This window comes from Brachycentrus maculatus, unplaced genomic scaffold, assembly GCF_059751285.1.
Source record: "Brachycentrus maculatus isolate JH-2025_06_01 unplaced genomic scaffold, ASM5975128v1 h1tg000518l, whole genome shotgun sequence".
NCBI lineage: Eukaryota > Metazoa > Arthropoda > Insecta > Trichoptera > Brachycentridae > Brachycentrus > Brachycentrus maculatus.
The window spans coordinates 624,666-696,754 of record NW_028281264.1 but is presented as its reverse complement, the minus strand read 5'-3'; the positions used below and the strand labels follow the sequence as shown (position 1 = coordinate 696,754).

At 31.2% G+C, this 72,089-nt stretch overlaps 1 protein-coding gene across 2 annotated transcripts; it reads left to right on the top strand.

Annotated features, from left to right (window-relative positions):
* Positions 1 to 24,044: 24,044 nt before the first annotated feature.
* On the top strand, positions 24,045 to 71,581 carry ltl (leucine-rich repeat-containing larval translucida). Of its 2 annotated transcripts, XM_088272737.1 has the most exons (9): positions 24,045 to 24,673; positions 58,289 to 58,457; positions 59,588 to 59,794; positions 61,964 to 62,152; positions 62,514 to 62,744; positions 63,011 to 63,232; positions 64,666 to 64,864; positions 70,130 to 71,074; positions 71,446 to 71,581. In XM_088272737.1, exons 1-9 carry the CDS (start codon positions 24,354 to 24,356, stop codon positions 71,448 to 71,450), a joined length of 2,487 nt encoding a protein of 828 aa, XP_088128863.1. In that variant the 5' UTR covers positions 24,045 to 24,353; the 3' UTR covers positions 71,451 to 71,581. The 2 variants fall into 2 exon arrangements, with proteins under 2 accessions (XP_088128863.1, XP_088128862.1); XM_088272736.1 differs by lacking the exon at positions 71,446 to 71,581 and having other exon boundaries at positions 24,170 to 24,673; positions 70,130 to 71,222.
* Positions 71,582 to 72,089: the final 508 nt, after the last annotated feature.

Sequence of the window (72,089 nt, the reverse complement as noted above, 5' to 3'; positions counted from 1 at the left end):
TTAATAAAACGCTTCTTAACATCTCACCAATAGATGTCTCTTGTGAAGTTCTAGTGATTCAAGAACAAGGTTTCTAAATTGGTTCACTAAATATAGAACTTCTAAGAATTTGAGTAGTGTGGTTGTCAATAATGGGTAGAATTGGTGAATAAAGTGATCACTTAAACCAGCCTATGACGGTCGTCAGCCCCGTAAATGCCCAGACTTCCATATTCTTCTTTATATTTGGTGAGATGTCAAAAAATAATAAGTAAAACTTAATTTAAAAATAAGAGACATTAAACATAAATTCAATATTACAGTTTGTTTTATTCATTCAATTTTAATTCAATAAAAAAAAAACTAAGTAACCATAACGCCGCTCATCTGCAGTGGTAGGCAGAGAGAATAAAACGCCAACCAATCCGTCTTTTCACGCAATCTTTCCCTTTTTAAATTCATACATCTTCTATATATACACGCTGATTATTTCAACTCCTGACCCGACCACTTTCAAGTATTTGAAACACTTGATCATGCCAAGTTTTCCTCGATATTCCTCTGCCTCTACTAACAATTTCTATTCTCATTCGATTCAATTCAATAAAATAGTAAATTATAATAGTTTGATTGTATTCCTCCGTTAAATAAGTCTAGTTTATTAATGTTTTGTATGAAATTCGGTTTTTGTAGTATATTGATCATAATAGGTGTGTCAATTTTCTTTTTTTTTCATCTTTTCAAGATTACATGATAGTAAAGAGCTCTATTTGTAACTTAGGATGGTTTGACTCGACAGACTCTGAGAAATGAGGAAATGTCGTACGACCCATGGTCGTAACAGAGGAGGAGATTTAATTGGCTTGGCTATGTACAAGTACTACGCATGCTTCGAGCTTGCCTGTTTTGCCACTCATCGCATTCTTGCCAAAACTACTGCTGACAATTCGTCTGCAGTTCTCGTCTAAACTCAGACCTGACTTGGGGGGATACAAAGGAGCCGGCAGCTGATAGGACCAAAGAGCTTGGAGATGGCATATTGTAAATTGCGTCTTTAAAATGCGCCTTAAACACCTTGAAACATTTTTTTTTTAAATTTTTTTCTTGAAATGTAAATAATTAAAATGGGAACCTACTTCATTAAAAGGATTTCGGAATATTAAAATATGTACCTCCACATCCGATAATACCATCCAAGCACACTGATTATATTTTACTATTGGTAAAATATTTAAATGTCAAAAAAATGTGTTCAGTTAAAATGCTTGCATGAAAGACATACGAGTTTATTTTCTAACAACGCTCGGACTCAAACGAATACACATTTTGTCTATACATATATATTAATATAATTACAGTAAAACCTTGATACGACGAATTGATTGGGGGGAAGGGGTGTTTGTTAAAGCCTTAAGTCCGGTATATAAAATCACGTTTAAAATAAACAAAACATTTTTTTTTAAAATATGAACACTATATTTAGATACATGTATTGAACATTAGATTACATGTATTGAAAGCTTTCCCGCATTCTCAGATCTAATACAGAAGTATCTAGACTTTCTGACAGACCTTCTATTGTAAAGCATTTTTATATGAACTAAGTTACGAAATTTTTTGAAAATGTGAAACAAAATTAAAAGACGATTTTACTTTGAATTTACATTTATAAAAGCTTTCAATATCCCTGTCACTGCCAATCTGAATACATACAAGGTTGTAAAACCACCACCAAATTTTCTAAAAGTGCCCCGGTGTAGGCAGTGAAGGGGATTAGTAGTTAGTTATTTCAGTTAGTCAGCTAGATCCGATGCCGACCTGACGTTGGCCGGTACACCGACTAGCACAGCAAACAGACACGGAACAGTGCAAAGATTTTGCAGAAAATGGTCAGTCATCGCATTTCCCCCTCAACCATTATTCATCGACACTCTATGACGGATCCCTTTCACAAGTTATTATGATCTTTTCTGTTAAGGCCCAGCATTCGTTGAGTAGCAACTCAATTTCCTCTTTATTCAGGTAATATTTTAAATAGTTTTTTTCTTAAAACGCCTTTTTTTGCATTGAAAAAATAAGTTTTTCCTCGAAATAATTTTATAGTTTTTAAATGAAACGAGTTTTTGAAGGGTAATGGTAAGGAGTTAAAAAAAATTCTACATAAGTTTATTCTAAAAAACAAAAAAACGTCCAATATACATTCTTCAAAAAAAACGGGCGTGAGCAGACAAGTGACCTCTCCGGTGGTATCCAGTCAAATGAATGTGACTTAACGAATACTGGGCCTTAATGATGTTCTCTTCGTAATCTACATGATATTTGTATGAAATCACACAGAGGTTACAACAACAAAACTTGTATTTGCAGCAATTATGCGATTTAATTATGTATTATCAGTTTATTTACTATCAACTTTGACCATCAAACACATACGTAAAACTTCACTTCCAATTCAATTGATTATTTTGGTATTCGGTTGTAGATCGGGTGAATGAAGTGATTTCTTCTTGTAGATTGTGACTTGGTGAATGGACGAGATGACTAATCAACCACACTACTCAAATTCTTGGAAATTCTAAATATATATATATATATATATATATATATATATATATATATATATATATATATATATATATATATATATATATATATATATATATATATATATATATTTAGAATTTCCAAGAATTTGAGTAGTGTGGTTGATTAGTCATCTCGTCCATTCACCAAGTCACAATCTACAAGAAGAAATCACTTCATTCACCCGATCTACAACCGAATACCAAAATAATCAATTGAATTGGAAGTGAAGTTTTACGTATGTGTTTGATGGTCAAAGTTGATAGTAAATAAACTGATAATACATAATTAAATCGCATAATTGCTGCAAATACAAGTTTTGTTGTTGTAACCTCTGTGTGATTTCATACAAATATCATGTAGATTACGAAGAGAACATCATTAAGGCCCAGTATTCGTTAAGTCACATTCATTTGACTGGATACCACCGGAGAGGTCACTTGTCTGCTCACGCCCGTTTTTTTTGAAGAATGTATATTGGACGTTTTTTTGTTTTTTAGAATAAACTTATGTAGAATTTTTTTTAACTCCTTACCATTACCCTTCAAAAACTCGTTTCATTTAAAAACTATAAAATTATTTCGAGGAAAAACTTATTTTTTCAATGCAAAAAAAGGCGTTTTAAGAAAAAAACTATTTAAAATATTACCTGAATAAAGAGGAAATTGAGTTGCTACTCAACGAATGCTGGGCCTTAACAGAAAAGATCATAATAACTTGTGAAAGGGATCCGTCATAGAGTATATATATATATATATATATATATATATATATATAAATATATATATATATATATATATATATATATTTATATATATATATATATATATAAATATATATATATATATATATATATATATATATATATATATAAATATATATATATATATATATATATATATATATATATATATATATATATATATATATATATATATATATATATATATATATATATATATATATATATATGTATATGAAACAATTTCGAAACATTGTTCATGAATCACTAGAACTTTACTAGATACATCTATTGGTGAGATGAAAAGAAGCTTTTTATCAAAGAAGCTTTTTATTTTTATTTAATGCCCCGTTAATGGCACAAAAAAATAATATGAAAAATGACTCTAGATTATCTCCAATAGAGGTTAAAAATAACCTCTATTGGAGATAATCTAGATTTGTGATCAAGTATTTGGACACACTCAAATGGACAAATCAAACTCTTTATTGATTTGTCATTGAACATTTTTTAAAACTATATTCTTGTTTAATTCCTCTCCTTAAATATTTCTTGCTATTTTTTCACTATGATGATTTTAACATTTTATTAATTTATGACAATATCACCCAGGAACAGATCTTGGCTACATTTCAAACGATGACAGGTTTGACCATTCTTATTTACATTAATTGTTTTTAAAATACCTGCATCTGGACTTGTGCGGTCAAACAGATCTGCGATGTGAAGTGACGGGGCAATTATCAAGGCTGCAGTCAAAAATTGTACATGGACAAACCCTGACATGAAGATCGGCAGTAAAATTAAAATATATAAACCCAGCTTGCGACCCATCATGACATATCGCTCACTCCTTTCAAGAATGTCATAAATCAAAAATCGTCAATTTTCAGTTGTGCATGTTTTCCGAATGTCCAGAAAATGTACCATATCCCAGCAAAAGAGGCATATTTTTAACTTAATATTTACCCGCTACATGGTAGAAAGTGTTGTTATTGCATTTTGAAGAACAGGTATTGTTTAATTATTTTTTTAAATATATTAATTATTTTTCAAATGTAGAAAAAACCTTCAGGTTTTACCTAAAAAGATCTGTTACACAGTAAAAATTTCAATAAGTGGCTTCATATTTATTATTAATACATCCTATTATATTTTTAAACTTTAAAAACGTTCTCCTGAAAAATCAAGATTTTTTATTTATGACGTTCTTGAAAGGAGTGAGCGATATGGGATCGAACGCAGAGTGGATACTGCAGTAACAAAAAGCGCACTAAGAGTGTCAGAAATGAAGACTCTAAGGATCATATCTGGCAAGAGTCTAGATTTTAAATTATTGCAATTGTATTATTGTATTATGAAAAAAAAATTATATATATATATATATATATATATATATATATATATATATATATATATATATATATATAAATATATATATATATATATATATATATATAAATATATATATATATATATATAAATATATATATATATATATATATACATATATATATATATATATATATATATATATATATATATATATATATATATATATATATATATATATATATATATATATATATATATATATATATATATATATATATATATATATATATATATATATATATATATATATATATATATATATATATATATATATATATATATATATATATATATATATATATATATATATATATATATATATATATATATATATATATATATATATATAAATATATATATATATATATATATATATATATGTATATACATATATAACATTGAGACATTAAAATGCTAAAAAATACATTTAAAGAATTTTATATATGTTAAAATGTTGCTGAATGATAGATCAAAAAAGCGTGACATAACATGGCTGCGTTTTTACAGTAAAACATAAGATCAGCAACCAGTTCAAAAAATATATGTAAATTATTATATTTATAGAAAAAAATAACAATTATCAAATACTTTATATGAGCTTTGTACTGACATTTCTTGGTGAAACTGCATTTTATAGAATAAAATAACAACTATGTAATTTTTTCCATGTGAATTTATTTGACCAGTAACCGGGTTTCGTCGTAAAGGACATCATCAGAATGGTCTACATCATCAAACGATACCAGTTTGATGATGTCGGTTACGACGAAACCCGGTTGCTGGTCAAATAAATCCACGTGGAAAAAATTACATGGTGGTTATTTTATTCTATAAAATGCAGTTCCACCAAGAAATGTCAGTACAAAGCTTGTATATAATATTTGATAACCATCTACTACTCGCATGAGAGCTCGCACGGATATGTAAATACCCCGCACGTCTTCAAACTCGCACCTATGAACTTGACCTAAAGCGAGCCCTGTGTTTACAAATTTGTCTCGCGTCTCGTAACGTCGCTCATCTCATTTCGTCGCTCGTGTGCATGTGTAAATGCGCTGTTAGAAGAACACTTGAGGTGATCCCTATATACACCGATTTCAAATTGGCAAATACTGTAAGACATAGAATAATTTAGAACAGTTTTACTTTTATCAGTAAAGTATTGTTTGACTTACACCCTGAAAATGTATTGCTCTGAACCACACATTAGTGAACTAGCAACCCGTCGCAATTTAAAAACCCACAACGTTAATTACGCTCCAAATGATGATCTTATTGGCTGGCAGAAATATATTACTAAACCACCAACACTAAAATTAATATTTCGTAGTCATACAGGAGAAAGTGACTAAGTGTATTTTTTTACAAAAACGTGATTATTGACTATTTGATATCTTACTAGCTTAATATTGCCCTGAAAAAATCCCAAAGCGATTTTAAAGTTGGAAGTATTATATAACATATTGACTTTTTTAAAAATGACTAATTACATTGATGTTTATTATTTTGCCAAACAAAAGTGACTTGAATGCCCTCCTGAAAATTTTACGTTTTGTTAGTTGGTAACTTTCTCCTGTACGACTATGATTTGACAAAGATCAATTTGCCACACAAAAGGAGAAGGAAAACGGTCGTTTCTGCCCATTTCTAATCACACTCAAGCAGCAAGGGCAGTAAAGACTGTGAAGGAAGCTTCAGACGACACATTTTACAGAAAATCTTAAATAGTTCATAAAAACTCAGATAAAGTCTCGAAGGATTTTTGTCAGAAGGATAAAATATTATATCATGATACTTTACACAAATTATAAGAAAACACCTCCGAGTAAACGATATGCAAACCACGAATTAAACCTACATGCCATTCATCTCTACAAACATTCACAGAACCATAATATCAACAACGCAGAAATACACCCAGGCCACTGTCTGCATTATCTATTCAAAACATTACTTTTTTTAGTATCAATGCTTCATTATATGTATTTTTATCAATTATTTATTTTTAATAATATATTTAATAAAAGAATTTTTAATATTTTTTATTCCTCGTTGTATTTTATTATTTTGTAATACGTTAATTTGCTATGGATAATAAATATTTTTTTAATGAATTACTTGCAAACCCTCTTATTTCATTAAGCTTATTTGAAGTTAACCATTTTGAACATACAACATTTTGAGTGTTTCCAAATACTTGTTCACAAATCTGGATTGAGAAAATATGCACAAAAAACAGTAAAATACTCCTAATAGGAGATAATCCAGATTTAAATATTGTAAATAAATAAACTTGTCAAATTATAAGCTAAAATAAAATTCGAAATGAAAATGACATTTTCTAGTGTTTCTCATGTATGTGAATATAATCCAGGATTCGGACCTCACATACAAATTAAAGAGTTTCTGCTCAATAAAAAGCTTCTTTCATCCTACCGCAATATACTTTCTAAAAATAATCAAGTTTTGTTTGCACTTTTGAAATTCGCTGTTTTTTAATGATCAACAATCATCCTACCGCAATATGTTTCGAATTTGAACAATATATATACAACATTTTAAGTGTGTCCAAATACTTGTTCACAAAATCTGGATTATCTCCAATTACAGAATTTGAGTAGTGTGTTTGTCAATAATTGGTGAATGTTACACGTGTGTAAAGTGATCACTTAAACCAGCCTATGACGGTCGTCAGCCTCGTAAATGCCCAGACTTCTATATTCTTCTTCATCTTTGATGAGATGTTAAAAAATAATATGAATATATATACAAGTTCCAAGAATTTGAGGAGTGTGGTATGATCACTTAAACCAGCATATGACGGTCGTGAGTCCCGTACCAGACTTCCCTATTCTTCTTCATCTAGGTAGAGATGTTTAAAAAAATGTCATAAGGTAGACCGTTCCAGTAACAGTGGTTCTTTTCATATTTCATATGCTTACGATTTCATTACAGCGATCGATTTATTCGTAATGATACTCGCACCGTCTCCGCTGTGTCTGGGGATTAAGGACTGTCTGGGGATTTTGAAGGAATTAAGGCAACCAAGGAGAAGTTTGCACACAGAACAGATATACTCTATAAGAATATACTCTATACTTTTGGTTTGCCATATCGTTCACTCCTTTCAACAACGTCATATATCAAAAATCGTCAAATTTCAGGTGTGCATGTTTTCGGAATGCCCAGAAAATGTACTTTATCCCAGCAAAAGCGGCACATTTTTAACATAATATTTACCCGCTACAGGGCAGAAAGTGTTGTCCTTGCATTTTGAAGAAAAGGTATTGTTTACTTATTTTTTTAAATATAATAAATATTTTTCAAATGGAGAAAAAACATTCAGGTTTTACCGAAAAAGATCTGTTGCACAGTAAAAAGTTCAATAAGTGGCTTGTTATTTATTTTTAATACATTTTGTTGTATTTTTAAACTTAAAAAACGATCTCCTGAAAAATTAAGTTTTTTGATATATGACGTTGTTGAAAGGAGTGAGCGATATGATACTCGTGTGTAATATATAAATGCTCTAAATATAATAACAATATAATAACTATGTACTAAAATAACAACTGTGTAGTTTTCCACATTTATTTTATTTGACAAGTGACTATGTTTCGTCATTACCGACATCATCAGACTAGTGGGCGGCTAGACAAAAATATTATATACTCGCATAACACAGCAGCAGTTTATAATGATTTATACAATTTTAAACTATGATTTTATAAAATAAAATAAAAAAACTAACTAACTAACCATCACGCCGCTTCCCCGCAGGGGTAGGCTGAGAGAATAGAGCGCCACACCACTCTGTCCTTGCAAACATTCTTCACCTCTTCCAAGTTCATGCATCTCCTCATACATACCCGCCGATTGTTACGACTCCTAACCTGACCACTTTCAAGTATTTGGCATACCTGATCGTGCCATGTTTTTCTCGGTCTTCCTCTGCTTCTTTTCCCGCTAACATTCGCCTCATAAATTTGTTTTACCGTTCTTTCCTCACTCATTTGTTCTACATGTCCAAACCATCTCAACACACCTTTCTTAATTTTATCGATAATGCTTATCTCAGCTTTGCATTCCTTCCTTATTTCACTATTCGCACATCTATCATACATCGTTTTGTCGCACATTCTTCTGAGAGATGAGAAATAATATTATAAAAAAATATAAAATATTTTTGACAAAATCAATTTAAGTAGTGTATTATTATAATAATTACAAATAAATTATAATTACATTATTTTATGCAAATTTAAATTATATATGGGTAACAATAAATTAAATTTACATAGGAAAATTTATTTAATTACTAAAATTACATAAAATCATACTAAAAACTAAAAATCATACTAAAAACTTCTATGTAATTATTATTAAAATACACTGCTTAAATTCGTTCAATTTTAACTCGGTTTTGGCAAAAAATTATAAAAAATCATAGTGGTTGTGTATAGAACACTAATAAACCTAATCACTGGTCAAAAAAAGTGGATAAATTATATAATCCTTGTCATTTTGTTATATAAAATACAGTTGTACTATGAAATGTCGGTACAAATCTTCAATACAATACCTTTAAGTATATGTACTTACCAGATGCGATATCAGAAATATAAATGTCAATATAATATTGGATTCATTATTTATTGATTTATTTATTGAACGGCTGAAGCCTTTAAAGCAATACATATATACAGTATCTAATACAAAAATAAAAAATACACTAATGAATACACTAATAGAGAAACAAAAAGACTTGTTACAAATAGTCTTATAACATAAAATCATAATTTAAAAAATATAAAATAACAAGTAGTTAGCACTAGTAAATACACGTCTCCTTCAAACACTATCGGTGAGCAGTAAGAGAGAGTGAAACACAACGTTTAAATTTATCCATTATAACATGGAGAAGAAATGCTGAGAAAGTACAGATTTCAAGGAGGATAAGAATATATTAAATAAATCTATACTTTCAAAAGCATTGGCTAGCATGTGAAGCTGCGGAATCGGAGAGAACATGGCATAGTTTGCATTATGTGCAAATACTGGAATACAGATTTTTAAGCTTTATTTGATTTAGGAGATCAGGACTGTCCAAAAAATGGTAAATAATTTTATATAATAGAACCAGTTCAGTAATTTCCCTTGTATCACTTAGATTTATCAATTTAAGCCGCTTCATTATGCAATTATAATCTAACTCAACAATGGGTATATTTAGTTTAAAATTAATATTTATATCTAAGGAACTTGTGTTGCACTCTCTCTATGCTGTCAGCGTGTATAGCATAATGAGGAGACCAGACTGTGGAGCCGTATTCCAACTGACTTCTGATTAGGGCAACATACAGGGCAACATACATATATTATATAGTAACCTTAACCTAAAGATTTCCATACGTAAGCATAACACATAATCTCGTATATATAATGTAACGTCAGCCAAATTCGGAATGAATTATCTTGAGTTCATTGCTTACATACAGTTTACCATTTTGCCTTCCTATCACATATTGTCTGATAAATAATGCTCATTCAAATTAAACATTTTTTAAAGGAATATTTTAAGTAGATGTTATTCTGTATATTTTTGTTTTGTTTATCATAATGCATTTGCTTATTATTATGCATTATCTCTCATCATATCGTAGGTGTACTGGCAAAAGTCGTTTACTTAAAAATATGCAATTTTGACTTAATGATGTATGTATATTATAAAGTTTTCAACATTCTATAAACTGGAAAAATACACTAAATAGTTTGAAATGTTATATATATGTTGTTCAAAAAGTAAATTCAACTAAACGACTTTAGTTAAATAGCGGTATTTTATTCAGGCATATATCTTTAAATAACGGGGATTATTCAAATAGGAATTTGTGAGTTAACGTTTTTGCCAGTATAACTACTATATTTTGACCCTCTTTGTTTTTATTGCTGTTTTTTTTTTAATTGTAAAAACGTTTGGATGTATAAGTGATTTATTTGTTGATGTGTATGAATGTAAGATTTAGAAATACTCCAATAAACATGGGAAAGTAAAAATATATATGTATGTACTTCAAAAGGTTTCAGAAAAAAAGTTTTAAAAACGTTTGGATGTATAAGTGATTTATTTGTTGATGTGTATGAATGTAAGATTTAGAAATACTCCAATAAACATGGGAAAGTAAAAATATATATGTATGTACTTCAAAAGGTTTCAGAGACTTGTCTGCAGGTAAGAGAGTAAGGATAGGGAAATTGGTTATGAATGATACATCATAAATACCAGAATTATCTAAATAACAATTTTTAAAAATCATTTGGCACTTGTCAGGAAATGAACCCACGATGCCAGTCTCCTAATTTAGCGATTGTTACATAAAACCTTATCAAAAATTATTAATACGTACTGATTATCTCGTAATTTAGAAAATTTGCAGTCTAAATTATATGTTTTTTAGTTTTCAGTCTAAAGCTATCATAAAGCCATAATTTGTTTCTCAGAGTATGAAATAATTGAAATTGATGAATAAACGCAATGTTTCAGAGGGAAGAAATTATTTCGATGTAATTGCACATAATCATTTTCTATTCTTGAAATATTAAAACCTTCAACAAAAACAAAGGGATAAATAAATGTTAACAATCCACAAAGTCAACTGTTTCCATAAACCATAAAGTTTCAATTCTAACGCATATGAAGAGTATCTATATACGAGCATAATTTATTTGATATAAAACCGGTTTTGTAGTAATATTTTATGATGTATGTATGTATTTACAATTAAAAATTTATTGTACTCGTCTACTTACCATAATAAACGTGTCGCATCTAGAAAAAATAATCTCGGACCTCATTTATAAATTTTCACAATTTGTGTATCAACCACTTTAACAAGTTTTTTTGTGGTTGGCTTTTGGGATAAGTATATCATATGACCTAAGGAGTATCACCTCCAAAGATACCACCCTACGGGTGTCTAACCTTCATCCCCTACGAAATTATTACACTCTCCTTATTTTTGTTTGACAAAAATAAAGCTAAAAGTAATAGCAAAAATAAAGCGTAAAGCTTAAAGTAAATTGTCAAAGATGATTGATTACCATATTACCAAATTATCAAATTACCAAATTATTACCAAATTATCCATAAAATGACATGTACTAGTATTTCATTTTGATAAGACGTTTAGGTTTTGAGATATATATATATATATATATATATATATATATATATATATATATATATATATATATATATATATATATATGTATATATATATATATATATATATATATATATATATATATATATATATATATATATATATATATATATATATATATATATATATATATATATATATATATATATATATATATATATACTAATATTGCTTGAAAAAAATATCCTTGCACTCAATGTATAGGAAAACTATAGAACCTGTCACAACGTAAAATACATTTATTACTTTAAAGATATATACATATAAGTGATTTTTGCACTCCAATATTTATTTAAAGTTACCCTGGACTGGTGCCTGAAGCGGAGGGCTGATCACCTTTCCTTCGTGTGTTAACGATCAAGATAACACTGCGGTTATATGATGCAGTGTGTGTGTGTATGTATGCCGAGTAGTAAACTCTGGAGACTCCCTTTTTTTATATAAAAACGTTTATTGATTTATGGTATGGAACAAAAATAAAACACAACATTCGGAGTGCGTCCAAATACTTGTTCACAAATCTGGATTATCTCCAATTATTGGAGTTATTTATCATTATTGTTTTTTGGCATCTCAACATAGATGAAGAAGAATATGGAATAATCCATATTATAATCCAGGATTCGGACCTCACATACAAATATAAGAGATTCTGCTCAATAAAAAGCTTCTTTTCATCTCACTGCCTCTAGTGAAATTTCAGCCCCGTAAATGCCTAGACTTTCATATTCTTCTTCAACTATGTTGAGATGTCAAAAAATAAAATTAAAAAAAAAACGTTTGAAAAAGAGATGTTTTTGTATGTGAACGCTCTGACATTGTATTATTCATATGTCTGAAATGATAAACACAATACACGTTATTTCTTTTGTATTTTTTCGTTTCTCTATCCTTCAATAATATCCAATGATAATGAAAGCATCTTTTAAAAATCTTACATCCTGTACTGTCATTGTTAGTGGTATACAAGTTACTCGTTCTTAGGATTATCTGCAGGTTAGGTTAGGTTAGGTTAATACTTAATTTTGATGTGAATGAAACAATTTCAAAATATGACATTGGTTCCTCAAACGCTGCACGTGTGACCTTTTGATCTGTGGCATGACGCTCGAAAATGCTTGACGCTTGAAAAATCGTCAATTTTTGTTTTTGTTTTCAGAAAGCCCAGAAAATGTACTATATCTCAGCAAAGCGGCAAATTTTTAACTTAATATTTACTCGCTATAGGCCAGAAAGTGTTGTTTTTGCATTTTAAAGAAAAGATATTGTTTAATTTTTTTTTTAAATATCCTTAATATTTTTCAAATGGAGAAAAAACATTCAGGTTTTACCTAAAAAGATCTGTTGCATAGTAAAAAGTTTAATAAGTGGCTTGATATTTATTTTTAATGCATTTTATTATATTTTTAAACATTAAAAACGATATCCCGTAAAATCAAGTTTTTCATATATGACGTTGTTGAAAGGAGTGAGCGATAAGACAAAATTTGTTTCCTGAACGGTATGAAGGCACGCTATGTCAGGAATGTTCTGGATAAAAGTAGATATTTTTTTACTATAAGAAAGATATTAATAATATTCATGTTGCACTCAAAAGTGACTAACTAATTAGTTAACCATCGCGCCACATCCCGCAAGGGAAGGAAAAGAGAAAATAGAACACCATACCACTCTGTATTTGCCAACAGTCTTCGGCTCTTCAACATTCCTGCTTCTCCTAATACATACCAGCCAATTATTTCGACTCCTTACCTAAAAGCTTTCAAGTATTTTGCATACCTGATCGTGCCAAATTTTTCTCGGTCTTCCTCTGCTCCTTTTTTCAAATACATTTGCCTCATAAATTTGTTTAACCGTTATTTCCTCGCCCATCCGTTCCATATGTACAAACCATATCAAAACACATTTCTAAATTTTATCGAAAATGCTTTTCTCAGCTTTTCATTCCTTCCTTATTTATCCATTCGAATATCTATCATACATCGCATTATTCTGAGAGATCGCATTTCGACTGCATTCAGTCTACTTTCATCCATCTTTTGCCAACTCTATGCTTCACTTCTAAACAATAGGGTTAGGACTCCGACTCCATTTTGTAAAGCCAATTTAGCTTTCGGGGAAAGGATTTTATTTGCTTTAACTTATTTCTATCTATTATTACTTAGAGCTATCTATTATTCACTAACAAATATCGAATATACTTCTGACAAACTGAATACTGCAGAATTCATTTATAAAACAATAATCATTCCACATGTAGATTACTGCTCGACAGTATTATTTTTAGCAAATGAAGGAAATTTAATTAAATAAATTAGATATTATTTGTTGACATCTCATCAAAGATGAAGAAGAAAATGGAACACTGGGCATTTACGGGGCTTCCCAGACTTCCATATTCTTCTTCATCTTTGATGAGATGTCAAAAATATGAAATTAACTCCTGTAATTGGAGATAATCCAGATTTTGTAAACAAGTATTTGGACAATAATTAAAGAAAACACTTTGTTTTTTACCACTTGAGTTTTTATTAAAGACTACATGTTTCAGAAGTTAAACTTCCATCATTCAGGTCTGTATAATAACTAAAATATAAAATATAAAATTTTTCTATAAATAAGGAGAGGGGAAAGTAAGGGGAAGGGGTTAGTCAAGGAACGGAGTTTGAAAACAAAGGAAAAATTGAAAGCAATGGCGAAGAATTTTGAAACAATATATTATTTAATAAATTATTATTAGAATTCAGGTTTTTTTGTATTTCTAAATTTTCAAGATAATTCATAATTTGGCCTTTTAATTTGAAAATTTAGAAATACAAAAAAACCTGAATTCTAATAATAATTTATTAAATAATATATTGTTTCAAAATTCTTCGCCATTGCTTTCAATTTTTCCTTTGTTTTCAAACTCCGTTCCTTGACTAACCCCTTCCCCTTACTTTCCCCTCTCCTTATTTATAGAAAAATTTTATATTTTATATTTTAGTTATTATACAGACCTGAATGATGGAAGTTTAACTTCTGAAACATGTAGTCTTTAATAAAAACTCAAGTGGTAAAAAACAAAGTGTTTTCTTTAATTATTGTAACATGTCTTACCACAAAGTTAATGCCGAAACAATAAATAAAGTATTTGGACACACTCAAAATGTTGTTAATAAATTAGATATTATAAATAAAGGATTTTAATAATAAACAATAAAATATTTATTTATTATTCGAAGAAAAAGTTTATTTTTTAACTTACAATGATGAAAGAATTTAAAAAAAAAGGTTTTTGTATTGTAAGATAAATTAAATATATATATATATATATATATATATATATATATATATATATATATATATATATATATATATATATATATATATATATATATATATATATATTTATATGTATATTTATATACATATATATATATATATATATATATATATATATATATATATATATATATATATATATATATATATATATATATATATATATATATATATATATATATATATATATATATATATATATATATATATATATATATATATATATATATATATATATATATATATATATATATATATATATTTATAAATAAACATACATATTTTGTATAAGCTAACTAAATTTATATAAGCTTACTAAAGAAAGAAAAAAAATTGTAGCAATTACTTTTAGTATAGAAAAACGTATGTTGAATTTAGAATTTTTTTTATATTCAAAGCTAATGGCCCCCGACCAACGTAGAATACGAGTACTTACATATGTTTTACCTGATCACCATTTTTTTTCACCAACAAAGCATAAAGACTTTTTATAACTTTTTCTAGCTTTTAAGCTTGTCTCAACTGTTCCATTCAGAATGCGATCAGCCACGCTCAGGGTGTGTTCACGCTTAATTTTTTTTAGAATGCATATTGATTTCTTTATATTTTATAAAATACATATTTTTTAACTCCTTACCTTTCAAGTACTCTTTTCTTTTCAAAACCATATATTTTAAATACCTTTTATTTCAATTCAAAAACGGTGTTTTAAGGCAAATTCAATTACCTACGTCAAATGTTACATAGAGAAAATTATGTTGCGATTTAACGCATACTGCCTTAAGACGAACGTGTAAAAACAATGTTTATTTTTATACGAATGGTTGTGGAATTTTAAAGTTTATACTTTATTAAATTTCAAAAATTAATTCAATGCTTAGAAAATTACAGGTTTTAGACCGCACGGCAAATTTTCCTTCAGAAATCCCATCAAGTTCAGAATTTGACTTCTGACTTACTGGTTCTCATTATGACTTTTTATTATTAGAATTATTAAATATTTTGAAAATAATTTCACCAACGAGATATAAAAAAACCGTAATTAATTAGTCTCTGAGTCTAACCCAAGTTAAGCCCATGCATTAAATTTCGAAATTATTAATAATTATCGACCACTGGGATTGCCTTTTTTTATATTTCTTTAGAGGCACAGCGATCAAAAGGTGCCAAATGATCCTTGAATAACACGTTTAAATTATCAATTTATTCTGATAACTCTCTGTCTCTGGATTGATGTCAATGTTTCGCGTTTTGAGGTTTTCGAGGTAATTTCAAGTTTGGATTCCAACCAATAAACATTATTTTTTAATACATACGTATGATTGCAGACCAATATTAGAGTGTTTAACCGGATCCACGCGGCTCGCATAACCGTATGTGTTTTCACAAAACATTCCCTGTACGCGGCTGACATAACCGTTTGTGTTTTTAATGATCCTTGAATAACACGTTTAAATTATCAATCTATTCTGATAACTCTCTGTCTCTGGATTGATGTCAATGTTTCGCGTTTTGAGGTTTTCGAGGTAATTTCAAGTTTGGATTCCAACCAATAAACATTATTTTTTAATACATACGTATGATTGCAGACCAATATTAGAGTGTTTAAGGGGTGGGTGGGTCAAGTCAAGGAACTCCAGCACACTTACGATCATTTTCTGCACACGTTTCCAGTATAGCTTAGACTAATGCAATGAGAAATTGTGTAGCGCTCGTTGTCATCATTTTTGCCATAGATCGTGCTTGTACAAAATGAAAATGCCTAGTGATATCAAATACAATATATTACGAAATTTCCAAGTAGTAATGAATTTACTTGTATGGAACCGGTATAAGGTAAAACGTGCTAATAAAATGAACAATGAATCTACGTTTAATGAAATAGAAGATATTGTGTCTAAAACTGTAACAAAAGTCAAAAACTTTTATTCCTACTATTACACTATAGTAGAAGAATCTAATGTTATGTAAAATACTTAAAAAAATATACCCTAAAATACTTTAGAAGAAGTATGAAGAGTTTTGGCAAATCAGTAAATTATTGTTTGTCATTTCATCTTTTACAGTTGATTATGTACAGTAAAATGGCTAGTCTTTGAATCTTTCAATGGAATATATTCTGAATAACTAATTCCTCTTGCAAAGTAAACAGGGTCAGACCATAATCAGCGCGTATAATACGCGAAAAGTGGCTACGTTTAAATCGTCAGGCGTCAAATGCCAGCGTTTTCATTTTGAAACTACGAAATGGATAACCCTGTATTTTTAATGTTACTTACTCCAACGTAGTATTTATTCTTTTAAAATTCACTCTTCCTGTAAAGAATGAGAAACTCCACCTATTCAACTTATTTATTAAGAGTGGTGATTACCAAAATTATTCGGTAATTCAACGAAATAGTTACATCTTACAGCCTAAGAAAATATAATATATTGATCTGAACCACCCATTAGTGACAGGCATCTCGTCGCATTGTAAAAGCCCAAAACATTGATAACACTCATTTTATTAACTGGCTGGAAAATATACCTTAACCACCAATTTGAAAGATTTCCAAAAATTTATCACACAACAGGAGAAAGAAGTATAAATCACCAATAACAAACTACAATAGATGAAACATCAAGAGAATCACATGATCGAAAACGCAGGAACACATCAAACAAATACCAAGTTTTTTCAAAGAAACTTTGAATGTTTCGCAATAAAGCTCAAAGGTGCTTTTCAACTGCCATTATTCATAAAATCTTCAAATAACGGAAAAATTTATAAAAAAAAAACCTTTTCATAATTGGAGAATAGAAATGGTTACATACGAAATAGATCGCATGATTCGGCCACGTTATCCATAATTACATGACTCATGACTCATGATTGACAAACGACTCATCAATAATTTATTAAACATGTATTGTAGATCAATCAGAACCTAAAATCTGGTGGTGTCAAAAGTCTGCGTAATCGGAGGGCATGTATAACTAGATGTTTTTAAACGTTTGTAATGTTTTTGATTTAAAATAAACCCTGATAATGACAAGGTATTGTCGAAACCGCTAGGTTAAATTGTATATATAAAAAAATAATTAAAAAAGCGGTGAAAATAAAGTTAATTAATTTTATAAAGATATAATAAAACGTGACATAAAGAATCTGCGGTAAATATTCAAGAAATAACTGGAGATAATCCAGATTTATTAACTCATATTTAAACGCACTCAAAATGGTTATATGATTGAAGTTTTTAAGTATTTTTTTCATATTCTACACATGTATGTTTTAAACATCAAAATCACAATTATGAAATAAAACTACGTATATTGACGCGGTACTTGCTCGGAAGACTGAGGGCTCCTATTTACTGCCCTGAAACGTCCAATCTGTTTTTTATATAATTATTTGAGGAAGTGACTCTGTGTTTTTCTTATATGATTTTTTAAATAATATTATACGGACATAATTAAGGCCCTACATAATAGCAACTCAATTTTTTTCTTAAGCCCAGGTAAAATTTGACGTAATTATTTTTTCCTCTTCAAACTCCCTTTTTTGTATTGAAAAAATCTTCTTTTTTTTTTTTTTTTTTCTCTATCCTCACTAGGTATTTGGAGATACCTGTTCTGAGGTAGGCAGGGTTTTCTTATTCTTTTTATAATACAGCTTTATATATATTTTAATGATGATATAAAAGTGGTAAGACTGAAATAATATGAAATAATAATTATAAAAATAAAGCAAATAGAGAGTTGAACTAAAAGAAATGTAAAATCTAAAGGAGTAACATTACAGAATTAGAAAATAGGATTAGAAAATAGGATTATATAATTATAAAACACTGACACTGACACATAGATTAATCACACACAAACTTTTATTTGCTGCTCCAACTGTGATCTTCCAATTTTTAGGAGCCATTCTTTTGTGTGCATTTTGAATTTATTTCCAACTGAACATAATATTTCTTGAAAATATCTTTTCATATCTCTTCGATATGAATATGTGGTTTTGAAAAGAAAAGTGTTATTGATAATACATAAAAATATATTTTCTTTGTATTTTCTAATAAAAAAGTCAAATTCCAATATACGTTTATTTTAATCGCGCGCGAATGTACGACCAACCTCTTACGTGGTCGTCCGCGTTCTGAAATTGAATTTTGAGAATTTCCCCTTAATATTAAAGTATAACATAAAAATATTTAATATTTTATTGCTATTTCTAAGAATCTGGACTTATATCGTTAATTATTTATATATTTTTAAACTCTTAACCGCATCCCAATGGTGCATAGGGCACTGCATCATATGAACGCAGTGTTATCTTGATCGTTAACACATTGAGGAAAGGTGATCAGCCCTCCGCTTCAGGTACCGGTCCTAGGTAAAATTGAATATATGTATATTTGAGTGAAAACATAATTCATATTTATTTGACCCCTCCCCCCTGGGAATCGAACCCGGGATCTCCAGAATAGTAGACGAGCGTGTTGATCATTACACTACAGCGGCGAACGAATAAAAAAAAGTATGTAAATTTTGTTTCATTAGTTATTATATGAACTGTTTCAATGTTGTTAGTTCTATAATATAATCCCAAACATACTCAAATTAAACGCATTAAAAACATTATCTTAAAACAGAATACCGAACCCAAAATTTCGTTTGAAAGAACATTCTAACTGCGTAATATTTGTCCTTAGGTATTGGCGTGGAAGATACATATGTTCATCGGCTGCCGAATGACATTTGGCATATCGCTCACTCCTTTCAAGAACGTCATAAATCAAAAATCATCAATTTTCAGTTGTGCATGTTTTCTGAATGCACTAAAAATGTACTATATTCCAGCAAAAGAGGCATATTTTAAACTTAATATTTACCCGCTACAGTCCAGAAAGTGTTGTTTTTGCATTTTGAAGAAAAGGTATTTTAAAATTATTTTTTGAAATAAACTAAATATTTTTCAAATGGAGAAAAAACCTTAAGGTTTTACCTAAAAAGATCTGTTGCACAGTAAAAAGTTCAATAAGTAGCTTGATATTTATTTTTAATACATTGCATTATATTTTTCAACTTTAAAAACGTTCTCCTGAAAAATCAAGTTTTTTGATTTATGACGTTCTTGAAAGGAGTGAGCGATATGTGAAATTTGCATATTTTTTTAATCCTATTCTCTGCAGTGAATAGTAGTGTTTAGTGAATACAGTGAATAGTTCTTGATTTCCAAACGAGATAAAATAATTTTATTGTGTGGACTATGCCCAATGAATACAATCTGAGGGGACATCTCTCTTCACAATTTAGTTTACCCATAATGCATTGCGTCCTAAGCAAAGGTTACATTATGAGATAAAAAAAATACAAACCAACTCACAAGTCCATATTACACGTACTTTATCACTACTAAGGTATTAATTAAAATTTAATGCTTTTTGAAATGAAAAAAAAAAGATCTCAAAAAACACAAAATAAATCATCACTCCATATTACACTTTTTTATAGTTTTTATATTTTTATATTTTTATATTTTATATTTTTACAAGTACCTACTTACATAAAATTGACGCTTGTAAAAAATCAAAACTGTGTCAAAAATGATCTAAAAACATGTAAACTAAATCACAATACCATATTACACATACTTTATTAATATTATTTTTTGACATCTCATCAAAGATGAAGAAGAATATGGAAGTCTGGGCATTTACGGGGCTTACGACCGTCATAGGCTGGTTTAAGTGATCACTTTACACACGTGTAACATTCACCAATTCTACCCATTATTGACAACCACACTACTCAAATTCTTGGAAGTTCTATATATATGAACCAATTTAGAAACCTTGTTCATGAATCACTAGAACTTCACTAGAGACATCTATTGGTGAGATGTAAAGAAGCTTTTTATTAAGCAGAAACTCTTATATTAGTATGTGAGATCCGAATCCTGGATTATAATATTATCAAATATTATCAAATAAAAATTGATACTTTAATAAAATCTGAATTGAGTCGAAAAAGATTCGACTCGTCTAATTTCATTATTCATAATATGGTACATTTTTTTTTTCTTTTGGGGGAATGTATCATATATTATCCAATTAAACGTACTATTCTTGACTTCTCAATATATATGAAGAAGGACATGGAAGTCTGGGTATTTATAGGGCTTACGACCTGTCATAGGCTGGTTGGTGCACACGTGTAACATTCACCATTCTACCCAAGATTGACACGCACATATCTCAAATTTTGAAGTTATACATATCGCTCACTCCTTTCAACAACATCAAAAATCGTAAATTTTCAGTAAATACCCAGAAAATGTACTTTATCCCAGCAAAAACGGCATATTTTAAACTTAATATTTACCCGCTACAGGGCAGAAAATGTTTTTTTCACATTTTGAAGAAAATATATTGTTAAATTATTTTTTTTAAATATACTAAATATTTTTCAAAGGGAGAAAAAACATTCAGGTTTTACCTAAAAAGATCTTGTTGCACAGTAAAAAACTCAATAAATGGCTTGTTATTTATTTTTAATACATTTTGTTATATTTTTAAACTTTAAAAACGATCTCCTGAAAAATCAAGTTTTTTTATATATGACGTTGTTGAAAGGAGTAAGCGATATGTAACGTTTGATGATTGAGTTCACAACAAATAACTCCTAAATGGAGAAAATAACTTTTAAAGGAGAAAATCAAATTTGGCAACAAGTATTTGGACAAACCAAAATGTTTTAAAATCTCAACAATATTAAGATTATTTATTTTATCGGACACTGGGTTATTCACCCTACGGATGAGATATCAATTTTACAGGTGTCTCAACTTTATATGAAACATGTATCTTCTTTCATTGTTTTTATAAAATAAGATGGAGCTCTGAGCATCTCAGCGCTTACGATCTGGCATTTGGTTGGTTAAAGCTATCGCTTTATCCACTTAAGTAACTTGTACCATTCTGCCCGTTATTGAACATGCATATTGCTGATATGCGATCTATTAGATGTGGGGCAAAACGGTGTTTGATAGATGTTTGAATGATGAAATAAGGAAAGAATGCAAGGCCGAGATAAGCATAATCTATAAAATTAAGAAAGGCGTGTTGAGATGGTTTCGAAAAAGAAGCAGAGGAAGACCGAGGAAAACTTGGTACTATCAGTTATGTCAAATACTTGAAAGCGGCCGGGTCAGGAGTCATAATAATCGTCGGGTACGTATGAGGAGATGAATGAATGTGGAGGAAGCGATGAATGTTTGCAAAGACAGAGTGCAAACAACAAACTAATCTAACTAAGCTTCACGGGTAGGCTCTCTGCCTACCCGTGAAGCTTAGTTAGATTAGCTATATTGCCGATATACGGCCCCATTTGCTCAAAAATACTGTCGAAAATTGGACTTCACGATTGCGCTTCATATGCCCGAAATCAAAGTTAAACAATAATGGCATAAAACTATCTTTTAAATAAAGCCGATATCATAGACATTAATAAATATGTATATTTATACATATATATATGTATATATATATATATATATATATATATATATATATATATATATATATATATATATATATATATATATATATATATATATATATATATATATATATATATATATGATTACAAAGATATTAATGTTTGTACTTAATTAAAAAAATTAAATAATGTGTTGCAAAAATCTAGTGAATGAAGTTTATTACAAATATTATTGTGTGTGTGTGTGTGTACAGTGAAACCTCTATCTATCGTTTTTAAAGGGACCTAAGTAAACAATGAATGCGGGATTAAGAGTTCAATACACAAGGAGATGCGACCGAGTAAAGATACCGTCCTCCTAATCCGCATAACCATTGGTAGGTTAAAATTCTATCATGAATACAAGTTTAGGATGCAAATAAATGTATTTAGTTGAATAGAACCAAAAAAATATTTATATATATATATATATATATATATATATATATATATATATATATATATATATATATATATATAAATATATATATTTAAATATATATATATATATATATATATATATATATATATATATATATATATATATATATATATATATATATATATATATATATGTTTATGAATATGTGCCTTCGAAAACTCAGTGAGCGCACAAATTTGTAATTATGTGTATGATGATAATAAATTAATAAAATAATATTATTGTAATCACTTCAAATTTTAGATATTTACATATGAACCATAATAAATAATTATGTAAACTACTTTTATTATTGTTGTGTATGTATTACATAAATTGTTTTTATTGTTGAATGTCACATGAAATTCATTGCAATGTTCCTAGATATAAAACGTATTGTGAAATTATATGTAACGTATGTTACACTTTTATGTAACCATGGACACAGAAAAGCTTTTTTTTTTAATTCGTTGTCGAAGTTTTTTTAATGGTAAGATTTTAATATAATATAAGAGAATTCGAATGGCGTAAAATTTATTCTCATTGTCTTTTTTTAAATTTTATCAAATAAGTATATACCTACATTAAAATGATGTACGTTATTTGATTATTGGAATCTATATACTCATAAAAATAATGTCACTACCCTGTGTTTACGTTGGATGTTGGTATGTTTTAAATTGTGAATTTGAACGCGAATGAAGTGATCTAGGGACGTGGATGGGAAGGATGGGATAATGTCGCATGGCGCCGAGATTCTCGGGGGATGGTGCGGTGTACGGTGTACGGTGTACGGTGTACGAGTGCCTCAGTGAACAATAGTTGGTAACACGATTGCTCGGGGAATAATTTTCCAGTAAGGGAACGGCGTTCACGTGACGGGTCCAGTTTTCAGCGCGGGGAGTCTGCCCCTCCTCCCTTGCGCCCCCACCCTCCCGCCCCCCGCCGGCGCCGCCGTCGCTCTCGGTCGGCTGGTTCAGTTCCTAGCGAGCGGCAGATAACGGTCGTCGTGAGTTCAACCTAAGGAAGCGCCTCCGCAACGTGATTCCGATTACAATATCGATAATAAGAGTGTTTCGAGTCGAGTCGAGCGAGAAGTGTTCTTCGCGATAGAGTAGAGTATTGTTATGGTCTTGTCGTGTCCGGCGCGTCAGTAAGCGGGATGCGCGCGCTGGTGCTGGCCGCGTGGGTCTGCTGGGGCCTGGGCCCGGCGAGCGGCGTGGTGCACTGCGCGCAGCGGCGCGAGATCAGCCCGTGCAGCTGCCGCCTGCAGGAGGGCGGCTCGCCGCGCCAGCTCGTGCTGGCCTGCGAGCGCGTGGCGAGCTACTCGCGCGTGGTGGCCGCGCTGGCCGGCGTGCTGGCGCCCGGCACGCCCGTCACGCTGGCCATCAAGCACTCGGATGTGGCTGACCTGCGCGCCCACCGCCTGGCCGAGCTGGGCCTGGCCATCACCAACTTGCAGCTCAACAACGACAACATCAGGTAACCCGATCCGACACACCGACGACCGTTTCTTTAACAAATCTCATATTCATTTAACCACCTAGTGCTCTAAATTAATATGTCAAATTCCACTCAAACTTCCGGGTGTTCCAATTACTTATTTTATCAATTTTGCGATCGTTTATGAGTACATATCTGATCTTGACTGTGAATTGAACAAAAACCTGTTGAAGTCCATAAATAATAATAAAAAACTCAAAATTTAAGTCTTTGAGTAGTTATGTTTCTTACGGAAAACGTTGTTTTTTCATAGTTACATAAACAACTCTTTAAAGAGGTGTTTGTATTTTATGTAATACATTTTTTGACTAATCCAACACCCCATACATTATCTCACTGTCCACTCTGATTCAGTTTGTCAGTTTCTAAATAATGTGCACTCACGTCCACTAAGTTTGTGTATATTATTTTAAATACAGGAAACATAATAATCTGTGTACCATTGGTTGAATGATAGAGGGGGTACTGTGATAAAACTAAAATAAATAACAAAATATAATAAAACTTGTTTGCACCAACCCAAAGAGATACAACGACTAATTTCGAGATAGTATGGCTACTTGAAGATGGTTTACATCTTATTTAAAAACGATAAACTAATATGTGTTTCTAAAATAGGTATAAAAAAATCATTAATTGATTCGGCACCACTCTGGAGTAAAATTTATAAACCAAGTAAAATTTAAATAAAAAATAATTTAAATCGATATTTTATTCAAAATAATATTATGTTTTTCATTAAATATTTACACACACATAAGGTATATGTTTATATTCATTACATATTTAGATATACAACGTAAAAATTTAATATTTACGTACCAGTAAATACACACATTTACCTTTAAATAAACAAATATAATAATGATGTCTAACTGCGATAAAATTGTTATTGAGATGTTATATAAAAGTCTTATTTACAGGAAAAACGATATGTTAATAGCTGATCAACTCAAAATATTACATTATGTAAACTCATTAAGTGATCACTGTATATATGCAGACACTTAGTTAAATTCACTAATCTATGTAGACCCACGATTAATCATCATGTATTGTATCCATATCATATTATATAACTTTTGAAATTTAACGAAAATGATTGATATTAAGGGGGAAAATGATAATGAATCCCTGAAAATACCCGAGCTTCGATATCCCATTTCAATGACTTCTAAATATCCGTTAAAACACAGGGAATAAATTATTGCTTACAAACCATAACCTTTGTAGGGTTAAAGTATGGTATTTGTGTTTAAAAAATATATTCTGACACACTCGAAATATTAACAATAACTGTTTGAACCACTTCTGGTGGAATTTTAATAATTAAGAAATTATCAAGCAACACATTAAGCTCGTTTTGCCCATTAACGTAATTCGTTTTTATAAAACTGCTAGAATCTGTTTACCCATTTGAGATACTCATTTTCGACTTTAAAATTTTAATACTGAAAAATAAAATATTTAAAAAATAGTTTGATGATCAATTATCGTCACGTTTAAAACGTTAGCGCATTTTGATTTTTGTTTAAATAGTACAATTTTTTTAAACTATTTATTTTGTATATTTTTACAGTGGCTTTTTAACAATCTCACTTTTTTTGTACTTTTACAGAAGAATAATGCAAAATAAAAATTTCATATTTTTACAAAGCATAAGATGTACTTTATGTAGCATTGAAACTCCATGGTACGAAACTGAGAGTAAATGATTCCAAAAAAAATCAATTACGGTTTTTTTTTCATGTATTAAATTTTGATTTTGTCAAAACACCTATCTGGTATAATAATATGTTTATATATTTATCATTACTATCCTAACTGTCGGAACTGATAATTTTTACAGAATTTGTTAAAGAATAGTTATATTTAAGTTTTTTGTCACACTTGTAACTTTCGCCATTTAACGAATACCGATTTTTTTTAAAGTAAGAATTAAATCAATATCAAGTTTATTCAAACTTTTTTTCTCTAAATTTATAAATAAAGACAAAATGTGGCTGTTCCCGAATACAAGGTTTATCCTTCAGGTGAAATTGTAATAATAGCACAAAAAAAACACCCTGCACAATGGTGCAAACGCAGATATGGTACAATAGGAGAGGGTAATAATCGAATAGTTTATACATATTTTACAATGTATTCAATACATATCTTAATATTGCATATTTATTAAGATAATGTTCAAGCTGTAGGGCTCTAAATAGAACAGACAAGGTGTTACCTCGATTGTAAATGTATGAAGGCTAAGTGATTAGTGGGTATAGGGTGTGTAATATGGTTGCTGGGAGGAAATGAAGTACCAACATGATAGAGTTCAGAGTGGAGGATATTACAGGCAAAAGAAAAAGTAATATGAATGTGAGGAATGGTAGATAATTTAAGAGAAAAAAGAGAATTGTAGGAATGGTTAGGGCACTTAGGGTTGCAATACGTAAACATAAATAAAACACAGGTTTAAATGCGGCGTTGTATAATATTTTAATTAAGTGACAATGAATGACTCGCATTCTAAGGGCATTTTCAAACGATTTGATTAAGAGGAATTTTAGCATTTAAGGATTTTGTCTACCACACAAGCTTATGGTAGTAAACAAGCTATTCCTACCATTTTCTTTTCCATATACCAGTAATGTCCTTCACCCTGAACTTCTTCACCTGCATTCTTTATATAACGTATCTTCTCCTAGATCCAAGAAATCGTAGAATGATCACCATGCCATTGAAAAATTTAAGATGTTGTCACCACTTCGATCTTACGCGGTGCCCTATACACCTCTCTCCTAGACTGTTGTTAGTACTATAGTATTCACATTGACGGGATATCGGAATTCACAGATGTAAACAAAACAAAGACAACGACCAATCGCTTCGAAGATAAGCATTGTCGATTAGTACTAATTACTTTTGATACTGGAACTAAATTACTTGCCCTATTGCCATATATACGAGAACACGCACTTTCAACATCAGAATTATTTTATACTAAGCCATAACTTCAATACGTGATAAACAGAACCTTGTATTTTGTAAAAATTTATTTCGTCTGACTTTCCCTGCTATTCACTTTTTTTGGTTCCATTATAGAGAAATTGGAAGCGAACCGTAAATAAGTACATGTCCGGTACGTTCCACGCATATAGCTACGCATCCCTTCATTAATTTCATGTGGACAACGTACCTACATATTTCTGTTACCTGCCTAGTTGTTGATACAAGCGACCTACATCGAGTGCCAGTGATTTAACCCTTTCAATACTGTAGGGACATATTGTCCCAGAGAATTTCTAATAATTACTAAAATAATTTAATGCATTGTGATCTAGGATTTTAGTGATGTGATGTCATAGGCTCGTAAATAAGTCTAAACCTGCCTCTTTTTTCTTTTTAGTGCAACATATATTTTAAAAGCTCCACTATTTTACTATCATAAAATACTGTTGGGACACATACGACCCAATCACCAATACTATTGGGACAATATGTCCCATTTGTAATTTACAATAATCAATCAATAATATGATCATTTATTTAAAGAAACTTTAAACTAAATTAGCAAAAAATATTTTGTGCTATAAACAAGTAAACTTGAATTATTAACATATAAAAAAATCGTTTTGAAAGGGTAACGACGGGATAATCAATGGCCCGCAACTTCGCGTACTGAGTTTGTATATTTGAGAATATACCCTTAAGATGCTTATCTCTTTAGTGGATGTTGATGTAGCGTGTGCCATTGATACCTATCAAGTAAAATACCTAAAAAATATTTATCAGCAATCATTCTTATGAAAATCACCAAACACCCCTGATAAACGAAATTAAACGAAAAACGATTCATTTATATTAAATAACAATTTTCAACCAATCTTTTTGAGTAAAATTTACGTTCTTTGTATAGGTCATAATGCAGTTGAATTCATGAAACATTCAGGATTGGATATTTCCCTTTTCTTGCATATTATTAGATTCACATTAATCATATTTATTAAATAAATTTGGTGCCATATAGAAATGTGATCAGTTGTCAATTATGTTAATATCGAGCACTCGGTCCTTTAAATTTGATTGAAGTCAATTGCCTTTGCTATGAAACGAATTTAAGAAATCGCCTTCTAGGAAACTTAAAGCTTCAATGGTAATCTTAATACAAGTAGTTTTATATTCAAATTGCCATTGAATTTATGATTGATTTGAACATAAGAAATCATAAAAGCGTTTACCATGTTTACCATATTTAATGTTGATATTTTACTTTAATTAAATTAAACACTTGAATAATCCACTGAATTGAGTTTTATTTTATTTACGACTAGTTTCGAAAACGACAATTGTTTTCATCTTCTGATACAAATTAAGTTTTAATTTGTACCAGAAGATGAAAACAATTGTCGTTTTCGAAACTAGTCGTAAATAAAATAAAACGCAATTCAATGGATTATTCAAGTGTTTAATTTAATTAAAATAATCATGTCATTCCACAAAGTTAATGCCGAATCAATAAATTGATATTTTACATTGAATAACTAATTCAATTAATTCAGAGATTTTGTGTATATTAAGATATTTTTTAATTTATGTAATAATTAATATGATTCCAAAAAGCATGTCTAAACTTAGGGGTTTATGAAACTTTAATCAAGAACATTGAATATTTGGGGCAGATAGATATTTAATATAAGATTTGTAGCTTATACACGACGCTTATGGCCAAAATCAAAGTTTTACAAAAATGGGAGAACTCCTCCATAGAGTTGAAATAGAGAATTAAGAAGTAGGACAACAAATACATTTGACTGAAAGAAACTTCTGTTTGTCGACTACTCCAAACCCTGACAAGAAACAACTTTTTAAAAGATTGACTAAAACGTCAAGTTTTACTTACAGTATTGAACAGATTAATTGAAACAAAACTTTTTTGTTGTATTTTGAATACAACAAAAAGTTTTGTAAAATCTTTTGTTTATTAGTTATATCACAAATTAATATTTAATATGATCTCATTTGGGCTCAATCGAAAATTTTACTCTTCTTGGCATCTATTATAAAAGGTTTTGGCACGTGAATGCCTTTTTTTGTCTCGAAACCATACCTGAATTATGAACAAAATGAGCTTTTCCGACGTAGTCAATAAATTTTGGAGAGCCAATTATTACAGATTACTGATAGATTTTTAATAAGGTTTATGTCTGGTAAAATCTTAACCACATTTTATTCTGGTAGTATCTTTTCCAGCAAAATTGGGTGAGACTTATTGCTATTCAGTATCATTTGAGTCACTAAAAGAAGCAGCCCTGGTCCATAATACGAGGAACACCCCCAAAACATTTTTTAGAGGGTGTTGAAAATACGAAAAAAAAGTTTTGTTTCAATTAATCTGTTCGATACTGTAGGTGACTCAATGTTAAAGACAATTAATAAAAGAAATCACCAATACTAGCTGATAAGCATTAATGATTTTGTCTGTGCAAAGATATGGGAAAATACTGTAAAAATGAACACAATCCATACTGTAAAAAATTAACCCTTCTTATGAAATATCCGATATTCTCCGTTGAATTATACGGACAAAAAAACGTGGACACCGAGAGAAAAAAGCAAGCATATTCTGGATGTATTTGAAAGTAGATGCCAAGTATTCCTAAGACCGCAAAACCCATAAATATCTCCATCCTCCAGGAACCATCAGTATCTGAAAGATACTCCAAAGCATGCAGAAAAAGTTATTTTCTGGTTTGCGCATATTTCCTGAAAGAACACTGAGAATCTGGTAGAAACAGAGTTGGGTAAGCGAGCAATAAGAGGGTACTACCAAATGAAAAAGTTATCAGATCTTCAACTAGTCCAGGAATTAGGAGGAATGGATACGAACATCGAGTACCTGTAACCTTGGAAGATTACTTGGTAAAAAATTACCCTTAATTATTTTACCTTTTATGTAGATTCGAAATCTGTGTTTGTGATTGTAAATTAACTGCAAAGTGACGTTAAATTAAATAAACTATCCATCAATTAATTTATATGTCATAACAAACACTTCATAAATCTGAGCTCAATGAATTAATATAATTTAATATTACTATTTTCAATGAATTCTGCAATAATAATGATATTTTCTCTCTGTTATCGTTAAAGGTTATTTGTCACAATGAAGTAGCGTCAAGTCACCGAATTTATCTACGAAATGTAAACATTATAACTTGAATGTATAAATTTATTAACTGTCATATCTACTGTATATTTACTCATTGCTATTTCATATTGTACACATTCATATTAGTCGCTAATTACACTTGAAATTACATTATTTACATACATCATTTTTTTCAATTGTAATCGTTTAGGGGGGTCATTAGTATTTTACATTTTGTTTTGAGATCATCACTGTGTTGCATTAGCTGCCATATAAAATAATGTCTGTTGTCAAGATAAGTCTGAAAATGATAATATTAAACCTTAACCTTGTTTGCTTTTCTACAGCTTAGTTATTGACATTCATAGATGGATAGTTATCGGAAGTAAAGAGAGAGAAATTAATTATCTCAATAATACAGTCAACTCTAGTAAAACTTTTAAGATAAATAAATATTCCAGGCGTATTTTGGTCATAATTTAAACAATTCGATTTTTTGGTTAGTTATAAAAAATAAAGAAAGTAACGTTATACCCCCCCCCCTATAAGACCCATCCAACTCTTAATAATAATAATAATAATAAATAATGAGAATCGCTCGTCCGTTCGTCATTCATATGATACTTGCAATACGCTTTCGCATCATTATATCTATAACCAGAGACACATTTGAAATCGTTAATAGAGCATTTACGTTTATGTGCGTCAGAATTTTTAAAATGACAAATTCGCCTGGATGAGAAAAAAAATTAACGTTTCCCCTTTCCAAATTCAACCGCCAAATTAAATTGTTTGCGGTCTAAATTATTTGTATCATACACGATATCATATCAGAAACTTAAAATTTCTTTCTTTGTGTACGGATTGATGGGATTTGATAAGACATAGAGAAGAGAATACATGAAATCAACTGTTTCTAGAAAATCAATATCAACGCTCGAGAGTCACACGCTTATTTAAATGTTTTTTTTTTCTTAGTTTTTCTTAGTTGATTTTTGATTAGTATTCTAGTACTACTTGCAAGGTTTATATAATATTGAAAAGGTTGACTTTTTCGTTTCGCCATTCATTATAAATAAAATATTCGTTTTTTACCACTCGAGTATTACGTTGTTACGAATAGTTTCGGAAACTACAGATGCTTTATATATTTTCAAACCTGTAGATGGAAGCATCTGTAGCGTCAACTAGTTGTAACAATATACTACTTAATTAATTAATTAATAATTAAGTATCAATAATAATAAAAAAAAAACAATTAAATAATATTATTTAAAATGTTTACTTCTATTTTATTTTTTAAATTCTTTTGCATTTCAAAATAAAATAATTACAATCACCAAAAAAAACATAAAATACTAATAGAAAAAAAGATCCCACAAAAGCATGGACTGTGTGTGGAGACATATCATATTTTAGGTATATTTTAGATATTTGATTTGTGTAAAGTGTTCACTTAAACTTTGTTTTCTATAACGGTTGTAAGCCCCGTAAATTCCCAAACTTCCATATTTTTCATCATCTATGTTGAGATGTCAAAAAATAATATAAAAATAACTACCATAATTGGACACAATTTGTGAATAAGTAATTAGTAATTAAGTAATAAGTCAATCATGCTACGAACAAACTAGGAGCGCGCGTTTGCCGTAGAGGCCTACATATTTATCCTTGGGCCGTTCTGTCATCACAGCTCCGAGAAACCGATAAACAATTCAATATCGCGCCTGCAGGTCGTGTGTCTGATCGGCAATCGATTTGTTTAGAGGAATACACAATCTGGTACTGTGTGGTAATAGTGGGAGATACTGGTAGTGTGTAGAAGAAACATAATGGTCCTTACAGAGTCATCGGACGCCTGAAAACGTCCACAGTGGAAAACGTCGTCGCCACATCATTTCTTAGAGTTCTTTCTACCCAGACTGGAAGAAATGGTTCCTACAGGATGGCACCATGGCTCACATGGCTCGAACATACATTTTTTTGGGAACACCATCCGAACAGCTCATCTCTCTTAGGGGCGATCTTTACTGGCCAGCGCGATCGGCAGATTTAGCCGTTTGTGACTTTTCCCTGTGAAGCTGCCTTTAAAAATTGGTCGTCGAATCGTCCAAAGACCCTTAGTCAACTGAAGGATGCTATTCGTGCTGCTTTTGTAAACAAAGGCACAGATATGCTAGTAAAACTTGACGGAAATTTCAAAAATTTACCATCTCAGCGTATTGACGAGGACTGTGACAGCCTTCAAGATGTCGTTTTTAAAACCCAATGAAATAAAAACGTAAACACAGATAAAATAATTAAATCCATACTTTGAAAACTTTTTTGTTATGATGTTCTCGTTCACCATGTTTATTTATAAATACATAAATATAAATATATATTTATTTATTCAGAAATTCAGCAATAAATTAGGCAATAAATAACAGAATAACCCTTTACTACAGTAAGCGTAGGATGGAATACTCAAATGAAGTTTGTTTAAGTGTTAATTTTACATACTACGTCAGACCTCCCATTACAGTAACAAGTATTCCTTAAAGTTGTTACACAAATTGCATTAACAGGGTAAAAGATACCTAAATGTATACGCGAGGACAAAACTGAATCGTTCTCAAAAAAATGCTATGTTTTTACTTAATTATTTTTTTTTACAAAAATGTTAATAATATTAGTATATTACTACACACCAAATTTCTTATGTCTACCGGTTTCGAGTCGTACCCGTCTCTTCGTCAGGACAATCACTATTACAGCATGCAAACAATACCACCCTTCACCACCATAGCACCATTTACACACTTAAAACTACATAAAATATTTTACACATGCGATTTTTTTAATAAGGGGTTTCCATTGTCATCACTTAAGTCGTTAATAAATCAGGGCAAAAGAACATTTAAACAAAACAAAAAAACATTTTATTATTTTTAAAATCATAAAAAATTACCAAACCTAATGTACAGTTAATTTAAAAAACCTAACCTAACCTAACATTACCCGGCCAGTGTTAGGTGGATCTAGGTATACATGGGTAAACTGCAAATTAATTATTTTGTCAGTTTTGAACATTACCCAACAGCATCGGGTAATGCTAAATTATCCCGGATTATCCTAGGTTTACTTCGTAATCCAGCATTACCCGTAACGTATTATATATAATGATAACACATTAGGGGCTTGCATACTTTACCTCAATATTTGAGCTAAGACAAATAAATAAATCGATTTCATTAATATTTTCAATAACTAACTAATTAACTAACCATCACGCCTCTTCCCCACAGGGGTAGGCAGAGAGAATAGAACGCCACACCACTCTGTCCTTGCAAACATTCTTCGCCTCTTCCACGTTCATGCATCTCCTCATACATACCCGCCGATTGTTTCGACTCTTAACCTGACCACTTTCAAGTATTTGGCATACTTGATCGCGCCAAGCATATTTTCAATATGTTTGAATAAAATAAAAAAAACAACTATATAGTTCTTTTTACATATATTTTATTTGACTATTGACCGAGTTTCATCGTAACTGACATCATCAGGCAGTAATCACAGTAATTTCGTCATTACTGAGTTCAGATGTCGGTAACGACGAAACCTGGCCACTGGTCAAATAAAATATGTTGGAAAAATTTTGTTGTTATTTTATTATATAAAATGCAGTTTCACCAACAAATGTCAGTACTAAATTTAATTACCTACGTTGATAAATTCATAACTTAATAAAATCGTCATCGATTTTATAAAAAAACATGTATCCCTCAATGGTTTAATTTCATATATATGAGCAATGACTTTAAAGTACTAAAAATATTGTACTTTATAAAATAAAACTACTTTGTTTTTAACCATTTTTCATTGGAACTATTTTCCAAGCGGTCTCGACAAGAACCTTGTCATCATCAGGGTTAAAAACATGTACATGTTTAACCCTGATTATGACAGAAAACCATTTTTTTAACATTAATAATATTGTTTAGTTATTAGGTTATTAGTATTTAATTTATTTTATATTGTTAGATTTATATTTTGTAACGACATTTTTTGGTGGAACTGCATTTTATAGAATAAAATAACAACTATGTAATTTTTCCACATGAATTTAATTTGACTGGTGAATTTGTGATCATGTTGGTTAAGACGAAACCCTTCACTGCATAGTGTATCAAATTTGTTACATACCCAAAAGTTAGTGTTAAAACGTTCTTCAAAAATATAAGCAACCATTCTTTGTTGTTACTGATTAGATACATTCATAACTCACTTATATAGTTCATAATTTAGCCAAAAGACGCGCTATGAACGCCAAAATAATAACTTCACTTGTCTCTTGAAGACGAACTGTCAATGCAGTCATGCAGTCATGCAAAAAAAGTCATGCAGTGAAGGGTTAAATTCATGTAGGAAAAATTACAAAGTTGTTATTTTGATATTATTTTGAATAAATTATTCGCCTACAAGTAGATATACATAGTATTGTCATAATTACTACTCCGCCCACGCACTACCGCGAATGTTTCATGAATTTCCTGAAAATGTTCTCAAAGGCCACTTACTACGCTCCGACATTGACTCGTTATACTTGGCCTTAAAGATAATTGTACTCCTCACCTAGTTGTACGCTTATATAAATTATTCAGTAAACGAAATCTTTCTCTTGCTTTTATCGCATAATATTTCGATTTGTGTAAGTCAAATATTTATTGACGTGTCGTTGGTTGATCTATTTAAATTCCCTCGCTCTTTAAACGAACAGTTTTATTTAAATAAAATTGTATTTCGTTGAAACGAATACATGAAGCGTTACAATTCATGAGGCAAATGTAAATGGAAATAGAAACGGCCGGGGGAAAACTTGACAAGATCGGGTATTTCAAACAGTTGAATATGGTCAAGTCGAAAGTGTGAATAATCGGGGGGTGTGTTTGAAAAGATGCATGAATGTGGAATAGTCAATGATTGTTTCTAAATGCATTAGTTAGGCGATCTATTCTCTCTGATTACAGGGGTAGGGAAGAGGAAGCGGCGTGATGGTTAGTTAGTTTATTTTCAGATCACTCCAAGACAGAATATTTCAGTATTGGATTATTTAACTGGAAACTTAATTAAAACTTGCGGTTTTTACTCAAAACTTTATATTATTTAGAAGTACATTGCCAGAATTCAAAGATTCCCAAGGCTGTAATTTTAAGTGATAACGCTGGAAATTAAACAACTGATTTTAATTTTTTAATGTGCTGATTTAAAAAATGCCACCAATTTTTTTCTATCAGCTTAAGTTTTTGAGATACAGGTTAATTGATGTTAGTTCTGATATAAGCCAAAAATTAAGAAAAAAAATCTTGTAAAAAAATTGCTAAAATGGAAATTGGCCACTCGAAATAAGAATTTAAGTATCCAAATATATACCTGCAATTATACCTTAATCAACTTGAACAATAAATACATGATTTAGAGAAATTGGCCATCAGGAGATGTCATGATTCAAGAAAAACAAAACGTAATTAACGAAGCTTTAGTTACGAGAGAAAAATATCACTTTTGCCTTTGCATATTAAGTTGAGGCTGATGAAGCAATTTGTGAATGTTTTAATCGAAATGAAAATGGTGTTAAGTAATTTCCAAGGATAAGCACAGAAAAACTAAAAATTGGTATATTTTATGGTCCTCAAAAAACTTGTTAAAGATTTAGAATTCACCACATCAATGAAAGAGGCCGAATCTTGGCGTTCATTGGTTTCTAGTAGTAGAATATTTTCATGGAAATAATAATGCAGAGAATTACGTATAATTAGTGGAAACTATGTGTGCTTTCAAATTTTAAAACTCTCGGTTGTAACATGAGCATAAAAGTTCAATACCTCCACAGCCACCTAGATCGCTTTCCAGAAAACTTGGGTGATTTTAGCGAAGAACAGGGGTTACAGATTTCATCAGAACTAAATAATAAACTATGGAAGATATATATATCAAGGATTATAGGATATCCATATGATGGCCGACTACTGTTGGAGCCTTCAGCAAAACTAGCCAACTAAACTCCATGCTAGAAACTAATAAAAAATTACATATTTTAGTGAAAATTGACTAACTAATAAATACTTAAATCAATGTTTTTTTCTGTTTATAATTACTGAAATCCGTGTATTTTATAAATCTAGTAAGAGTTATAGTTATAACGTGAAATGCACAAAATTTGAAAATTTCTACTTCTTAATGTAGCATATCTCAAAATATAGATCTGATAGACAAATTCTGAGGGCTATTTCGGATTTTGCAGCCAAATTAACTACGAACAGTTAAAAATCGCGGGCACCAAAATGTGTGTTGGCCCGTGTAATCGATAAATAACGTCCGGTAGGATAAACTTTATTTTGGCCATCGATTCCACAACGTTCTAACAACGTTGTGTAGATAATTTAACTTCATTTTTATTTCTTATAACTTAGGCACTTTTAAACCGGTTATCGATCCATATTGTCAACTAGTACCACCTGAAAAATTATTTTTACCGATTATTAATTTATTTATTTATTCACACAAACGCCCAGAGGGCTTTAACAGGTAGAAAATCAAGTTGCAAAAAAATATACAGTTGTTATAAGTATAAGATAAGAGCATTCAGATAGATAAAATAACAAGAAAGTTACATAAATAGTCTTTTTCTACATTTTTTAGGGTACTCATTGTAACTTAATGATATCTGCACTACTTAGTTGAAACGTTAACTCAATTGATGTTTTGAGCACCGATTCCACAGGGAAGTTAGGGTTTTAATTACGTTTTGTAGCTATACCTACTAAGCTTTTATTTTCGGTAAAAAATGACATATTTTCATTTTCTTTTTAATTGGCACATTAACTTCAAATTCAAATTCGATTCCGGATAAGGGGAAAAATAATCTACTATGCGTAATTCCGCCTCCGTAGTGTAATGGTCAGCACGCTCGGCTACCGTTCTGGAGGTCCCGGGTTCGATTCCCAAGGGGGGTAAAATAAATATAAGTGATTTTTACTGTCATATTTATTCAATATTACCCTGGACTGGTACCTGAAGCGGAGGGCTGATCACCTTTTCTTCATGTGTAAACGATCAAGATAACACTGCGTTTATATGACGCAGTGCCCTATGCACCATTGGGGTGCGGATAAGGGTTTTATTTATTATTATTACTATGCGTAATTAAAACGTTAACTTACCCATAAAATCCAGGCTTCCATTCGTAATGACTTAGTCATGTTTTATAAAATAGTGAATCAAATTCATTTCTATTGTACTTGACATTGGTACATGTATCCGGGAATGAATGCAAAATAGTTTCGTCTCCTGCTCTTTTATTTTCCGACCTAATTTAATTGAGTGCAGTTGTATTCTAAAAATTCTTCTTTTATGATCCAATTCATTTTATTAATAGCTCTCTCTCTCTCTCTCTCTTTTTCATTTTCTCGCCAAACAGTTCATAGAACTCAGAGGTCGGTAGTCGATTTGATATTTAATAAAATTAATCAAATATATTTTTCATATAATATTGGCGATGATTTTTTAAAGCACACCATCTTGGCACACTGTGCTGCTAGGGGGTGCCCGCAGGAGATCTCTCTAACCTGCCACTGGCATCTATGTGCAGAACGAAAATGAACATGATTAAATTTAATTCTTCACTAGTACGAACAGAACTGATTTTTTTTTGTTTAAAAAGAGTAATATTTGTGTTTTCATTATTTACAAAAATACTTCAATTCCATACTATATCTGTGAGCCTAAGCGGGAAACGAGAAATACGTATCAAATTGTGGTAGAGTGGGTTCGAACCGAGAAACTCTAATTCAAGACTGCACGACATCAACCACGAGACCACAACCCAAAACACATAATAATATCCATAGTAATCTTAGGTTTTATTAGGTTTTATTAGGGACTACTGATAAAAAGTAAGCTGCTTTCGGCTTGTTATAGGAGACTGAGAGGGACAAAATGAGGTATATAGTCCATATATATGTTTATATATATATATATATATATATATATATATATATATATATATATATATATATATATATATATATATATATATATATATATATATATATATATATATATATATATATATATATATATATATATATATATATATATATATATAAATATATATATATATATATATATATATATATATATATATATATATATATATATATATATATATATATATATATATATATTTGGATATTAACCAAACATGCCTACGTGTGTTTGGTAAATATCTTATCCCCTTCATGGGTCTCTAATTACTAATGCTTTCAAAGTCCCTATAACTGTCAGCGGGACATGGGAGTTAATACTAATTAGCGTATATAATCCACCACCATTTTCAAGCATTTTTAAAGCCTTAAGTTCAACCTGATGAGGTTAGGGCAGGATGGAGAAGGATTAGTGGATAGGGGTCCCTTTAACTGGACCGTAACATCACATATGTGAGTTCAGTTAAGCTTACTGAAACGACAACTCAATTTGAAGGCACATTAGTACTGTCTAACTCACAGTGTGCACTAAAATATCTGTATTTAACTCTGGGTATTTAAGTCATTGCTTCCATTCTCTTTTTACACATTAAACAAATTATAGTTCCATCTGAGGTCCTTTCTTTTACATTTACGTCATCTAATTTCATTGGTTTGATATTGTTAAGTCTGATTCCAAAATTCTCATATTTGATTTTAATCTGAGATATTATATTAGTGTCATGAACCATTGGAAATATGACGGGAGCTTTCAGTGTACCAACTGAGTTATATTCTTTAAATTTTACGTCATCTCTGTCCCTTTAATATATTCAAATCCCAAATTGGTTGTTTTGATTTTATTATGTTCAATTCCTAAATTCTCATATTTTATTGAAATCTGAGACCTCATACTATGTAAAATTCGTCAATATGTCTTGTAAAACTTAATAGTTTCTAATCGTTAAAAGCTCGCTTAGTAATAATACGAAAATATTGTATTGTGTATATGGTTTCAATAAGCTATTTTTTCTTTGTTTTTATAAATACTGATATCAATATGAAAATTCAAATTAAACATTCACACATCGTCATTTGTATCTGATGAATAATAATTAGTAAAAACATTTCCTGTAAAAAATAGGTGTCTAATTTTTTTGTTGTTTTAAAATTATAAATCGGTTTTGGTTAAAATAATAAAAAGGTATAAAAAAACATTTACTCACGAGTTGAAGGTCACTGGAATGGAGTAAATATCACTATAAATTTCGGAATACGGAAAATAACATTAATGGTGGAATTCGAAGTGAGTGGGTGCAAAAATTTATCACGAACTTTATATAACTTTATTATCCTCAAAATTGATTCTGCATTCCAGAGAAATACCTCTTGAATTAGACAGTCCAAAGGAATTTTTCGTGCTCTTACTACGCAGAAATGTGAAATGCTCATACAATAATGTAAACAAATCAAACACTCCTTACGCAAATGAAACACATATCGCCTACAAGAAAAAAGTATTTCGGCACCGATCTTCCACACGCTTCTCATTTCTTCTCTTAATTAGGGTTCGTAAAAATACCGGTAAATACCATTACTAAATCGGTAAACACTCCTTATATGTTACTCATACACATCGCAAACCGGACAAATTATTTTGGCATCTGTATCCTATACGCTTTTTTAGGATATGCAAAATTACCTGTAAATACGATTACTGATAAATCGGTAAACACTCCTTATGTTTTAGTCATACATATCACCAACCGGATAGTTTTTCGATACCTGTCTTCCATACGCTTCTTTTTAGGACATGCAAAATTACCGGGAAATACCATTAATGATAAATCGGTAAAATTAAGTCGATTGCATAATTATCAATTGATTGCAAGACCATGCTGTCTTTTGTTTTTTTTTGTGATGATTATTTATTTTTTACCATGTAAATTTTCGCCACCGTAAAGTAGTGGTCAGCACGCTTGTTAGTTGCTATGTTCCCGGGATCGATTTTTCATTGTAATATTTATGTAAAATTAGGCATAAACCAGATCACTTTCCTTCAAGTATTATATAATTAAAAAATATAATTCAGTCTCTCAAGCACCATTGGGTGGGGATAAGGGTAAGAAAAAAATATATAAAAAACTAATTAAAGTCTGGGACAAAAACCATACAAATCACAAATGCCTTTTTTTTGGGATATACAATATAATAGTATTTTTGGGATATACATTTTTGAGGGACATTCGTAAATTTTTAATATTTTTTTTCTACATTTGCAACTACTAAAAAGGAATCAAAAAAGTTAAATAGTCGTACAGGAGAAAGTGACCAACTAACAAAACGTAAAATGTTCAGGAGGGCAAATATTTAAGTCACTTTTACTTGGCAAGAAAATAAACATCAATGCAGTCAATCATTTTTAACAAGTCAATATATTATACTTCCAAATTTAAAATCCTTTAGGATTTTTTCAGGGCAATATTAAGCTAGTAAGATAGCAAAAAATTCACTTGGTCACTTTCTCCTGTATGACTACGATATACATTACAAAAATAATACTTTTTTTTAACTCTTTACCTTTCAATACTCTTTTCTGTTCAAAACCAAATATATTTATTTCTAATAAAAACTTTTTTTTAATCCAATAACGGTGTTCTAAGAAAAAAAGTCTATTATGTCAAATTTTACCTCGGTTTAGAGAAAATTAAGTTGCGATTCAACAAATACTGGGCCTCAACAATTATTAAATTATTTTTTGAGATGTTAGTCTATCCATTGTCACGCCGAATGTCTCAGTTGTTCGTTACGTACTCTAATTTATTATGAACCTTTTTTCATATTTAATATTACAATAATTCGACTTATCCAGAGGTCATACATGTCAATCGATACCAATTGTTATTTTATTTATGTACTCATTCAAGTAGATATTATGTATGGTATGTTTTGTCACGGGTGAACACCGCCAAACACCACATTAAAGACAAAAAAATTGACATCTCAACATAGATGAAGAAGAATATGGAAATTTGGATATTTACGGGTCTTACGACCGTCATACGCTGGTTTCGAATTCAAAAACATATATAACTCCAAGAATTTGAGTAGTGTGGTTGTCAATCTCGGGTAGAATAGGTAAATGTTACACGTGTTCAAAGTAATCACTTAAACCCGACTATGACGGTCGTAAGCCCCGTAAATGCCCATACATCTATATTCTTGTTCATCTGTGTTGAGATGTCAAAAATAATATTTTTAAAACTCCTAATTGAAGATAATCCAGATTTGTGAACAAGTATTTGGACAAAAAAGTTCACGTAAAAGAAATGAAACTTCTTAAAAATAATGGCAGAATTTCAATGTGAAAGACAGAGAGAGAAAGAAATACAACATAACACATACATATATTTTTTTACTAATATTTAATGGTTTTTAGAGTTTTTTTTTTATAATTTAATTAATTTTTTAGACGTTTCTACTTTTCAATCGTATTAATTTATGTCGTGCTGTGGTCCCGTGGTTAGTTTCGAGGACTCTTGAGTCAGAGTGTCTGGGTTCGAACCCTCTCTACCACAATTTGATACTTATTTCTAATAATGAGCCGCTTGGGCTCACAGAGGTAGTATGAAAATAAGGTAGGTATGAAATTGAAGTATTTTTGTAAATAACAATAACACAAATATTTCTCAATTAATTTAACAAAAATAAATCTTAAAATAAATTACGCTGTTCTCTTCAATAAAGAGACTAAGAAGCCCTTGTACTTGTAGGGGGACTTACGATTATTATTTATTGTTAATATTTGTGAGTGGTATTGTTTATTATTATTATTATTACTATTTATAATAAGAATTAAGAATGAGACAATAGTATACGCATGTAAGGTGAATGGAACCATCCAGACTCACTTACATCGTACTGTACGGCCAAACCCATGGTAGACGACTCCCGGGCAGACCACCAAAGATATGGGTCGATAGCTGGGAATCGACATCACAGGAGGCTAATCCCTCTTAAAAACAGGCCACAAGGCCTACAATAAGATGAAGAAGAAGAAGAAGAAGATTATTCCATAATTTTTATTGTGCTTTGTTATTTATTTCATGTGTTTTTTTCTATTTACATTTACATATATAAGTCATTTATTTTATTTTTCTGTAGAAAAGTTATTGTAGTATTCCATTCCCAAATATTTAAAGTTCTATTGGGATTAATTGGTATTGCATATTGCCATGGTAAAGTCATTTTAGTATCCCTAAGATGAATTTTTCTTTGGATTCAAGTCATTCATGTCCGAGATTCGATATTTTCGTGATAACGAGGAAAAAACAGCATCCATTTTATTTCCGGATTGTGTTATTGATTCGATCATTCACATCATTCATTCACGTAAGTGTGCCTAAAAAGCGTGACGCTTCTTTGAAATTTCACTCTCCATTCTCGTCCAATCTCCGCCTAAACAATTTCACTTCATAATAATTCATTTCAACCTTTACACATTAATTCTTTACATCTCCGGTTTTTAATTTTAAGATTTTCATTTCATTTAATTATTTACTACATTTTGAGTGTGTCTAAATACTTGTTCACAAAATCTGGATTACCTCCAATTACAGGAGTTATTTCCATATTATTTTTTGACATCTCATCAAAGATGATGAAGAATATGGAAGTCTGGGCATTTACTTAAACCAGCCTATGACGGTCGTCAGCCCCGTTAATGCCCAGACTTTTATTATTCCCCCATATTATGTATTATTGCCCCACATTCTTCTTCATCTTTGATGAGATGTCAAAAAATAATATCATCTAATTAAACTCTAATTATATTATAGTGTAAAAACAAAAATTCTAACAAAGGTTGTTTTGGTGGGTTTACTGTTTATCATATATAATATACGGGGGGGAGAGGGATTTCTCACGTTTCATTTATATGCTCCTGGTATTTGTTTGATTCCCAGAGGGGTCAAAATAAATAAATCTAGGTGTTTTGTTCACTCCAGTATTTATTTAATCCGTTGTGTGATTTGCCCGAATACAATTCGGGTAGGTATTTTGCTTTGACACAGTGATTTGCCCGAATTCAGTACGGGTACATCGAACACGAAACATTTTATTGTGATTTGCCCGAATCCAGCTCGGGTCATTTCCCCGCTAGTCTAGATACATCCATTCTTCCTTTGATTTTTTTCTTTCCTAATATTGTTTATTAATATTTTATACTGATTTATTATATTTTAAAATATGTATGATAAAAAAAACATAATAGTGAAAAAAAGGGTGGCTTTTTTTGACCCACTTTTTTCAAGAGGTTGACCACAGAAGTGGTTAATATTACCCTGGAGTCCAGGGCCTGGACTAGTACCTAAAACGAAAGACTGCTCACCTTACCTTTATATGACCAAATTAACATTGTATCAATTCGGTGCAGTGCCCTATGCACCATTAGGCGCATAACAGGGAAACAGGGTAAAAGAAAAGAAAAGAGGTAAAAAATGTTACAAAGATTTCCCTGAGCGACAACACATTTTAAAAATGAAGTTACCTGCTTCTGATATATATTTTTTTTAAATCGCCTTCTGATTTTCTTATCGAAACTTTTGAATTAGATTTCAAATCAGTTGTTTTACCCCTTTATCGTTGTTTCTTTCCGTTCATATTCCAATACTTATTAACAATATTAAACCGTTATTTTTCTAGATTACATAAATCTGATATATATTTTTCACTATTTAATACAACCTTTATCGTAAATTGCTCTAGGACAAATATTCGTAGCGATTTCTGCAATTTTAGGATTACCAAAGCACTATCTTATATTTTACGTATTAATTTTAAATCAAATACAGATTTTTTGATTCTACTAAGTTGTATTTTACTAACGAAAACACCACTATCTTATATTTCTTATAACCTTATCCACACCCGATGGCCCATAGGGCACTGCATTGTATATCGTAGTGTTATCTTGATCGTCCAGGCACTAGTCCAGGTTATTGAGGTTGGTAGGGTTTGATAGTGACTGAGACTGTCACGGGCTAGAGACAGATGGATGGAGAGGCTCCGTGGTTTTCACGAGGTCTCTACGCGCGGCTACACAACAGAAGTGATCAGTGTGTGCTCGAATGGATCATTCTCATGATGTGTTATATTATAAATTAATGTGAAAAATCATAAGACTATCGGTAACATTCTTATTGAAATCTGAAGGAAGTAAAGGATATATTAAGGTTTAAACTTTAGATACTTGAATAAAACGAAAAACGGACACCGTTATACGTCAAAAATTTCACGTCATCGGGTGTGTTACGGGGCGTATATCTTTATGTATCTGCTTTATAGAGCTTAATAGTAGTAGTGTGGATTCGTTTCTGTGACGTCATTCGTTACCAACTTACAAAAACAACGTTTTTTCGAAGGCAAACTTTGCAACGGATACTTTTCGGGAGAAAAGAATTTCACACAAGAGAATAGTTTATTTTACTTTAGTTTTAAGTCATTATTTTTATGCATAAGTTTTGTAAATACTGTTTTTTTATTTCTTCTTTGAATTTTTTTGTAATGGTGGATCCTGATTTAATTTGTAATGATCCTGAGGGATGGGGACAAGGTGTCGGCCTCTGTCTCCCACCTCATCAATCTGCATAGAGATTTTATTCCTTAAGAATGAATTAAAATTATTCCTCTTTGCGCAGCTGATAAAGAGTCCCTCAGGACTTTATAACCGCTACGGGTGGATGGTGAGCTTAGATTAAAAAAATAGAATACTTAAACTTTTTTAATTTATCCACCATGGCCAGAAAACCTGTACTTAACCCTAGATTATGGGACATTCGTAAAATTTACGACGGACATCCAATCTGTGGGAGTGCCTCGGCAACACATGTAAAGAATATATACACAACTAGCATGTACCTTAATATTTTAACCGAAATCTTATGTTAGTATTTTATATAAAGTTCCCAAAAAACATGTAACACTTATTTTTTAATGGTTTTTGTAAACGTTTTTTTTTTGTAAAATGTGAGTGTTTTATCGTCGTACATTTTACGATAGTCCCGTTATAAGGTTTATTGAATCAAGTCACGTGGTCAAGAGTTAAGATTTAAATAAACCTACTGAATCTTCTTTCAAAACCTCTTAAGAGAGACAAAATATTTTCTGATTTTTTACTTACTTTATATAATACGGCATAACGTTGACATACATGTAGGTACCCCTTATCTTAGGGAATTTATAAGGGATTAATGTTTAAACTGTATTTTGAAATTTTGACTAGCGGAAATGACTGAAATGAATTGAAATACAATTTAAATACATTAACTTCCCTATAACGCGGTACCTATATCAGAGTTATAGGGAGCTTTACTGTATTCTTACCCTAGTATAAGTTGAATTATCTTATCTTTACACTTATGTCATTATCATAAATGTCAGTTTTAAATATTTGAAAGGCAATTGTGAATTTGCTCGTAAGAACCCGCCTCGTTTATGTGTATTCATTCCACCTGACGAAAAATGTAATCATTCCACTCAAATAGGTTTGCTCCAATGCTTCGGCCCATGTTCAACATGACATCTGGATCCTGTTTTTAATATTTATGACCATTACATTAAAAAAAATAAGCATAATACTTCCGCGCGTTAGAAGTGAAACTTTTTAGGTTCTAGAAAAAAAATATTTAGTGCATTGCTTTCTTTGCATTTGTTGGTGATTTTGTTATTTCAGGATAAGAACATGGTTATATGTATTTTAATTTTAAAAATCTCTCTAAATATTTTTTTTTCATAAATTCCTATTGATTCATACTCTATGTGAAAGATTATGGGTTTATGCTAGCTAAAGTACGATACAAAAAATATAACGTAATTTTCTAAATAACGAAAGTTTTGGTGTAATATTTTGTTTGTGATGTAAGTAATTCATTTACAACATTTTGAGTGTGTCCAAATACTTGTTCACATAATCTGGATTGTCTGGATTGTTGTAAATAAAATATCTGGTCAAATTATAAGCTTAAATAATAAAAATGAAAACGATATTTTCTGGCGTTTCTCATGTGTGTGATTATAATCCAGGATTCGGACCTCACATACTAATAAAAGAGTTTCTGCTTAGTAAAAAGCTTCTTTTCATCTCACCAATAGATCTCTCTAGTGAAGTTCTGGTGATCCAGGAACAATGTTTCAAAATTAGTTAATATATATAGAACTTCCAAGAATTTGAGTAGTGTGGTTGTCAATAATGGGTAGAATCGGTGAATGTTACACGTGTGTAAAGTGATCACTTAAACCAGACTATGACGGTCGTCAGCCCCGTTAATGCCCAGACTACCATATCCTTCTTCATCTTTGGTGAGATGTCAAAAAATAATAAGTAAATCATATTATCAAACTGATTTATTTTTCTTGTATTATTTTTTTTTAATTAATTTAATCGAGGATGAGAAAAAAAATGCGTACAATGGGACCGCGGATAGTGAGGGGTCACAGTGCTTTCTTATGTTCAAACATTTAGGCATAGTAATATATATGATGTTAATTCTCTCACTTGACTGTCAAAGATCAAAGATCATATGAATTGACGCGAGAATTCAATTTGCAAGCGCTTCGTATTGAATACTATTATTTAATCTAAATCATAATATTACAATAATAATTAATGATAAGTAATTATACGTATGACTGCTCATCGGATCAAATAATACGCCAGACAATTTATGGGTTCATAAAGATACACTTTTTACTCTTTTTGAGTTTTTTTTTGCGAATTATCTGCAATTGAATCATTACTTGTAAAAATATGTATTTATCATCTACGATAAATAATAATAATTATAACACTATTAAAAAAATAGAATGGGATAATTGTGATTATAAGTATGGCTGTGTGAATTGAAACTGTATATTAGGAAGCCTTGAAGTTAGAAATTTAGTTTTGATGGGCCCCAAATAATCCGCTATTAGCTGATTTATTTCATCACTCTCATCCAATAATATAACGGTTATTTTAGGGCCAATATGGTTGTTAAACTCTAAGGCGTCTACAACAAATGCGTTATCTACGAAGATATGTCAAATGTAGATAAATTTATCTTTATTTCCATTTGGTAAAAAACATACCCTTTTCATTTTCGTTCCGTAACATTAAATTTCTGACAATACGACATCCGGTTTCAAAATATGAAAGTCGTTAGAATAAGAAGTCTGGATGTGAAGTCAAATTTAATTCAACTTCATCTTCGTGGATTAGGGCTTTGTTTGAACCTGGGAGCTCCCAACACTCAGCTATTCACTATTGAAGATTGATATTGGTAATATATTTATATATATATATATATTTACATATACATATAAAGTACACATAGCATAAAGGGTTCGTCACTTTATCGCTTCAATTATAAATATAATTGATTATTTATTTCAGGTAAACATTACAGAATCTCCAATATTTATAAAAATGTTTATTTTTAAGATAACCTTGCTATCAAAATGTCATAAAACTTTGGAAATGTTCGATAATTTAACAATAACTGTAATTGATTACAACGAAAACATTTATCAATTAATTTTATTCGTACATTTTAGACTAACGAGTAAATCGTGTTGTGTTTTTCTGATTCAAATTTGGAGAGTTATTGTACAATACAATCATTTGTGAATTTAAATACTTTGAATTTCTTTTTGATTTTACCATTTGCGTATTTACGATCTATTAAGTATACCATTTACTTTCTCGTGATTAAAATAGAATTTTGGTTTTTTCTAGGTTTAAATGATTCACTATTAAATTGTTTAATTTACATTTTTGTATGTTTAATTAATTAATTACTTTTTCCATTGGTTAAACATTTTGCTAAGTTTATGACTCATTTACTTTTTATTGCATAAATATATTCAGACTGCCCTAAAATGAGTATAATATAACTTGTTGAACTTATCATACTTCTGGCCGTGTAATAAAAGCAATAGTTGCCAATTGTCAATGTTTAATGTGTTCAGGGAGTATCATTTTGTAGTTTTATCGAATATTATTCAGGAATAAAAAAGAAACAGTAAATGAAAAGTAATTAATTAATGATTATATTTTTGTCCGTGTAATAAAAACAAGAGTTAGGGTTGAAACAAATTTTTAGGGTATCTGCTTGCATTCACTTTATTTTTGACAGTAAACGTAAACTTAATATTTAGCTATGGGCAAACGAACTTATCTTGAACCGGCCAATTGAAAAGTATCATATACAGAAAAAATGCAATTTTTTGGGATATTTACTCATAGGTTAATAAATCACCAAATTTAATTGAACAATCAAAGTTTTCTGGAAAGCGATCTAGGTGGCTGTGGAGGTAGTGAACTTTTATGCTCATGTTACAGCCGAGAATTTCAAATTTTGATAGCATAGTTTCCACTAATTATACGTAATTCTCTGCTCTATGATTCCCTAGAAAATATTGCACGACTTGAACTAATGAACACCAAGATTCAGCCTCGTTCATTGATGTGGTGAATTGTGGATCTCCAAAAAGTTTTTTGAGGACCATTAAATATACCGGCTTTTAGTTTTTCCGTGCTTATCCCAGGAAATTTACTTAAAACAATTTCCATCTCGATTTAAAGCATTCGCAAATTGCATCATCAGCCTTAACTTAATATGCAAAGGCTAAAATAATATTTTTTCTCTAGTAACCAAAGCTTTGTTAATTACATTATGTTTTTTTTTTAATCATGACATCTCCTTGTGGCTAATTTATTTTAATCCAGTATTTATTGTTCAGGTTGATTCAGGTATACATTTGGCTAATAGATTCAATTTTCGTATCGGAAATTTATATTTTAGCCATTAAAGATTTATTTTTTTCTTTATTTTTGGCTTGTATCAGAACAAAAATCAATTAACCTGTATCTCAAAAACTAGAGCTGATAAAAATCTGGTAGCATTTTTGAAAACAGCACATTAAAAGTATTTAAAATCAATTGTTTAATTTCTGGCACCAATTTTTTTATTTCATTTTGTTGGCCAGTGTAATCATTATTCAACATGTACGAAAATCACAGTTTGTATGGAAAACCATCTGGAGCTATCAGAGGGAAGTAATTCCTCAATTATATATATATATATATATATTTATAGATATATATATATATATATATATATATATATATATATATATATATATATATATATATATATATATATATATATATATATATATATATATATATATATATATATATATATATATATATATATATATATATATATATATATATATATATATATATATATATATATATATATATATATATATATATGTATATATAAATATATAAATATATATATATATATATATATATATTTATATATATATATATATATATATATATATATATATATATATATATATATATATATATATATATATATATATATATATATATATATATATATATATATATATATATAAAATTATTAATTATTGACTCGTTTTATGATTTGTATGAGAACGAAACGATTTGTAATAGTCGAAGAAAACATATAAACAAAATTAATTATAGGAGAAGAAAGATAACGCTATCTGGAGACCGCTAGTTAAAACTCGTCGGAAATTTCAATAGTGGCGCCTATTACTTAAAATATTTTACAGATAAACAATGTCTGAGATCACTATTGGACATTCCAAAAAAATCGTTTCGTAGATAAACTGTGTCTAACCCTAAAATCGGCCCTAATCTACCCTGTGGGACACGAACGAGCGCTAACGTTTCGTTATTATCATCTGTTGAGATAACGTACATTCATCGTTCTTAGTTTGAAGTGCATAGAAATTGATTGAATAAGCAATTATGTCATTACTATTGTTTTATTCAATAATACAGGATGGCACAAAATTAATTGTCCTACTTTGTTTTTTTTTTTTTAAATTACAAAATACAAAAGAATGAGTAGTGTAAATTTTAAATATTTAGACCATTATATTTTTTCTGTTAATTGAAAAAGATAAATTATATCCATCAAGTGGCTGCCGGCAGTGTTAATACACATTTGTGCTCGTTTTATCGCATTTTCCACGACTTTCCGCAAGATTTCCAGTGGGAACCGTTCGCATTCCTGTCGAATATTCTCTTTAAGGGCTGCAATTGTCTGAAGCTTGTTGGGATAAATCTGTGACAACAAGTAGCCCCGAAGACAGAAGTCTGGGATGGTCAAATCGGTCGATCTTGCTGGTCATGCCAAATCACCAAAACGGGAGACTAAGCGACTAGGAAACGCTATCTTCACAATATCCATAGTGGCTCGTACAGTGAGTGCTCCATTGCTTGTAGGTCTGTATACTACAGTTGTTTAGTTCACAAATCGCTCACTCCTTTCAAGAACGTCATAAATCAAAATTCGTGAATTTTGAGTTGTGCATGTTTTCGGAATGCCCAGAAAATGTACTATATACCAGCAAAAGCGGCATATTTTTTACTTTATATTTACCCACTACAGGGCAGAAAATGTTGTTTTTGCATTTTGATGAAAAGGTATTGTTTAATAATTTTTTTAAATATACTTAATATTTTTCAAATGGAGAAAAAACCTTCAGGTTTTACCTAAAAAGATCTGTTGCACAGTAAAAAGTTTAATAAGTGGCTTCCTGTTTATTTTTAATACATTGTGATTTCTTTTTAAACTTTAAAAACGTTCTCTCGACAAATCAAGTTTTTTGATTTATGACGTTCTTGAAAGGAGTGAGCGAAATGTCAAATATGATTAATGTACGATGTTATTTGCAAAAATTATAACATCATCCGGTGAGGTGATTAATTTTGCACCACCTTGTATTTCAAAGTTTAACAATATAATAAAATGTATCAAAAATAAATATCAAGCCACTTATTGAACTTTTTACTGTGCAACAGATCTTTTAAGTAAGTACCTGAAGGTTTTTTCTCCATTTGAAAAGTATTTAGTTTATTTTAAAAAAAATAATTAAACAATACCTTTTCATCAAAATGCAAAAACACTTTCTGCCCTGTAGCGGGTAAGTATTAAGTTAAAAACATGTCGCTTTGGCTGGGATATACTACATTTTCTAGGCATTTCGAAAACACGCACAACTGAAAATTGACGATTTTTGATATATGATGTTGTTGAAAGGAGTGAGCGATATGTGTAAAAAAAAACACTACATATAACCATCCGTAGAGGGTTAGGAGATGTATTTGTGATAAAATATTTTCTCTAACTCATAATGAATATTTGAACTTTAATATTTTTTACAAAAATGTTAGTAATATTAGTATTTAACCACTCACCGAGATTTTTATGTCTACCGGTTTCGAGACGTACCCGTCTCTTCGTCAGGACAATCACTACCATGCTGTGGTAAACAATACTACCCTTCACTACCATAGGACTATGTACACACTTACCTCACTCTCGGCCCTGAGTCATGTGGAAGAGGCAAAAAATATTTACAAAGATAGATTGGTGTATCATTATTTTCTCTCTGCCTACCCCTGTGGGGAAACGGCGTAATGGCTAGTTACTTAGTTGTATTTTCGTTAGTGATTTATCAACCCAATGCGACATATACACCATTGGCCAAATAAGGAATATTTGTAAAGGGTCCGCCAAATAACTTTTTTTTTTCAAAAACAGGGCGCAAAACATCGAGTGTAGCTTCGGCTGTGTGGCACGTAGCGCCGTCCTGTTGAAACCAAATGTTGCCAATATCCTCCTCTTCAATTTTTGTGAACAAAAATCCGTTCAACATGGCCCGATAACGATCGCCATTGACTGTAACGGCCACTCCTTGCTCATTTTCAAAGAAAAATGGCCCAATTATGCCTCTGGACCAAAATCCGCACCAAACAGTGACTCGTTTTGGGTGTACCGGCTTTTCAATGTATGCGTGTGGGTTTTCTGTGCCCCAAATACGACAATTTTGCTTGTTTACATACCCGCCAAGATCAAAATGAGCTTCATCCGAAAAGATGATTTTTTTGGCAAAATCGGCATCTTCTGTAAGTCGATCGCAGGCCCACTCAGCGAAGCGAAAACGCATTGGATGGTCAGTTGGCTTCAACTCCTGAACCAATTGGACTTTGTATGGCGTCATACCAAGGTCTTTATGCAAAATTCGTCTCAATGATGTCTCCGAAATGTTCAATTGTTGAGAACGACGGTGAATTGATGTTGATGGCGCTTCACGCACACTTTCTGCCACAACATCGATATTCTCGGGTGTACGCACTGTTTTTGGCTTTTCACGCTTTGGTTTATCGATGAGGATGCCAGTTTCTTTCACTTTTTTCACAAGATAACGAACATACGGAGCTGACGGTGCTTCTCTTCTTCCAAAAACCGTACGCAATTTTCGCACACATTCTGCAACATTACCATGATTTTCAAAGTAATGTCGCAATATTTCCCAGCGTTGTTCAAGCGTATATACAACCATATTCGCTTAGCGGAAGGATAAAACTAATTATCTGTCAAATCAGACATGAGCTAAGTGTTACCATTCACGAAATAAGCACTAGTTAAAAAAAAAAACTTTAGATGGCGGACCCTATATATAAACTAACTAACTAACCATCACGCCGCTTCCCGCAGGGGTAGGCAGAGAGATTAGAACACCACACCACTCTGTCCTTGCATACATTATTCGCTTCTTCCATATTCATGCATACCCGAGGCTTATTTCGACTCCTGACTCGGCTGCTTTCAAGTATTGGACATACCTGATTGTGCCAAGTTTTCCTCGGTATTTAACTGTTACATTTTCCACTACATTTGTTAAACCGTTTTTTTTTCTCTATAATATGTATAAAACTAGTTGCATAAGTTCCTGTATTTCGATTGAGAAATCACATTAGGATTATAAATCCAAAAATTTAATTAAAATTGCAATAATGATTGATTTAAATGGATTATATAGTGATAAAGAAAAACAATCAAAATTCATTTTAATGGGTTCCACGTTGTTTTGAATTTTGACGTCCGTGCTACTCATTACTCGGACTTACATTTGGGGCAAAATAAAGATAAAATAAATAATACAATTGTTACAATGAGCGCTTCCGCCATTTGTCGTGCTCGTCACTTTTACAATTTTAAGTAAGTGAATAATTTTTACAGAATTTGATGTTACTAAGAGGACAAGAACAACGGACACCGGATCCCTAGTATGTACATCTTGTATGTTCGTCAAATTTTCGTTTTACGTATATCAGCGACGCCTTTATTATGCTTTTAGTTACGAGTGTGATCTTGTAAATGAACAAGTAAATTTGAGTTTGGAAAATCGAATGTGTTGATACACAACGTCTTTTGAAACATATTTCCTCTAAAATACTTCAAACTAGCATGTTAATGCAGAGATTTAAGAACTAATCAAGCTAAACATTACCTTAAATTGAATTATATTGCATGCTGTCCCATCGCATTCTCAGATCTGATACAGACTTAGGCTTAGACTAGGCTTCCTGACAGACCTTCTCTTGCCATTATTTTTTTTGTTGTTTATATTTACAGAAAATGTAAAACAAAATTGTATCACGATTAAACTGTGAATTTCAATTTAAAAGCTTTCAAAATTCCTGTTACTGCCAACCTAAATAAATACAAGTTTGTAAAACAAATTTTTCTTTAAGTACCCCGGTTTAGGCAGTGAAAGGGTATTAGTAGTTATTTTGCTAAGCAAATCAGCTAGATCCAATTCCCATTAAGATATCTTAATTTGCATTATCAGATCACTGGCGATTCCTTCAACCCTTTAGTGAAATACATTAATCCCTCGCATACGTTCAAATAATTAATGTTTTACAAACTTATTTACCATGATTCACATTGAACCAAATAAATTTATAAAATAGGCTGGCTCCAGAAAAGATGGGCCGATGACCATAGTAAAGTGGATCGAAAAATCCCAAACGAGAGATGTCTGGAAAAAAAATAGAAGAGGCCTATATCCGGCAGCGGAGAAAATAAAAACAATAGGAACAAATATGAAATCATTACATATGTTATTTCATAATTTCAGTAAATTCAGTGTAAAGTTTGTTTATAATTAAATATTATCTTAAGTTATTTAACTATAACATAGAGTAAAATATAAAATATTGAAGGAAGCGATGCTGTATTTGGTAACATTATCAAACAAAAATATTACCAGGCGAAAGGAGTGCAAAAATTATGATTTTACTAAGAGACGGGGGAGAAAAAATGGAAATTGTATTGAAGTATCTTTTTTCTATCACTTATCTCAAATGTGACTGATTAAACAAATAATCTAGAAAAATAATGGCGGATTTACCTTTTTTTCAATATAAGAAGGGATTGAAAGGGGTTATATTTTTTTAATAAAAAAAACCATTTCATTGACAATGTATGGTAAATAAGTATTCAGGTATTCCTTGAGTATAAAAGAACATGCATATATTTTATTTACTTTTTTTTATATCATTTATTTATGGGGGCTAAATTAGAAAGCCAATTTTAATTTGTACCAGAAGATGAAAACAACTGTCGTTTTCAAAAAAAGAAGTAAATAAAAAAAAACTCATTAAAGTGGTATTTTCAAGTGTTTAACTTTAATAAAATAATCATGTCATTCCACAAAGTTAAGACCGAATCAATAAATAATATAATTTTTTCATAAATACATCTGAATCTAAAACATAAAATAAAACGTTTACATAGTGTCATTTCCTAATTTGATATCAATATCGAAAGCTAGTTCGTATCAACATTTTTTTATTCAACTTGATATTGATTTTTTATCCCACAATTTCAGTTCAATTTAAATTTAACCTTGCCTTTGGGTAACTCTGTTAAGTGTTATATTTTCTTGGTGAAAACAAGGAAGTACTATTTTCAATATGAAAACTAACATAATATTTTGCATACATTATACTATATAAATATCCTTATTTACTATCGTATTGATGTCATGAAAACATCTCGGTGGTAAATTCTTAGTTTTACTGAACTTATAACGTTGAATTAGCGAATAAAAGAAAACCTAACATAGAGTTTCCAGAAGACACTGGTCAAGAGACCTTGCAAAGTAAGGCGCAATAAGTCGCAATGTCTAGAAGAACACTCTATTACGCATTTTGTTTTGCAATCTGCTTGCTACCAACCTGATATTATTCAACAATTTAAGTTATGATACTAAACACAACGTTTGTTGTGTTACATCTTCGCATTCGTGTATATATATAATATAACGTACATACAGCTAACTTTACAACCGTCTTCCGAAATGACCATTGAATTCAAGCGATAATAGCTCCGTTTGTCTATTCAAATAAACAAGCTATAATCAACGTTTTGACGTACATACGTATAACTTTTGTCTAAATTATTGTTATATTATCTATTTTTTGACATCTCAGCATGAAGAACAAAATGATATTTTAAAGAGTTTCTGCTCAATATAAAGCTTCTTTCATCTCACCATAGATGTCTCTAGTGAAATTCTAGTGAATTCAAACATAATTTTTCGGAATTAGAACAATATGCATATACGAGCTTAATAAAAAGCTTATTTACATCTCACCAATAGATGTCTCTAGTGAAGTTCTAGTGATTCAAGAACAAGGTTTCTAAATTGGTTCATATATACAGAACTTCCAAGAATTTGAGTAGTGTGGTTGTCAATAATGGGTAGAATTGGTGAATGTTACACGTGTGTAAAGTGATCACTTAAACCAGCCTATGACGGTCGTCAGCCCCGTAAATGCCCAGACTTCCATATTCTTCTTCATCTTTGATGAGATGTCAAAAATAACATATACGAGTATATATATATATACACACACACAGAAAAAAGCGCATAAAACATTTATTAATCCTAAAAAGAGAGAATTTTTTGAGGATTTTTTCATCCCTTAATTTCATTTCTGTGGCGTTTATTAATTCTACATAATCTTTTGTCTACCCCTGCTTTCAATGGTGTTTAACTGATCTTCAACTAGAATTTGAACGGATTAGTTCCACATAGACGATTTTAACGATGAAGAAGCCACCAAATCATTTTATCTGCCATTTTTGAAAAATCGTACCCTTTTGTAGTATATGTATCTGAAACTCTTGGTTTTCGACGCACATACTTTTGCATCATTTTAATCGTAAGAAATACACATTTTATGATTATTTATCTAGATGTTATTTATTTAAGGCAATTAAACAGTAATATTCTTCACTGCCCCAATGCACGTAAAATTTAAATAAGTATCTTGCTGAAAATTCAGATCATGATATATCACTTCATTCTTCCCAAGAAAGAACACTTTCCATTCCTCGCCACTACACATCGTTTTCTGTAATTCCTTCTCTGTCCAAGCGGCCAGACTATGGAATGAATTACCTCTCGTTGTAAAAATGCACCTTCTCTAATAAGAAACGTCTGAGACATTAATATTTATCATTAGAATCCTAACTGTCCATTAAACCTCCTCCCTTAGTTTTTCCCTCTACCTCCTTCCCTAAACTCCCTTTTTCCTTTGTCTTCCTCATAAACATTTTTGTATTTTATGTTTTTTTTAAATATTCAAGTACTAGCTATTCTCTGATTGCAAACAGCTTTATATGGTATCAAACGTTTTGATCAACATCACTTGTCTGTTTTTGGTTGGTTAACCTTTTCATAGCCGCAAATAAATTACGCCGCAGTGCTCAACAGGCCAAGTATTTTTTTGAAAAAAAAAAGTTGTCTAAAGATTTTTTTTTTGTTGTTTTTATTGAATTATAATTTACTTACCAAATATTATATCCCGCATCGATTGTTAGAGTTTTATTCTTGAAGTTAAACCAGTTTCAAATTTTCAGAGTTGTCACACTAAGTCGCACACGCAAGTTTTTATTAAATTTAATATTAACACACAACTATTATTTATCAATGGAATATTTTAAAATAATAAGAAAAACACAAAAAAATTGAGCAAAATAAAAACCCCTGGCGTTCAAAACAATCGATTAAAATAATCAATATTTCAAGTGGTTTGAGTGGTAGCCCTAATGACATCTGTCAACTGTCAGCTGAAAGTGATACCGATAAATCACTTAAAAGTATTTAAAAACTTTATAAAATATTTTGTGACAACTTCAACTGATGGCAATGTATGTTCCGTTTTTGACAGATTGTCAATATGAGTTAAAACTGCGGAGTAATACGTCATCAAAAGTACTGACGAGATATCTCGTCTCTGGCCATACGGGCACTCCGCCATTTGCCGAGATATCTCGTCTCTGGCAACCATCGGGTTAAAAGATATTGCTTTTCAGCAATAAGCTCTCCAATGTACTTATTTCTTTTCTGTACATGAAGTTTAAATAAATGGTATATTTTGAATATTCGCGAATTAACAGTCGTGTTCTACATGAAGTAATGGTTGTGTAAGCAATCCTCGATACTGAATTCTTGAGTTAAAACAGTCCTTTGTTTTTTTTTCAGTTACATAGAAGATTCGTCCTTTGAAGGACTTACTGGTGTGGTGTACTTCAGTCTCGCAGACAACAATTTACCAGCAGTGCCAAGAAAGATATTTCGCCACATGCCCAATATCAGGACGCTAGATTTGGGACGGAGTCGAATCAAAACATTGGGTGCTACTGATTTCAAGGTAAACCGACTACTAAAATAGTGCATATAATTAATATTTATGGCATTACCTCTGTTATACTAATTTTTTAATTTTTACTTTCTTTTACAAAAATGCTCGCAATGTTAGTCACTCGTAATATTAGTAACCACTCACCGAGATTTAGAGACACACCCATCTCTTCGTTGGAACAACCCTACATCATGCAAGCAACACTTACAACTACACAAAATGTTAACCACCTGCGCTTTTGGTCGACCGAGGACTAGCCAATAAGGAATGCAGAACAACATGTACTAAAGGCTGAGATCTGATAGTGCATGTAGTTATTGTCTTGACGAAGAGACGACAAAACAAAAATTCTAGCATTTTTGTAAAATCAAAATCAAAATAAAACAAATCAAGTAGAATTTCGACAGTTCCCATCGAAATTCTTCTATCTATCGGAAACCCATTTTTTACTTTTTGAACCTGGGTTGACAGAACCATTTTTTTTTCTTTTTTAATTTGTGTTAAATGTTCCTTTCAACCAAAATTCTTGCGAAAATTCCCCACATTACGAAATATGCACTTACATAAAGCTCCCTTGAGGTAGAATTTTACGAAAAGTGCGCTATAAAAATGATCAAAAATATGGACATATCAGCTGACGGAGAGGGATTTTTTGGTGATCAATTTTTAGTTTACAAAGGATTTTTTGACGAGTTATAAAATATTATATAAAAGATAGTTATTAAATATAACACATAATAGTATAATTATTATGATTAGGAAGAGTTCTTTACGGTGGTATGGACATGTGGAGCGAATGGATAACGAGAGAATGACCAAGTAAATATATGTGGCGAATGTGAGAGGGAAAACAGAACGAGGACGAACGAAAAAGACTTGGCACGATCAGATCAATCAGAACCTAAAATCTGGTGGTGTCAAAAGTCTGCGTAATCGGAGAGCATGTATGACTAGATATATGGATGTGAAGGAGGCGAGGAGTGTATGTCAGGACAGAAGAGTGTGGCGTTCCATCCTTTCTACCTACCCCTGCGAGGAAACGGCGTGATGGTAGTAGTAGTAGTAGTAGTTATAGTATTATAGTCAGATGAAAACCGGAAAGGACATATTTTACATACAAGTGGATATTTTGTTTACAGGATGTTCCCTTGATGCACTATTTAGTTCTTGCTGGTAATGGAATGTCGATTATCGAGAAGAACTCACTGCCTCAAACATTGAGGCACCTTCACCTCGGGTTAAACCACCTCACGACCCTTAACGGCACTCTCCGGTACTTGGATCGGCTGGAATGGTTGTTCATCAACTCTAATAGACTCACCAATATAGATAATGAAATTTCAAAGGTGAGTATTTCTTTGAACCTATTTTCTTTATATTAAAAGTAAAAACTAATGCAATTTCTACATAAAGGTTTCATAACTCTCAAATATGCAATTCATCGCACATTTTTTTAAAGAATATACTAGTATATTGAAAAAATATTTTTTATGCATTTTCAAACTTCTCTTACCTTTCAATATCTCTTTAATTGTCAACACTATGTATTTATTTCTAAGAAAAACTTATTTTTTCAATGCAAAAACGGTATTTAAGCATTTAATGCAATTACGAAAAATATTATCATTAGTAGATTCATTAGTAGATGAAAAAAATTAATGAAAAAGTAAATTAAACGGAAAAATAAGTATAGAATGTGAAAGAGGAGAGAATTCTGCGCGATAAAGACTTCTCGCTCCGCTTGAAGGAAAGAGAATGTTGGAGAAATCTTGAATTGAAAATTTTTGGCGCCAAAATGTTTTTTTCGCGCAAAAAACGTTAGCTAAATAATAAGGATGGATTTCGAGAAAATTAAGTTGCGGGCTACTATCAAATATCCCGCCTTAAGAATGCCACTATTAAGGCTTAAGGCCCTACATAAGTTTAGCAACTTAATTTTCATAAAACTCATTTCCTTTATTGATTTTCTTTAACAATGGGTCGCCTAAATAAAACTTGACGTTTTAGTCGATCGTTTAATGCCCAGCATTCGCAAAGTCGCAACATATTTTTTTTCTAAATCCATCTACCATATATCTTTCTTCTCTCTCGTGTAATGAAATGTGTCTAATAAAAGTGACGCGTCCTTGAAATTTCAGCAATTCTCGCACAATTATCGATTATCGATTCGTCACCTAAGCAGTTACACACAATAATACTTTAAATTCGCAGAAATGTATTAAGAAATAAATTTTGACTCACAAAAGACACAAAATAACAGTGCCGACGCCATAAAAAAATCATTCTGTATTATTAATAATTAATTATTCTTCTAACCCTTATCCGCACCCAATGGTGCATAGGACGATGCATCGTATTTACATCTTGATTGTTACTTACGAGGCAAGGCGATATTTGATAAGAATCAGAGTTTAAAATCACTAATACTTATTTTCACCCCCTCCCCCCTGGGAATCGATATTGAAACATTGTTACGACATAATTTTTTGGTACGTATAGGTAGGTAAGAGGTAACTAATTATATATTATATGTGTATATATAATGGAACATATAATATTTTTCCTCATCTATCTTCATTCGCTAGTCTAGTGGATAATTTGACCTCACTTGACCTGGATCCCCCCCAGGTGGGCTTTCTATTTGTATTTTCGCGTATAGTAAATAGCACCTTTGTGCTCATTTAATCAGATTAGATCAGCTCATTAAATATTGACCTCTTTAAAATTCATTGACACAGATCATTTATCTCCTCGTAACCTATTTGCAAATTTCGTTCCTTCACAAGTAACAGTTAGGACCCATATTTTGAATGCACATTTTTTGTTTGTTTACATATACACGTTTTTTGGTTTAAGGGTGGACTCTCAAATATACAAATTCAGTAAGCGATAGTCTGCGCGAGAAAAGAGTATTTTTTTTCAAAATATTTATTATTTAATAAAAACATTTAACGTAATTGCATTCATTTCTTAAAAACCCGTTTTGTATTATTTTTTCAATGCAAAACTTTTAATGTTCTGGATTTTAGAGAAAATTAAGTTGTGACTTATCGAATACTGGGCCTTAATAGATAATTAATTGTGGGCGGAATGCTGAATTTTACATCATGTATTATATATGTATTTATATATATATATATATATATATATATATATATATATATATATATATATATATATATATATATATATATATATATATATATATATATATATATATATATATATATATATATATATATATATGTGTGTTTAACCTTTCATAATGAGTAATTCGCATAACGAGTTACATTAAAGGGCAAGTCCCTTTTTTACGACATTCACTTTTGAGCCGGGACATCCGCGCCAGTCAAAACCAAAAAGGTTTCGCTTAACGATTGTTTCCCTTAACGAGTAAGATTCTGTAACGAATTATGATCGTTATGAGAGGTTCCACTCTATATGTCTTTGTTGATGTACTTGTAAATTTCATTTAATTTGAATAATTACTTGAACAATGTATAATTGTCTCACAGAATGCCAACAAGCTATCTCTAATCTATGCAGCCAACAACCAACTGGAGAGACTTCCTATGGAGCTGAGGCATCTCCCGAGAATCGATTCCTTGTACTTTTACCACAACCGAATACAGTCTCTTAACGGAGCTTTGCAGAAATCGAGACGTCTACTCACCCTCAATTTATCGTTCAATTGCATCACTTTCGTGAGTAACGTATTTAACATTTTTGAAATGTAGCTTTTTATTTCTTAGCAGTACCCATAACTTCTCTTTTGTATCACATGCGTCTTCATATTACATTTTAAAACATAAAATGATACACAATTCTTAATATTTTTAATACTTAAAGAATGTATGCAGAAAGTGTTCTCATTATAACCTAGAGGACTTGTACACATGGCTTGTTCAATTAGACGAGCTTGTACGAGTACAGCATGCAACCCTGAAAGCCCAGTCATCTCGGCTAGTCTCGTTTTCCTCTAGGATCTGGAACGCAGATCCGGGATGCTTCTTGATATATACCTTATTATTTCGCCTGTATTGATACATTGTTCCCCAATTGCAGCTGGCACAGGACGACTTCGCAGAGGCTGATAATTTGCAGTACATAGATCTCGGTTTCAACAAGATACAATTCCTGAATAACTCCTTGGCTCCGCTTCGCGCTCTCAAGTACCTTAATCTGACCCACAATGAACTAGGTGAATTCTCCCTCCAAGAAATCAAAGGGCTCAAGAGACTGTGGGTCATTGACTTGTCGTATAACTTGATCACACATTTGAGCAGAAATACTGAGGTAACGAGACTAATAATTTTATGATTTTTTTTCCAAGTTTTTTTTTCAATATGTACAATATCTCTGCACCGCACACTTCTCAAAATCATTTTTATCTCCTTTTCCAAGCCACTGAAAGTATCTGGGTTTTTTAAAGTACCTATATATAAAATTAACCACCCTAAGATAAATTGTTAAGCTGTGCTGACATGGTTCTCACTTCACAGACAGTGAGTGCATCCTTATCATTGTTCTTCGTTTAATTTTTCTCTTTTTGCATTTTACAGAATTTGGTTGATTTAGAGACAAGACTTCAAGAATTGCGACTGGAACATAACAGACTTACCACGTTAGGGGGTTCGCTAATGGGTCTACATGGTCTTCTACGGCTGAATGTTAGTCACAACTTCCTGGATATTATTTCGCCGGACAACCTGATTGGTTTAGACGATCTAAAGGTGTTAGATGTATCTTACAATCAAATTACATCGCTCGAAGAGCTTTCTAAGGTATTTTAATATTTATATTATAATATACAATTATCTTCTTCTTCCTGACTCCATCTCAACTTATAGTTTTTTTAGACTGTTGGGGTCAGCTCTCCTCGTCCTCAGGTTTTAGGTCGTACTATCATGAACAACATTACCTACGCGATGCTTTTAAATTATGTTATCTTTCTGTAGCGTCCATAATTTTTTTTTGTATCTGAAGTAATATTTAGTGTTTCTGCTACGTTCAACAAATGGCGCTGTCATTGCAATCATAAAAGCTGTTTTTCAAGAAAAACGCTACATTTTACCTGATACAATACAAAATACAAATACCTTCGAATTCAATTTATGTCAAAATTTCAGAGGGATCAGTGAATAACGAATATTTCCTTTTTATTTTTATTGATAATCATCGCATTTAAAAATTTTCAAAACCCAAAAATAAATGAAATTATTATCTTTTGTAAAGAAGTTTTTGCATTCTTCGCGAATATGTCTCAATAAAAAATAGATTATCATAGTTGGGATCGTGGAGGATATTAAATCACTGCAAAAAAGGATACAGACCGGGAGAGAAAACCATAGATATTGTTTGCTATACGGATGACGCTGTAGTATTTGCTGAGACTTAGGGGACCTGCAACTACTCTTGCACGCATTCCATCTTGCTAGTCAAAAATACAACATGACTATATCAGCTACAAAGACTTAGAGCATGGTGTTCTCTGGGATCCCAGTGGGATGTAGCGTGACTGTGGATTTCGTCTTAGTAGAACAGGTAGAAAAGTTCAAATACCCGGGTGTGGACCTGTGTGGTCAAACGGATCTGCGATGTGAAGTGATGGGGCAATTAAACAAGGCTGCAGCCATCTCATCTTCTATATGGAAAAACCCTAACATGAAGATCGCAAAATTTAAATTTATAATGCTTGTGTGCAACCGTATTATGACATATGGGATCGCAGTAACAAATAACGAGCTAAAAGTGTCAGAAATCTGATACAGAAGCATCTAGGCTTCCTGACAGATCTGCTCTTGCTAAGCAATTTTTTTTAACTAAGTTGGGAAAGTTATTGAAAATGTGAAACAGTATAAAATTGAATCCCGATTTTCCTGTGAATTTACATTTAAAAGCTTTCAATATACCTGTCACTGCCAATCTAAATAAATACAAGATTTTAAGTCCATCACCAAATTTTCTAGAAGTACCCCAGTCTACAGGATAGAATAAGAAACACCAGGATAAGAGAAATATACAAGATCCTAGACGTTGTTAGTTGGGGAAGATAACCTGGTTGACAGCTGGGAATCAATATCGCAAGAAGCTAATCAAGCAAAAGAATAATAATTAGAGAAAAAAAACACTTTTTCATCTTGAACCACCCCTCCTTCTCTGTGAAAGCTTTTTTTTAATTACTAAACTTTTTCAACTCGGTACGTAATATTTTCAGACATATCTTTCATCTCTCGAAGAGTTGTTGGCTTCCCACAACAACCTCACTCACCTGGATAAGGACTTCCACGGTCTCCAAAGACTCTGCGTAGCGGACTTGTCGAATAACTTCATAGACTTCGTGAGCTATGATTTGGTAACCAAGACGAATTGCTCCATACACGGCGTTTTGGGGACCCTGAAGATTTATCTTGATGGTAAGCTGGTGCAAAAATATAATTTACTTGCGATTACTTTATTTTATAAAATTTATATATTTTTCCAGTCTATCCTTTCATTTTCTATTACATAAATTTATTGGAAGACCGAGGAACAGTTAGCATGATCAGGTATGATAAATACTTGAAGGCGGTCGGGTCAGGAGTTGAAATAATCGCGGCTTATGTATGAGGCGGTGCATGAATGTGGAAGACGCGAAGAATATTTGCAATGACAGAGTTGTGTGGCGTTCTATTATCTGCCTACCCTTGCGGAGAGCGACGTGATGTTTTTATTTATATTTTTTAAACTTATTATATCTTTCATTTTCTCTTCCAATAACTGATTTCAACCATTAGTACAATTAGTTATTATCCATTTAAAATTATTTTGAGTACATTTTTTTTAGTATTTTGATCGATTTTAAGTAAAATTTTATTGAAAATCAGCAGGAATAATTCGCTTCCTTCAAGTTAGTTTCCAATACTTTTGGAAATTTATCACACACTAAAAAACAAAATTATCCGAGAAAAAAGGTTCCGGAATGCCGTTTCACCGCGTTAGGGCGCTTGTCCACTACTCCGTGTAATTTTACCGTCCGGCACGTCAGTCAGTGTTTTAAAACGACGATTGGCTTAGATTGGCTTGTGCTTTTGTCCATCTTTCTTCGTATCGGAACCCTTGATCGGTGCACACGTTGCTCGTAAATTCGATCACGCTAAACTGTCGTAGTCGTTTTCATTTTTCAAAACCGGACTACCGGACGATGAAATCCCGTGTAGTGGACAAACCGCCCTTACATGGAAAAACAAACCCTGGTTATGCATATCAGTAATTAATAGTTTATTTACGTATAAAATCACATTAATGTCACTTTACACTCGTATGTAAAGGCATAAAATATTAATTAATAAAATGAATGATCGGTCATGAGGACATTATGGTAAAACATTCGGAATCAATGACGCAAAACGAAAGTTTTATTATTCTGGCTGAGTACTCGTCATTAGATGCTCATTCTGATGTAGATGGAGTAATAACGTATTTGTTTATTGATTTGGGGTTTAATTTGCAAAGCTCCATTGTAATTTATGTATTGATTGTTAAATCAAACACAGACTTTTTGAGTCTATTAAGTTGTGTTTTATTGTTAAAAAACACCAGAAATAAATATATAATAAATAAATATTTATAAGAAATAAATATAAGTGTACGTACCTACATACCCCATTAACTATTGTTGTCTCCCGTAAATTATTACTTATAACCCTTATCCACACCCAATGGTGCATAGGGCACTGCATCGAATTGACGACTTACTTACATGAAGGCAAGGTGATCACTCTTGCGCTTCAGGAACCAGTCCAGGGTAATATTAAATAAATATTATTATAACCCTTATCCGCACCCAATGGTGCATAGGGCACTGCATCGAATTGACGCAGTGTTATCTTGATCATTACTTACATGAAGGCAAGGTGATCACTCTTGCGCTTCAGGAACCAGTCCAGGGTAATATTAAATAAATATTGCAGAGTAAAATCACTAATATTTATTTTCACCTCCCTGGGAATCGAACCCGGCACCTCCGACACGGTAGCTAAACACGCTGGCCACTACAACACGAGGCTAAATTATTACTGCACATGTTGAAACTATTACTTAAGTACCTAGAAATGTATAGCTATTTAAGGACCGTCAGTCCATTTAATCTTCACATTCGTTTGAAAATGCCATAACTAGGAGGAAAATTTGTCACAATATCAATTTTTATGTGTGTTTTAACAAAAGATACATATTACGTATTGTTTGTATCCTTGAACAGCTGTGCAACTAACAATCACATGCAGTTACAACATTTTGGGTGTGTCCAAATACTTGTTCACAAATCTGGATTATCTCTAATTAGAGTTATTTTCACATGACCTTTTTTTGACATAAAATAATAAACACACACAAAATGTTGTAAATAAATTAACTAACCATCAAGCCGCTTCCTCTGCCTCTCGCAGCGGTAGGCAGAGAGAATAGAACGCCATACCACTTTGTCTTTGCAAACTTTATTCGCCTCTTTCACATTCATGCTCTCCTCATTCACTTTACCCGACCCCTTACCAATTACCGACCGATTACCCGACCGCATTTAACTATTCGACATACCTGATCGTGCCAAGTTTTCCTCGGTCTTTCTATACTTCTTTTTCCAACCACATTCGCTTTTTTTTCCTCACTCATTCTTTTTACATGTCCAAACCATCTCAACATATTTTTCTTAATTCTATCGATAGTGCTTATCCTTGCTTATAATAAGCCATGCATTCTCTCCTTATTTCACTATTCAAACATCTATCATACATCGTTTTGCCGCACATTCATCTGAGGGATATCATTTAGACTGCATTCAGTCTACTTTCATCCTTCTTTTACCAACTCCATGCTTCGCTTCCATACATTAGAGTTGAAACCAGGACTCCGTTGTGTACTGCCAGTTTAGCTTTCGCTGATAGGTTTTAATTTGCTATAACTGGTTTCAGTGCACCATTTAGTCTGTTTTTAGCATGCGTTCGCCTTAAAAGGAATACCTTGGATTATATTCATATGTTGACATGTTGAGTCCCTCTGACGTTGAATATCACTTGTAAGAATGTGTCTTTATATCTACAGGATGCCCCATATTCCTTTTAAGGGAAGTTAGGTCACCTAATAACACACCAAAAAATGAAAATATGACCCCAGTAAAAGTGCCTTAATTTTCGAGGTATTTCCACTTTTATGAATTTTCCGAAAATCTACCCCTTAGATCAGTTTTATAAATGCCACTTCTTCAAATGTTCGTATTTAAGGATTCCAATTTTTATTTCACAATAACACACAAAAATAATTTAATTTAAAATAAACACTTTTCACTTTACTAAAACAAAGCAATTCTTTACATCGGAAATCCTAATAAATTAATTAATTATAAAATCTGCTCATTTTGCATTAAAAAAGCAACATCTTTTTTCTAATGTAAAATATAGTAAATGTTAAACTGTTTTTAAAATGACATAAATTGAGCAAACTTTTAAAATAACTTACCAGGTTAGCGTCATTTTTTTTTTTCAGAGTGAAGAGTTGAATTTATGTTTTTTTTAAATGTTCAAGTACTATCTGCCCACTGATTGCAAACGGCTATATATGGTATCAAACGTTTTGATCAATATCACTAGTCCGTCTTTGGTCGGTTGGAAGATATTGCTTTTTAGCAATAAGCCCGCCAATGTACTTTTTATTTTCTGTACATGAAGTTTAAATAAATAAATAAATAAATAAATAAGAGTCAAAGTCACCTAAAAATTTATTTTAAAATCATTGACCGGGCATTAATATATTTTTTTCGCTAAGGCAAGCTAGTATAGGTGATATTTTGGACTGTGATCAACAGAATACTTATTCAGTATTATACAACAAAAATTAAAATCCAAATATATGAAAAATTGAAATAGTGGCACTCAAAAAACTGATATCTATAGATATATATATTTAAATTGAAATATTTTTTTGCGATTTGACAGCTTTAAAAATATCATAGCGAATGTAAACTCTTTTGTTAATTAATTACTATGAAATTGTTACAAAATATTGATTATTTAATAAATTTATTCTTTTACTTATTTTGGTTTCAAATTAAATTAAATTTGAGTTTTAAACAGTCCCACGGACATTTTCTATTAAAATTATTTTTCTAGTTTCATTACAAATTGATTTATCGCATGTTTTTCTCTATTCTCCATTCATTTTCACATTCTCCTAAATAATAAAGTTAAAGGAATCGACCTCTGAATGGACTTGGAAATTTATGATTGTTTGTTATTGTTTTTTTCTTAATTATAAGTAAAAGCATTTTTAACAATAATTAATTATTATTTTATGTGTGAATATGGACTTTTATGATTTCTGTTAATTTTATTTTAGAACACCTATTTTATTAACTCGTGTATTTCAATAATACCATTTTAGAGGAAAAGGAATTGATACTACATAATTATTTTTTATGTGAATATTCTCCCATGTATATTTTTTTATAAAAATTAAATCGAACAAGTATTTTACCATTTTAATAATGACGCATGTTTGCAGGTAAATACATGATTTTATTTACTCTTAAAAAGAAATATATTTTTGCGACTGGGCGCGTTAAGGATCGATATGGGTTATACATATCGCTCACTCCTTTCAAGAACGTCATAAATCAATAAACTTGATTTTTCAGGAGAATGTTTTTAAAGTTTAAAAATATAACAAAATGTATAAAAAATAAATATCAAGCCAGTTATTGAACTTTTTAGTATGCAACAGATCTTTTTAGGTAAAACCTGAAGGTTTTTTCTCCATGTGAAAAATATTCAATATATTTTTTTAAAAAATTAAACAATACCTTATCTTCAAAATGCAAAAACAACATTTTCTGCCCTGTAGCGGGTAAATATTAAGTTAAAAATATGCCTCTTTTGCTAGGATATAGTACATTTTCTGGGCATTCCGAAAACATGACTAACTGAAAATTGCCGATGTTTGATTTATGACGTTCTTGAAAGGAGTGAGCGATATGTAGATATTGGAAAATCTAATTGAAATACGTGTATTATCCATAGAAATCTTTATAATTCTAATTATCACACGCTTTCGTAATATGGTTTTTAGATTAACATGTGTATTAAAACAAATATGTTAATAATGTAATATTATTTTTAAAATTAAAGTTTTGTTTTAAAAACCTTACTAATTTCAATATGCTGATGTGTCATTAAAAAGTGAGTAACTAGATATTCTTTAAAGTTCTAAATGTGAGATTAAAAGTCCTAACGTACCACCGGTGAGTCGATACTGTTCCTCCGTGTCATAATACACCAATTGATTCGTGATAAATTAAAAGGATTATAAATATTATACGTTTACAATTTAATTTGCCAAAATACTAAATATACTTCGTTGTACATAATGAATTCTATATGTCTAAATTTAAAAGATTCTTTTTGCGATGGTTATGTTAGAACAATTTCAAAAAGGAGGGGAGTTTTTATTCCGATTCTTGCGCGAAATTAATGCAGTTTTTGTGCTAATATTATTCGTGTGATTTTATTGTGTATAATTACAATTTGCAGCCAAGCAGTGATAATATTTATTTGCAGAATGTTGCATGCGAAAATAAATATTCTGTCGAAAGTCAACTGATAATATATCAGAAGACAACTATAGATAGCCGTTACTTCCTTTGTCCCCAGAAAACCCGGTACTGTGCGGAGAACGGTTCCAACATCTGGCCAACGAGATGGAGAAGCGCCAAGCGCGCATTCTGGGCACGTGCACGGGGCGCTTGATCGTGCCCAGCCCCACGCTGATGAACGACATCATACCCGACGGCCGCGGTCTGCTGCTCCCGACCATTCTGGCCACGATGGAGCCGATCAAGCTCGACGACGGCGCTCCTACGTCCCCAGTGCCGCTGCTGGCATACCGCCAACTAGACCCTCCGCTTACCGAGAAAACCGCCTACCGCGAGTCCGAGACAGACTCGCTCCCGAACAATGACCACCGCAAGGTCTACGGCGTACCCGAAACTAAAATAATCTATCACCAGATCGAACCTTCAGTTCGAAAGCATCAGCCCGATTTATCGGTCAGTGATCACCAACCTGATCTGCCGCTGAGCTATCACGAACCTGTCCAGCCGATTAGCTATCGCGACCCCGAACCGCCGGCGAATCATCACGAGCCTATCCAGCCCATTGATCATCACGAGTCCAAACTGCAGGTGTCCCATCACGACGCTGACCCGCCGGTTAGCTATCACGAGCCGGAAACCCCGGTGCCCTATCACGAGCCCGACCCGCCGGTCATCTATCACGAGCCGGAACCCCCGGTGCCCCATCACGAGCCCAACCCGCCGGTCAGCTATCACGAGCCGGCACCCCCGGTGCCCTATCATAAGCCCGACCCGCCAGTCAGCTATCACGAGCCGGAACCTCCGGTGTCCTATCACGAGCCCGACCCGCCGGTCAGCTATCACGAGCCCAAACCGACGAAAATCTATTTGGAAACGGTGATCAACAAACTTCAGCCAGACCTACTAACTAGCAAGATAGATTTTAGTGAACCTCTCGTGCATTACAAAGAACCCAGTATCCTGGAACCAGCCCCTGACACGATTTTACACCCATATGTCAAAGGTAACAATATAGCTTGAAAGTATTCGGGATATAAATTCATAATCTCATTCATGATCGGCCATATGAACAATTATCGGGACCGAGTCCACGTGCGATTATTTAAGATATAGTCTAGAAATGCCATATTTTACCGACAACCCTTTGGAACGTTTTCACTAAAAGATCAACAACTATTGTAAATATTACACTCATAAATAATTATTTTTTTGATTCAGGATATTTTCTAGGTCACCGGGAAAGCATTGTCTATATCGGTGGCATGTCCCAATATGAAGAGTAAATACAACCCTACCCTATTCTCAAATCTTATGCTTGCACATTTTTTTCAATATTTAATATTAATTTATTTTTCTTTTGTTTTATTATTTCAGAATAAAACTGGAAGAGATAAGAAGAGAGAGTTTAAAAGAAGTATAGTATAAACGGAGATATCAAACACATTTATGAATTTAACTCCATATATACATGTTGTTGTACATACTGATTCAAAGTAAAAAAATATTTAAAAAAGTACTTTTTAACAATTACGGTTGAGGAACATTTTCTTAATATTCCAAAGTGATGTGACATCACAGAAAATAATACTTTAAATTTAATGATTTTTTTAAAACTAAACATTAGAAGAAAAACAATCGTGACAAGATAGACTCCTTGAAAATATAAGAATAACGTTTTTAATTTAGTCAAATCCGTAGTTTTTTTTTTAATCTAGAAATTAGTTTAGTTTTATTTCTTTGTGAATGTATGTATTTATATTCATATATTTTAACTTTATGTTTCATTTGTATCTACATACATAAACGCATTCATTTATTTATATGATTCAGAAACTAGCATAGATTTTTTAAATGATTATAAAAAAAGATTGCACGGATTAGAATACCTATTACATAAATAAATAATGTTTTACACATAAATTGAATAATGGTTCAAATTTAAAATGGCAAATATGATCAGCTTGTTCAAAAATAAAATTGCAAATATTTTGATTAATAAAGGTGTCGTTAAGGAAAGG

Excerpts from the sequence above, each read along its gene's own strand:
- ltl (XM_088272736.1), top strand. The coding sequence starts at position 24,354 with ATGCGCGCGCTGGTGCTGGCCGCGTGGGTCTGCTGGGGCCTGGGCCCG. Across the intron at positions 24,674-58,288 it reads CTCAACAACGACAACATCAG|TTACATAGAAGATTCGTCCT; the intron begins GTAACCCGATCC and ends TTTTTTTTTCAG. Across the intron at positions 58,458-59,587 it reads TGGGTGCTACTGATTTCAAG|GATGTTCCCTTGATGCACTA; the intron begins GTAAACCGACTA and ends TTTTGTTTACAG.